We start from the raw sequence: 72,089 nt of genomic DNA, 5'->3' as shown, positions 1-72,089 counted from the left end.
GTTTTGATACCGAGTGACCATCCTAATGTTTCTGATCCAATCTATAAAGTTGGACCCATCAAAGATGACTCTCCTACAAAGATTCATGAGAGAGAAGGAGCTAGTAGGGTTTGAGCCAGAAGCATTGTTATTGGAAGACATCTGAAAAGATGAAGGAATAGATTAGATTAGATATAGATATAGTCCTTAATAAAACACCCAAATGTAATATTAAGGCTAGGACCCAACACAATATTTTATAACTTAGAAGAGGGATTCCATAATCTAAGCTATAAGATATTTGAAGGTAGGTGAATGACAATTTATCAATTTCCACCATGAAAAACGAATATTTAATTAGGTTTTAATTGGTTTAGAAACTCCTAGATTCTTTGAGATTCATTGAACTTTCTTCAATGGCATGTTTCAATCTCGAGTGTGCCCTTCAAGTTTTGTGACTGGGATGCCGAGGATCACAAAAAATGGTGTGAAATAACAATGCAAATTACTTTGTACCATTAATGTATTACCCCTCAATCAATTTGTCGGTTAACCACACACACTCCATCGATACTATGATAAACATTAAGTCACCCTTTACCTACCTTGTTAAGTTCAAGTTAGTGTGCCAGTTAACCACACACGCTCCACTAACGACTTAAACAAAGTGTAAAGTGTAATTTCATGGATTAGCACCTTATTCACATTTTCCTAAAATAACTAAGATTGGGAATTTAATAAGGTTTAGTTACTTTACTATTACCATTATACTTTTAATGAGAATTTATAAGTCCTTGTCCTACCCGTTTGGCTAACGACCCTCCACCGATCAAGAAAGTGGTGGGTGAGAGTGGGCACCCATTAAGTTGCCATTTTATAGGCAACAACCATATACCCCCTTATAGACAGGCTTCGTGAATGAGGCGTACTAGCAGTAAGACGACTTGATCTTATACATACATATATATATATATATATATATATATATATATATATATATATATATATATATATATATATATATTATTAACTTATAATATTATAAAGTATAAGGGTTGAGATTTAACTTTTAAAATTTTAAGGGTTGGAACTAAAGTTTTAATCATGACTTTACTTGTTCCAAAACTTGAGGGCAAGTTTTGTAAACTTTCAAAATTTTCATTTCTTATAACTTATGAATTTAATTGAGTATTAAAAATGAAGACTCTTCATTTTTGTAACTCTTGTGTTCTTTTAATGGTTTTTATTAAAGTGTGACTTTTGGATTTCCATAACTTGAGGACAAGTTATGGACTCCATTAAAACACATAATGAACAAGAATTAAACTACCAAGTAGGTTACAAACAATTCCTATGATCATCTAATCTTCATAAGTTCAAGAACATGAATATGAATATTCCAAGAATCATAAATTACTCATAAAACTTGTAATTTTGATAATAGCCATTGTAAATGGATTAACATAAACATTACACCATCTAAAACAAGTTTTATAACACCAAAACAGTTTAGGGTAATGTTTCTAGTCCATTTCCAGCAGCAAAACTTGAAAAATTGGACACTGCAGCCTCTACTCGTCGAGTGCATGAACAGACTCGACGAGTAGCATGCATTTCTTCATGGACTCGTCGAGTCCCCCCATGGACTCGGCTAGTTCATACGGCAGTGAACAAAAAAATTCGATTTTAAGCTATTTGCATCAAGTATCAAGAAAACAAGCCTAGGCTCTGATACCATTGATGGGTTTTGAGCATTCTGACACTCCTATGGTGTACATGCAACCCTAGAAACCTTGGATCTATGTTTTGTTGGGTTTTGGCCATAAGAACATCCTATGTGCTCATACAAACCCTAATGATTGGATCTAGCTTTCTCTATTGTACATGCAATTCCACCAAGACTTTAAACCCTAGATCTAGCATACCATCAATCAAATTAACTTATGAATGGGGTTTAGATCTTACCTTGATTGTTATGTAGCAATAACAATCTTAAATCCTCCTTGTAATGACTTTAGAAAGCTTTGAGTCACAAATGTCACTCCTCTAATGGTTCACAAACACCAAGAGCAAGAGGATAAAGAATAAGGAGAGAGGAGGCTGCCCAAAACGTGTGGAAACCCTAAGGAACAAGTTCACCACGTTTTCTAGTCTCAAGGGTCCTTTAAATAGTGAGGCTATTAGGGTTATCTAACAAGGACTCCCTCCTTAGAGGCCTAGGACGATTTCTAATGGGTTTCCCCATAGAATTTGTCCATCCCTCTAATATGGAGTCCATTAGCTCAATATTCAACTATCACACAATTGACAGTTCTAGTCCCTTAAGTTTAATTAATGTCTTTTAGCCACAAACTTAATTCTTATTAATTCTTGACTAATATTAATTAAACAATATGATTTCTCCTTTAATATATTATTCTCATAATATATTAATAAATTATAATTAATCCTCTCTCTCCATAATTCATCCTATCAAGTTGCTTTGGTGAAGGTAACCCAAAAGGACCATACACCATCAGGTCAAGTACATACCAAAATAGTTATGGACTTAGACACTAATCCAACAGTCTCCCACTTGGATAAGTCTAATAACTATTTTGCGTATGACTTCAGATCCTGATCTGCAATCGTAGCTTTCAAAAGCCGTTGTCAACTCTGATCTTATCAGATACGCGTGTCCTTTAGATAAGGGATCATATATTCCTCTATTCTAGATATCGTATAGATATAAGACATGAATTCTAATCATTCTCTCTATACTATTTCCCAACTTCTGATTTATGACGACTGACAACCAACTACAATTGATCACATCAAATTAGTCCCGGCTTGGCCAAGCGCTTAGGTTCCATCACTAAATCATCGAGGGGCCCAAAGATATCGCTTTTATCCTACTTTGGATAAAAGGAACGGATAAACTTTGACTCAATGCTCGCTTGTACTCACTTACCGAATCACACATAACAATATGTTTTATAACACCAAGTTACTGGTGCGTTTACATATTATCAATGTGCAACCGACTCGCAAGATACAACTCACATATCTCGATTTCAAGAATATAAGATATTATCGTCTCACCAATCACTCGTGATATAATTCATGAAGTGATCCAAGTGAGCGTGGGTTTAATCCAATGATCAAATCATATTCATAAGCACTCATGAACGTTGCAGCAAACATTTGCTTATGTCTAATACTCTTTAGACAATCCACACACCAATTCATGACAGTCTTCATTCATATCTACTTCCAACATATGAACGACTGTGGCCCGTTCGAATAATTTGACTGTTCTGAACCAATTAAATTATTCAAGAAGTCAAAACATGCAAAGTGAAACACAAAAATAATACTAATCCCATGTGGCCTCAAACCTTTGAGTATAAATAAAACACCTTTTATTTATCACCATATCAATTACTCATTATTTGTTGTTTCGGGTAATCAACTTCTTACTTGAATTATTACTACACTTGTCCCATGCTCTTAGCATGCACACAATGTTTACCTACAGTTCTTACTTTGTGAAATAGATCAAATGAACACATTTCCAATCTTACTCATTTCACAACTCCTAATCCTTTTCACAAGTGAAAGAATATCAAATTCTTGCCACTTATAGAATATGCTAGATTCTAACATTTTATGCAATGTTCCTTTTGTAATGTCATAGCACAAAAGTCACAATGACTATTGCCAATGGAATTACAAAGTCCTCTATTTGAGATTGTTACAATACAATTTCATACACGTGATGTCTCTCACTCAAAGTACATTCCTTTGAACATCCTTTTGCATAAAATTTCTAATCTAGACATAGACTCTCAATACCCAACTCCCAGTATGGAAACATTTCCATATTTTCCATATGACAAGTCATTCTTAATAGAATCTTTTCTATTCATAATAATGTCGATATGGTCCATGCAATACTATACTTCCAACTACTCACAAGCGACCAATCCTCAGCGAGCTTTGGATCGTCCTTTGATAGTTGTTTAATTATCTTAGTCAAAACCGATTCTTGTCCTTTTTCCCTCTTAATGTGCTAGACATTTGAAAAATTTTAGAATGGTCAAATATTATAGCACTTGCAATCGATCCTTTACCCGAAGCGTATGGGACACGATGCATAATGTCTTACATAAAGATATGATACTTTACCAATCTTCTGCCATAATATTTAATTTGTCACGTTCTCACAATTCGAACTATGAAGAGGGATGCCATAATCATAATCGAAATTTGAGAACGCACTATGTATCCTTGACTAAATTTACTAACATTCCACAACCTAAGCCTTTAGATTTGAAATGAAGCATAATATTCTCCCCCTTAATTATAGCAAAACAACTTTTCAACCCTTACGACTTTGCAAGGTATAACTCTTGTTTTCTATAATTAATATTGCTAACTTGCAATACTTACCTTAATAATCATACAAGCACAACATTTATGCTCCCACTATCATGATGATTATTATCATATAAGCATAACACTTATGCTCCCACTAGCTTTGACATGTATTCAGAAACCAGCTTAACTTCCAGAAAAACAATACCTATTGAATTTCTTAAGTTCATGTTTCTAATACCTAATGCTTTGATAATCCTTTATCTAAGCTTATACACCTTCTCCTTAGATAGCTCATATGTGTGTCTAAACAATTTAGACTAATTGCCAAATATCTCTTAGTGAAAGCATTTCCTCACAGTCATTTTCATGAAGGATGGAATCTTATGACACTTAGATTTTAATGGTGTATGTGTTCCTATCCATGTGAATTTGTCAAAACCAAAGTTTGCGACAAATCCAAACTCATATGGACCGAGCTTTCTCAATCTTGATTTCTTGCCTTATGGTAACACCAGTGCCCACAATGTCTTTCGGGTAGTTAAGCAGCTCACCCTTTCCTATCAATGTACTTTCCATTGATCAAAGTGTTTGCCTTTTATGCGTTCAAATGAGAACTCATAGACCTCACATGCATAATTAACTCGATTGGAACGGCACAGAAACAAGATAGTGTCAACACGATAGGTTGTAAACCTCAAGTCGTGTGCTAGTGATGTTCAATAAGGTTTATTTTGATTTGTTCTTGAAAACTTTCAAGACCATTAAGACTCCCACTGACTCCTTGACATATAAGATTCTCTTGTCAATAAACATTTCTTGACAAACAAATATTCAAGAGTTAGTGCAGCTTTTATCCAGACAAAACACTTCACAAATTGGTCCTTGTTGGTCTTTGTCTAATCCAAGAAATCACAACTTACCAATTTCAAATGTGCAAGAATAAGAAAACCTTTTTTTTAAATCCACATTTGATGAATGTTATAAACCTTCTTAAGAGTTGTCACTCAATGTCACAATCTTAACTCTAAGACTTGTTTTGGAATGAAGTATGATTGACTTCTTGATTTAACCATTTCTTCAATTCTTGATTCCTCTTCTCAGACATACAATTGTACTAAGACTCTCTTAGAGGATCAATTGAGATATGGTTCTTAATCATTACCTATCATAAAACATAATAAAAGGTACTCTCCCTTCTTCTTAGAATAGAGAAACTTTTATCTTTCTGCCTACTTGATTCTTCTTATCCGTTCTGCTATTGATTTAAAATCTTTCAATCAATTCAGAATTACACTTAATCTTTTAAGTATAATCATATTTACTAAAACTTTTAGCAAATCATGACGAATATCTTTGTTACTCTTGTGGTGGAATTGATCAACACACAACTTTGTGTACTAGATCTCTTAGTCCTTCACTTGACACTTTATCAATGAATTAGTCTAATTTTCAAATATGAAATTTCACATTCATCGTGCAACCAAGTTGCATGATTCCAAGAAACTCTCCCTATTTTGGTAAACTCTCGACATTTCCACAAATAACATAATTAAGAATCAAATCCATTATTGCTAATAATAGAAACCTTCAAACATCAATTTTTCATGCATGCCATTGTAAGGATAAATAAATAATATAAAATCAAAATTTATTTTATTGCGGAAAAATTTGTCCTTACAATGCAACTCATCAAAAAACTATGTTAATACATATTTCTTAGCAAACTTTTTCTAACTCTAAGTAGCAGCTCAAGAATCTAATCTTCAAGTAATGCGATTGAGATCCATTTCTTCATGGTTAAATTCTGCTCACTTATTCCCTTAAGCTTCCTCTCTTTTCTTCGATTCTACAAAACATCAAATGTAATCTCATCACATCATATATTAAGAATCTAGAATAGGAAATTAAAAGAGTTAGTTAATGGATTTTACCTAAAGTAGAGCCATACGTTTTGACTCTCCCATCTCTTAGATCTCTTAGGTAAATAGGGCAGCTTCGTCTCTAATGCCCCTTCTCTTGGCAATAAAAGCAAATTGACTCTTTTGGAATAGCACATGGAACTACTTCAGACTTTGTCTTTCTCTTATGATCAAATTTTTCGATCATGACATGTCTTTTGTTTCCATTGCCTATATCCATAGAAGTTTGGAAGACAGATTCACCAATCAACTTTGCTTTTTCAATGCGCCAAATCATTGTTGATTCAGCAGCAATAAGCATGTAGGTGAGATTTATAAGGGTCACGTCGCGGTTCATCATATAGTACTCTCTTACGAACTCACTATACAAGTTAGGAAGTGACTGAAGAACCCAGTTAACAGCCATCTCCTCATAGACAACGGATCCCAACATTCTTAACCTATCAATGTGTGACTTCATCTCTAGGACGTGTGCACACACCGACTTTCCTTCTTTATGTTTATTTTCCAAAAGGGCTTGAGGGAGCTTGAACTTTTCAAGCCTTCAAACTTGTGGGTTAGGGAGAATAATTGAAGGAGATGGAGGAAGTGAAGCACGATCTCTTGTTCCTTGATCGAATCATGGAATATCATCTTCATGTAGAAAACTTGTTACACGGGATTTGGGAATACCATAGTTGTCATACTTTGACATCTACAAAACGGGAGAAAACAAATTCAAGTTAGTTGATTGATTGAGTCCTTAATAAATCACCTAAATGAGATATTAAGGCTAGGACCCAACACAATATGCTACAACCTAGAAAAGGGATGTCGTAATCTAGTTGTAGAATATTTGAAGGTAAGTGAATGACGATTCACTAATTTTCCGCCATGAAAAATGAAAACTGATTATGTTTTAAATGCTTTGAAAACTCCTAGATCCTTTGAGATTCATTGAAATTTTCAATGGCATGTTTAAATCTCGATATGCCCCTTGATTTGTGAATGGGATGCCGAGGATCACAAAACAGGGTGTGAATCACCATGCAAACTTACATGGTGCCCCCACATGTTACAATCACCTATTAGATGTGCCGGTTAACCACACACGCTCCACCGAACTATGACAAACTTTGAGTCACCCTTTGCTACCTTTTCTTAGAACCATTTAGTGTGCCGGTTAACCACACACGCTCCACTAACGTCTTCGCAAGGGTACAAAGTGTAATTTCATGGAATTGCATCAATTCACTTTTGCCTAAAGTAACTAAGATTGTGAATTTGTAAAACATTTAGTTACTTTTATACTTCATTATACTTATAATGGAAGGTTTCTATCCTATCCTACCCGTTCGGCTAACGACCCTCCACTAGTCAAGAGTGCGGTGGGTAAGAGTGGATACCCATTCAATCGTCATTTTATAAGCAATTTCCTTAAACACCATTTATAGACCAACTTCGTGAATGAGGCCTACTAACGGTAAGACTGACTTTTACTCATACATATATATATATATATATATATATATATATATATATATATATATATATATATATATATATATATATAATGTTAGACTTTTAATGTTATATATAGTATAGGGTGTATTTTACACTTTTAAAATACTAGGTGGTCAAATTTAACAATTATACTTTTAATTCAATTAAATTGTGAACCAAAACTTTATGGATTTATTAAACCTATTTTAATTATACACTTTAATTAATTAATAAAACCATAAGGGTGTGATTTGAACTTTTCAAAACAATATTAGGGTTTTAGAATTTAACATTTCTAAATTAAACTTTTAATCAACTTTTAAATTCCAAAAACTTGAGGGCAAGTTTTGAAACATTTCAAAACATTAGGGTTTCTGTAACATCCCGGAATATCAAGAGTAGAGTCGAAGGGTTAAAAGTGTATTTGGGAAAGGGCTACTCGGCGAGTCCACGAATGGACTCAGCGAGTAGGGTCGCGACTCTAGTCGCGTGTCAAGTGGCCAACTCGGCGAGTCGGCGGCTGGAATCGGCGAGTTGGTGCTGAGTGGAGAAAACCCTAATTTCAGAGGATGATCCCTATATAAAGGACATTATACCCTCTCCCCAGCCTCCTTACCCTCCCTTGAAGTCCAAAAAACCCTAGAAACGCGATTGTGAAGGATTTGAGTGCATTTGAGCCTTGGAGAAGAGATTTTGGAGGAGACCTTGGAGAGTTAGGAGGCTTGGGGCAAGGGGCTTTGCTAAGATTCGGATTTCTTTGCTGTTGGGGCTTCCTTTTGAGGTATTATCTCGTTTCTTGGGCTGCTATTCATCTAGATTCATCATTTTTGGTATGTGTGGGAAGTTTAGCTTGTGGTATCTTGAGTTTGAAGGATAGATCTGAGGTTGCTACCTCAGATCTGGAATGGAGAAGGTCGGGAGTGCATTAAAGTCACTGTTCTTGTTTGGTGAAGTCATCTTGTCCCAAACCCTAGCCCTAGAGTGTAAATGCCTAGATCTCTTTGGATTCACGTAAAGTTTGCCACTTTACGTGATGGATGGGTTGTAGGAGGGTAGATCTACGTTTTGAATTGCATGGCTTGGAAGGTTTCTGTATGGGATGAGATCTAGAGGCACTCGTCGAGTCACAAAGGTGTACTCGGCGAGTTGCTTGAAGATGGGTTGGAACTTGGTGAGTTGGAAGAACAACTCGGCGAGTAGGTTGAAGATAGCCTTGGACTCGGCGACTCTATTCTTGGACTCGGCGAGTCTGGTCATGAGGTCCAAGCTTCTTTTGGTTGAGCTGTGACTCGGTGAGTCAAGGGATGACTCGGTGAGTCGAGTGAGAAAGGACTCAGAGTTGCTGGACTCGGCGAGTCTCGGTGTGACTCAGCGAGTTGAGTCGCGGATGGGGGAAGTTCTGTGTATGTGGACTCGGCGAGTAGATTCAGTTAGGGGTTGACTTTGACTTTGACTTTGACCAAGGGTTGACCAGTTATTTTCCAGGGGCATTTTGGTAATTGTTGGATATTGTTTTTAGTTCAGTGTTTTGGTGGTTGGCCAGTGGTGGAGATCTTATCAGTGGTCAGAGCAGCTCGGGTTTATCTGTTCAGTTGGCAGTTGCGAGGTGAGTTATCCTCACTATATAAACAAGGTCTAAGGCACCAAGGCCGGCCCTTTATCGGATTGAGATCTGAGTATTTGTTGTTATGTTATTGCTCTGATATGTTTGCATCTTGGTAGCTAGGATGGTATATGTTAGAGACTTGATTAAAGTCGGTATCTTGGTATGTAGGATGATGCTATGCTAGTGACCGGTTAGGTCGGTATCCTGGTTAGGATAATGATATGTTATGTGATCTGCTAGATCGGTTTGATTGACTGTGAATTGTTATATGATTGTATGTTTATGTGCACTTGGTTGTTGGACTAGGGTTGGGTTGAGGCGGGTCCTGCTTTGTGTTGTAGGCCAAGATACCCAGGGCGGACTGGTTGTCCCGAAGGCCCAGCGAGCGGTCCGGATAGGCTGTAGGCCCCAAGAGGGCGGACCAGACGTGCTGAGGTTCGGAGAGTGGACCAGGCCGACTGAAGGCCCAGTGCGGGCGGACCGGTCATACTGTAGACTCAGAGAGTGGACCAGGTGGATTGAAGGCCCGGTGCGGGCGGACCAATCACACTGCAGACTCGATGTATATGGCTAGACTCGGAGGGTGGACCAGGTGGACTGTTGGCCGGTGCGGCGGACCAGTCACACAGTAGACCCGAAGTGCATGGCTGTTCTGTGTTCTGTTATGATATGGCATGTTATGCGTGTATGGTATATGTGGTTGGTATTTTGGGGATATCTCACTAAGCTTTCGGGCTTACAGTTGTGGTTCAATGTTTTTCAGGTTCTTCAGGAGACCATGGCAAGGCAAAGGCGTGATCGTACCGCTCCTCATGATTATGTTTTGTGATATGATTCTGGGAATACTCTAAAGTAATTGTATTGAAAACCTTTTTGTAATAATTTTATGAAATCGGGATGTTTTTGAAAAGTTTAAATTGGTTGGAATTTTATGGTCGTTACAGTTTCAACTATTTAAATTTCAAAACCAAAACTTTTAAGTTCAAATTTAAACTATAAAACCTAAAGGGGAAAATTGAAACTTTTTCACAAGATAATTCAAATCTAAATTACAAATAATCAAACTTTATCTAATAAAACATGTGATTGTCTAAATTTTGACAATTATCTTCTATTTTGGTAAAGATAATCACCAAATATTGACAAAATTCGGATTTTATAACAAAAACATGTTTATGGTAATTATCCAAAGCCAAAACAGGAAGAAAATCGTGAATATGAGCTGTCAGATGCTTTGACTCGTCGAGTCTGGACCTGGACTCGTCGAGTACAGCTAACTCGGCGAGTCAAACACTCAGAAGCAAAAAATTTCGATTTTCAGTGTTGATTTCTATCAAATATGCATCAATATAATAGAAACCAATCAAGGCTCTGATACCACTGTTGGGTTTTGGCCATAAGAACATCCTATGTGCTCATACAAACCCTAATGCTTGGATCTAGGTTTCTCTATTGTACATGTAATTCATCCAAGACTTTAAACCCTAGATCTAGCATACAATCAATCAAATTAACTTATGAATGGGGTTTAGATCTTACCTTGATTGTTATGTAGCAATAACAATCTCAAATCCTCCTTGTAATGACTTTAGAAAGCTTAGAGTCACAAATGTCACTCCTCTAATGGTTCACAAACACCAAGAGCAAGAGGATGAAGAATAATGAGAGAGGAGGCTGCCCAAAACGTGTGGAAACCCTAAGGAACAAGTTCACCACGTTTTTGAGTCTCAAGGGTCCTTTAAATAGTGAGGCTATTAGGGTTATCTAACAAGGAAACCCTAATTTGGATGCTTAAGCCCTAAGCAACCCATGGACTCCCTCCTTAGAGGCCTAGGACGATTTCTAATGGATTTCCCCATAAAATTCGTCCACCCCTCTAATATGGAGTCCATTAGCTCAATATTCAACTATCACACAATTGACAGTTCTAGTCCCTTAAGTTTAATTAATATCTTTTAGCCACAAACTTAATTCTTATTAATTCTTGACTAATATTAATTAAACAATATGATTTCTCCTTTAATATATTATTCTCATAATATATTAATAAATCATAATTAATCCTCTCTCTCCATAATTCATCCTATCAAGTTGCTTTGGTGAAGGCAACCCAAAAGGACCATACACCATCGGGTCAAGTACATACCAAAATAGTTATGGACTTAGACACTAATCCAACTTGTTTGACTATGATACATGCAACTAATTATTTTTCCAAGGTTCTTATCCTATCTAGCATGGCATGGGGAACTTGAATCAAATAAAGCTAGTAGAATTACTTACCTTATAGTTGCAGTTGATTGCTTGGAGTTTTAGAGCCTAACACCAATAGTGTGGATGCCTCAAATGGGAATCACAAATCACCACAAACTTTGGAACTTTGAGAGAATAGTAATCACCTTCTTGAAATCGGCCCTCTTACTTTACTCACCACAACTTGTGTGATTTCAAGAACCAAAGCCTCCTTTATATAGTGTGGTGGATTAGGGTTACATCTATGTAAACCCTAATACCCATGTCTTTTCATTTCCATGAGATCCATGGGTTAAAGCTCCATGGTGTACCCATGGACTTTCCATGCAAGCCTAGCCCATTCCAAATAAGCATTAGCCCACACTATATAAATACAAGAGCCCATATTTAATTAGTAATACTTTTGATCTCTAAATTAATTCTAGATTAATTATAGATCAACACAAATTAAATAATATGATTTTATATTAATTTATTAGAGCTTATAATATATTAATAAATCATAACTTATACTATTCTCAAAAGATTATCCATAAATTGTCCGGGTGAAGTGCAAACCAAATGGACCATGCCGGGTCGGGTCAAGTACATACCAAATATAGTTGTGGACTTAGACACTATATCCAATAGTAAGACCATGTGGGGTAGCCCATGGTAGTCCTAGGTTAAAGACCATGTGGGGTAGTCTATGACATTCTTACGGATTTTATGTATTCATGGATTATGTGATATATGTAGCTTATGGCTAATTTGATATGTGTATGTGGTTTGTGTGTGGGATATGCTCTGGGGGACTCACTAAGCATTTCGCTTACAGGTTGTTGATTTGTTTCAGGTACATCTAAGCCCAAGGGCAAAGGCAAGGCGTGATGGCGCGACATGCACTTTATCTCTCTTTGACTGATATGGTCTGGGAACACTCTGATGTTTTAAAAATAAGATTTTATGTATGTGGATTTGAAAACAATTGTGTTGGGATTTTGTGTTTTATGCAAATGAGTTTGATTAATAAAAATGAAAATTTTCTTTGTAAAATTTGGGTCGTTATAAGACATGAGCATTGATTCTCACGACGTGAGAGATCCAAAATCAACCTATAAATAGCGATCCGGGCTCATTCATTCCTTACACCTTCTACTTTCATTCTCTCTCGTTTTCCGAGGGTCGTTTCCCTTCCCGAGCTAGACGATCACGGACCGCTGACCATTTCTAGTTAGATTCTATCCAATCACGCTACTAATGTGAGTGCGTAGTAACTTTCATCTTACACATAGATATAAAATAGTTAATATAAATTACGTGCTATGTGCGCATATTATGTGTGTTCTTGATATCTATGCTAGATGAATGATTAATACATGTTTTAAATGATTTAAAATATATATGTATTTTATTTCTACGGATATTTTGAGTAGAACATGGGTAGATAAATAATGAGGGATAAAGGATGACATAGATGAATATTGGTAGTTGTGCCATAACCCGTAGGTGTTTTTGATTTACGTGCTCACCAAATGTACTCTAAATATCCTGGCAACTGCGCCTAAAGGATAATATCTGCAGTTGAGCCTAATAGAGAACATCATAATCCTGGAAACTACTCCTAAAGGATAAGATTGGCAGATGTGTCGATACGAAGCTATATTACACTGAGAGATTAAAAGATAGGTAGATCACTAGTGTAAATGAAAGTAAGGTCTGTTTATGCTTCTATTTCTGTATTGACGATGGCACCCCAAATTCTTAATATGAACAAAATACATTTCTTAGGAAATGCTTTGATAATATATTTATCATGTTTTTCTGGGAACAAATTCCGCAACACTTTTCTTTAAAAGGATACTCTGATTTTTAAAATAAAGCAGAAACAAATCAGTATTTTTTGAACATGAAAATGGGGATGTCACATTTCAACTACTATGTACAGATAGGGGCCAGACATGAAACACCAGAGGGCAGCACCATTTTGGCATTAAAGCTGTTTTTAAATCCAACAACCCTATGCGACCCTTCAAACCAGATTCTCCGTACAGCGAACAGTTAAAAGGTATTATAATAAAACTTTGAATATATAATACTTAGCTCATATATTATTTATTGGTTCATAATAACGATAATGAACTTAAATATAAGTTATACTTAAAGTAGGGGTAGACATAACTCGCTTACAAGGGTTTTAGCGAAGAACCGGGCTTTGCGCGGGCAGAACTTCTGAGCCAAAAGCTCTTCTTCTCGGAGCCTTATGACGCTCTGGGACTCGCCAATAACTCCTAGGAAGGCTAAAGAAAATCCATGAGGCTTTGGGTGTGTTTGGGAAAGAGTTGGTTGAAGATATGTGAGAAAAGGAGTGAAAAACGCCTTTTATTTATAGGATGTCAGCACCGACTACGCTGAGTGTACTCAAGAGTTACGCTGAGCTTAATGGTTTTTTAAGGGTTATGCTAAGCATAATCAAAATTACGCTAGGCATAATGTGCCATGTGTTGCGATCTCGTGCAAAACCGTGGGGAAGATGGTGCGGCTCAGATTGCGCCACGTGTCACTAGCTGGTTACTCCAAAAACTAATTATCTTTTAAAATCTGTAAATTTTGCATACGAGCTCCGTTTTTAACGTTCTTTATATCCATGTGTAGGTATCGATGGGATCTATAACTTTTGGTTAGACTCCGTCGGTAAATTTTGACTTTATTTTTATAGTTATATTTTAACAGGCTTAGACAGATAAAGTATGTTAAAATTCATAACTTTGCCATCTGAATCCCGTTTTCGTCTGTCTTTATATCGTTGAGCTCCTATTAACGAGATATTCGATTCTCGTTTATATTGAATGCTAAAAATCGGTCGTAAACTTAGTTTTTACGTCACACAACGTCGTGTCGATTTAGCCATAAACCTTCGATAGGTCATAACTTCTTCTTTATAACTAGGATTTAAATGTTCTTTATATGTATGGAACCCTTGTGACATATACTATAACTTAGTTAATATTATTTATTCTAAATAATCTTCTATTAAAAATTTTGATGCTTATTGTCTCTAAATTGACTAGTCCGAATCTACGGGCATTACATAAGTTTTCCACGAAAGATTTGGGAGAGGGTGATGTAATTCTTGGAATAAGAATTAAAAGGATGAAAAAAAGGTTTGTTTATGATTCAAATTCATTATATTGAGAAAATTCTCAAACATTTTAATTTTACCGAATTTCTCTTGTGAATACTCCTATGGATCCAAGTGTGAAATTAATGCCAAAATAATTAGGTTCCCATTTCACAATTGGATCACTCTAAGGCTATTGGTAGCTTGATGTATGCCATGACAAGTACCACACCTGATATTGCTTTTGCTATGGGCAAGTTGAGCAGGTACACTAGTAATCCTAGTGCTCAACATTGGCAAGCAGTAAATAGAGTGTTTAAGTATCTAAAAGGAACCATGGATTATGGTTTGAGTTACTTGGGGAGTCCTTCAGTTTTAGATGGTCATTCGGATGCAAGTTGGATAACCAACATGGAAGACCATTCCTCAACTTTTGGTTGTGTATTCTTGCTTGGGGTGGTGCCATTTCTTGGGCTTCCAAGAAGCAATCTTGCATTACAAACTCAGCAATTGAATATATGTTTATTGCGTTAGCAGTTGCTGGTAAAGAAGCAGAGTGGCTAAGGAATTTAGTCTATGAGATTCCTTGGTAGTTTAAACTGACAACACCTATTTCTATCTTTTGTGATAGTGCATCCGCTTTGGCTAAGGTATACAACCAGGTTTTGTTAGAAATTTAGGTATAGAAAGGCTTGGAAATTCAGAGAATTGTGATTATCACTTTCAAATCAAAGTATTTGGGTGGTACTCCCAAATCCTCAATTGGATAAGACTCAGAGAGACCAGAACAGAGAATGTTTGTTGATACTTTCATATGTACTAGAAATGAGACCAAAACCAACTTTAAGATCTTTGTATGAAAACTATCATATGACAATTTTAAACTGTCATAAAATCATAAAAAACTATCATAAAAACGGATATATGGATAAGGGTCAAACCAATGGTCAATTATCTGAAAAACCAATTTTCTGATCCATTTTTAATATAGCTAGACCCCAGCTAGGGGCTCTATCCCTTGGACCCCGCCAGGGGCTGCCGCCCCTTGGACCCCGCTCCCAGGGGCGCTGCCCCCGGACCCCCGTTCGTTCAGGGGCCTCGCCCATAAATGACAATATACTTTGAAACTTGATCAAACTTAAATAAGTATGTACTCCACACCCTCCTTACTTGTTTTATATTTATCAAGATCACTTTTTGTCAACAAAGTAATCACATTACACTTAAATAACATTTATGATAACAAATCACCAACATGTTTATAATGGCAAGTATAGACACCTAGGTGCTAGATATAGTATGATTAGAGAACTAATCATGAACAATGTGATTTTGATTGAATTTGTGAAATCGCAACAAAATTTGGTAGATCATTTTACTAGAGGTCTGACAAGAGGCTTAGTGCACAAGTCTGTAATCGGGATGTGATTAAAGTCCATTTAGTTTTGTAATGGTGAGACACCCAATTCCTTCCTAATATAATGTTAGGAGTTGATTTCAATGTGGAAAGCTCACAATTATAGATCGGAAAAATGAAGTATTTATCCCAGGCATGTGTTCGGTTCTGCAAGTTAGTCAGGTTGAAGTTTAACTTCTTAATAAATTTTTTGATAAACGTATGTGCAGATACATTGAAAGGAGTTACCTACATGATTGTGAAGTGTAGTTGTACTTCAAGAAATTGTTGACTTGACCTTGATATGATCATGAGAGGATTGGGACACATGGCTTATATAACAGTGTCAAGTTGTATTTTGCTAGAAATTCAATAAACTAGTATGTATTTTACTTTCTGGTATTCAGATGGGTTGATGGTTCAATTCTTAGAACACCCTGATTCTCGAGTGTTTGCAAGTGTATGATACTAAGTGTAAATGCAATCATTTCGATATTTTCATTATGCACTAGTTTGGTTTGTTTGATAAGGTAATATTTGTTCAAGGGTTACACTAAAATAGGGGAGGATTATTGGTGATTTTAGTGTGACTATGTCATTTTATGTAATAGAAACTAACATGTGAGCTAAGGGATTTCATAATTTGTACTATAATATATGTACAAGTTTGTGTGGAGTGCACATATGTATAAGATCGAATTAGAATTCGGTTCGACGACAAGTCGGGGATCCGGGGGCAGCGCACTTGGGTCCGAGGTTTCCAAAGGGGCAGCATCCCTTTGGTGGGGTCTAGGAGCAGCGCCCCCAACGAGGTCCACGGGGCAGATCCCCTGGCTGGGGTCCCACTAAGAGGCAAAACCTAATCTCTTTTATTATAAATAAACAATTCTTATCTTTGAGAAAAGACACATGGAAAACCATTAGCTATCTTTTCTTCAAACAAACATAGAATCCTTCTAGTAATTTGGCTTACGATTTCTGTGCATAGATTTTTAAATGTCCTCTTGGATTATCCTAGGCTGAATTTCTTACAACCCATGCATAATGTAAAATAGCAGTTCAGAAAGTGTTCACACGATTCAATGAGTATCGAGATCTCCAACATAAAACCTAATTCATCCAATAGTGGGTTCTCTTTTAGATGTGGTACAAACATGTAGGGACCAAATGGTCGTCATATTCACTATCTTAGAAAAGAGAATAAATCCATATTAACATAAATATGCTAACTAAATGGTCGAAATGCATTGAAATATTTCTTGGTAGGCGTTCTAACTTCTAATCTAAATCACTCATATCGAACAACAATATAACATATATAACATGAGAAGGTATTCACTTAAATTCTTAAAAACGACCGGTCAAAGATAGATGTATCATGCTTTGTCATAATATATTTTCTATAAAAGAGAAGAATAAATTCTTATGGTTTAAAAATTATGACAAGTAATAATACCACACTCATCCTTTATGGAATAAAATTTCAAATCACATAAACCAGATTTTTTTTTCCGTGTATCATAATATGAATCACATATAACGTATCTTAAAAAGGAAAAATATTCCTATCATAATATGAATCACATATAACGTATCTTAAACAGGAAAACTATTCTCACACAAATTTATCGTTATACATATCCATGCTTGTGGATGAAGGATCATTTCTAGCCCTATGACATTCGTTAACAAAACGAGTTAGCGATTTAAACGTCACCTAATTATTTTAGCGTATTTGGAATGCATACTAGTTCCAAAGGAGTTCATACCTTGATAATACAAATATTATGGTGGAGAGTGTACACTTGCATAAGACATGTATAATACCAACCCGAACCTAACTGAAAATTCAGATTAGAATTACAACGGATTTTCTAGAAGCTGGTTGATTTTGGTCGGTTCAAAGAGTAAACTATCTCAAGCTGATGTATGGATAAATAACTAAACTTTTTTGGTTTACCAAAATGACCATTCATAATTTATACGATATATGAAACTAATAACAACTTTTTCCAGTGACGCCATGCAAAATATTTAGTTTTTTGGACTATTTCAAACTAAGTACAGTCACATTAAAATTATTTTTTTTTGAAGAAAAAATATCATATTTTAGATTTAAATTCCAAACTTTTGAGAGAAAGAAAACAAACTATATCCTAAAATTTCAAAACTACGTCTGATATTCCATGAATAAATCCATAATTTTTAAAAAATGTTTTTTTATTTATTGAAAATTTTCAAAATAATTAAAGAAACATAACCTAGATAAAGTATATGATACAAAATGATACAGTGGCAAGTCTAAAAGATAAAGTCAAATGTTTCACTATTTAAGTTAAACATATGGAATTGAAAATGTCAAAAAAATACTAGTAGTGGCCGGTTCATATAACAAAAAAAAAAAGATTTAAAGTTCTTATATAAGTAGAATACATACTATATTCAATATTTATTTTCAATAAACCCAGATTGATTAAATATTTGATGTTTATCTCCGAAAACACGTTATAGAAACTTATGGTTTTGTGGTTGGAAATGTCATTTTTTGCAACTATGCTCTTCTAATTTCATCTTTTTAATTAATATGACACATGGTCGTTCAGTCGTATCAATAAGTGCACAGAGTGAATCCAATGCTTGAAATTTGAAAGTGATCAAATGATTGTAATTAAAATATTAAAGAACGACCAAAAAGATGAAAAATCAATTGTAAATTGTCAAATATATTAACAAAATCACCTCTGTGAATAAATAATAAAGGTCTTGGAATTTGATCATTTAGAGCTTGGAAAACAATAAAAAAAAATTGTCATTTGTAAAATACAGTAACAAATAAACAAAATTGCCGCTCCTAGTGAATCGAGGATTGGAAAACAATTAATAATGAACATTGGAAGTGATTAAGTGAGCTACTTAGCATAATTAAATAAAATTATGAAGACCTTAAACCAAAGACCATTATACCAAAGTCGAACAAGTGTGAATTCATAATTGCACAAACCTGTTAGAGTGTGAGTCTGGGCAACGGTGGGCGATTGGGCAATGACCAACGGGTGGTGGTGTCATCAGGGGAGGCAAACGGAAATCGTTTGGTTAAGGTCGTCCATCACTGATTCATTGTCGTTTTGAATTTCCATACAAATTAATGTATTTTTTTTAATTATTAATGGGCCATTGTTTATTGGGTTATATTAAAGGAATTGAGTATATCATCCGATGTCGAGATATAAATTGTCAGGTAATTCACCAAAAATTCATAATGTAGGTCATTATTTTTTTTGTCATATAAATCTCTATAAAATTAGAAAAATTAGGTGGGTCAAAGAACCCACCTTCACAAACAATAACCTCGCAAATAAAATGATATAATATAATATTTTGTTTAAAAATATATAATATTAAACATTTCGACCTGATCATTTTGGTAATTGGTAGAGCGATTGTTGAAAAGTGTTTTATGCAATGAGAAACAAATACACACTATTTATTAATTTATGTGTCAAAATGGACATTTCGGAAATGGTGATTATTTTGATAAATGTCCAAGAATCTTGTCATTTCTCAATGTACAACCGTTAAAATAATATATATATATATATATATATATATATATATATATATATATATATATATATATATATATATATATATATATATATATATATATATATATATATATATATATACATACAAGTAAAGTCAACAAGTCATTTAGAAACACAAAAACCAGTCACCCCTGATTATAATGGGGAAATGAAAAGGGATGCAAAATCAAAGTCACGTTATTAAGTTGTTACAAAGCATTTGTTATTAAGCGAATCAATTCATAGCTTATTGACTTCTTAAAAAAACTAATAAATCAATAAATCATTTTAAAACACAAAACCAAAACCCCGTTAATCATAATAGGAAATGAACAACGATGCAAAATTGAAATCATGTTATTAACTTGATTGCAACAATCCATAGCTACAACAAAGAAAAATAAGAATCACTGAAAATAAACTAATTTGAAGTAGTTTCCTAATTTAATTCCTCGCGAAAGAGAAAATTGAGATTAAAAACAATGGAGGTAAGTAATGGTAATAGAGAAAATGGTGGAAAGATAGCGGTCTAGCGGAGGTATATGCGCTGTAGGGAGTGACACTATTTTCGCCACACTTTTTTTTTCCTATCACATAAACGTGACATCAATGCCACCTCACTTTTACCACAAATTCATGGTTTCTTGCCACATAAGGCCATCCAGTATACTCTCCACGACAACGGTCGTGGAGAGCTTCCAAGTCAGCCACCTTAGGCCACCATGAACCACCGGTATACTCACCACTACAGAAAAGAAGAGAGAGAAGAGAAAGACAGAAGAGAGAGAAGAGAAAGTTGGGAGAGAAGAAGACGACAATTGATCGTTTACACTCGTGATGCCCACCACGAAACACCACGAAAAACCTCAACCACGAACGGCCGGGCTGGTGTGCACGGCCGTTGTTCATTGTCACCTCAACCACGGATCCGTTCGTGGAGAGTATACCGGTAGGTCTAAGGAGTGTTCACTATGACATTATTATTATTATTATTATTATTATTATTATTATTATTATTATTATTATTTAAGACAATTCAATTAAAAAAAAAAAAAAAACCCTTAAATTTCATTAATCTAAATTAAAATACATAACATGAAATTAAAAAAACTTAAAAACATAACATTGAAATTAAAAAAACTTAAAAACATCACATTGAAATTAAAAAAAAAAAAAAAAAAAAAACTTAAAAAAACATTCAAGTGCTTAAAAACAAAAAGACTAAAGGTTATATCTTTTCCTAATGCCGACTGTGATTGCTAAAGGCAATTCTCACTCCCACCTGGTGTAGTGAGTTGTGTTTTGTAATAAAATTTTCATGTCACCATCGCTTTGTTTCCAATGCTTTCTTTCGGTAACAACATGTAAATATCTGTCCATTATTGAACAAGAAAAGGACCAGCCATCTAATGTGAAGCTCATCCGAGCTTAGTGTATGATCTGAAGAAGCCTTTCATCCAAGAAGGTTTTCATTTTTTATATATCTATCCGAGCAAGTCTACAATAAGAACAAAGAAGATGGTTTGTCTTATGCATGTTAGTAATTAGAGAACAAAATCTACATGATCTTTTGTCAGTTTATTATTCTGTACTATTCTGGTTAGATAACTTTTTAGTACTCCACTTTTTATTTCCTTGAATATTAGCACATACGAATGTGCCTTTAAATATGATTGTTAAAAAATACAATCAATCATATTTTTCTCAAACATTATTCTTGTTCTTATTTATTACTTTTAGTTATTTATTATTTGAAATTTACTTCTTGCATCTAATATGTCGATATTTAAGTCTTTGATTGGATTATTTCAGACTTAGATTAGAACATTATATCATTAGTTTTATTGTTGTTCGGTTTTATACTCTCATTGTCTATACTTGCATTTAGACCATTCATCTCTGCTCCTATCACTTTCAAGTCACCCAAATCTATATTTTCCTTTTGTCTTTGCAATTTGCTTTGTCCTTTCTCATTGGTTAGGAAGGTGGTGTAAGTTGAATTATATCATCACCGTTGAGGTTGATTCAAATGTGAGCATTGATGTAGTGTACTTAGATGCAAATGTTTTTTTAGCGTTTTGGACCAATAGTGATATGTTTGTTGGATGTTTTGTTCGATGTTCACTTTTGTTATCTTTCACAAAATTTCAAAACTCAACAAATTTGAAAGTCTTTCTTGTTTTCTTTTTGGTACACTTTTAACGCTTTCTATTAAATCACACCACTTGTTCCACTTTTCAATTGATGTTGCATGTTGTTATACAAATCATTAACAGTATGTGTTCCTTGTTTGCCTTCCCTCATTTAGAGTACATTTGGTCGTTTGTATGATATTCTATTTGTTTCATATTTTGTGGCATCGTTTTAGAATGCACCTCAAAAAATGGTCATGTTTTTCATCTTTGCCCACTTTCGGAACCTCGAACACATCGACCCATGCATATACCAGTGTATCCGGTTCCCAAGTATTTGGGGCCTTCCCTTTTTGTTGGGTGCTGATGTGAGTTGAGTTTCCTGAATGAATTCGGGATCAAATTCGGAATCGACTTAAGTTTGACGAAAAAATCTAATGTCGGATTGAAATTGTGGTTGTGGTCGTGGAAGTTGTTGTGGGAATGGTGGTGGATATGTTTGTGGATAATATGGTAGGATGTCATCATAGTGACAAACAATCGACGAATATATTGGCCGATCAAATCAAGGGGTGGCGGTGTTTCTTGTGCGTGTTTTTCTAGTTGTTTGAAGTGTTTGAATAAGACATGATTTGAATTTTAGAAAGATAGAAATAGTATTTTAGAGAGATAAAAGAAATATTTTAGGTGTAGTCAGTGGCGGACCGTAGGGGCTGGGGGAGGCCATGGCCCCCGTGGTTTTGAACTTCCTAATACCCAGATATGTATCATATATTTATAAAGTTATCCAACAGTAAAAAAATTATTAATTTGCCCCCTGTTTTTCATTCAATGAAAAAACTTAATTATTATCAAAAAGTGTAAACAAAATAGTCATGATATACCCAAAAAATCCGAAAATCACTGCTAAAATTAAAAGAGATCTTGTTTCATTAGGAAAAAGAAAATTAGGAAACTAAAACCCTATAAAAACTAATCAAAATTCTAACCATATTTATACAATTCTTGACTTGAACTTTGAGTTTAAGAAAATCCCCGCCGATTACAACTTTTCGCCTGATTTTCATTGATCAGTGCCCTCTGCCGGAGTTTAAAAAAACCTGAGGTTAAGAACATCTGATTTCAATTCTCCTTCTCTACTCTCCATTCGAGACTAAAAAGGGTACTGTCTTTTCGCTTTCTCTTCTCCCACCAAAAGCAATATCTTTGAGTTAATAGATATGAAATATCTTTAGAGCATACCTTGCAGACTCGTGAAGTGTGATGTAGGTAGTAGGCTAGACTTGTAGAAAGAGAACTATTATCTATAATTTAAAATTTTTTATTGTTTACTTTTAAATTATATATTGTATCCATATTGTAAAAGTGAAATAAAAAGTTAGAATCATCATAATATCTATCTATGTATGGGTTATGTGTATCTTATTTAAAATCAGAATAGGTATATGTTATGGTATTTAGTTTTAGTGTGTGTCTTATAATTTCAAAAAGGTTAAAGAATAAAATATAAAAGCTAGTATTCGGATGATTTTTTGGTTTTTGTTACTTTGAAAGACAATTTGTCGAAAAAATTAGTTTAGAAAAATTTTTGTAAGACTTTAAATCGACGTGTTCCACATCTATAAGGAATACTACGCTATAGATATAAGTTTTATTTTTTAGAGTGCATAATTTTAAACAAAATTTTCTTGTCAATATTGTTATACATATTTTAAAATTTTGATTACGGCCCCCTATTTATTGCGTTTGTGTTCCACCCCTGGGTGTAGTAAATATAGATGTTTAAGATTGTATTTATAACTTCTTTTTTGATTTTTCAAAAAAAAAACAATAAAGAAAGAATTGAAAGAGAAGAGAGAAATTATGACATTAAGAAGCCAAGCTTGGTCTAGGCCACACCCGAGACCCGACACAGTGTTCACCATGACTGTGTTGGCATATCACATCCATGTCGTAGCCATTCCCTATGGTCTAAAAGGTATGTAATTATGTATGTATTTAATAAATGATAACATTTCACTATATTTGAACCCATTTATTCTTCTTTTTCATAGTGTATGCTAACTAATAAAAGAAACAAAACCCTCATCGGTTAAGACACAGTTAACTAATTAATTTCAAAAAAATATGGCTATATATATATATATATATATATATATATATATATATATATATATATATATATATATATATATATATATATATATATGTCATTATTAAGGTTGTGTTTGGCGTACTAACTGAAAAGCTAGCTGTTAGCCGAAGCTAGTTGATAGCTGAAAAGCTAGTTGTTAAATAAAAAGTTACTTGATAGCTGAAAAATTAGCTAATAAAAAATGACGATTGGTAAAACTAACTGAAAAGTTAGTGGAAATATATAAAAGGGCATCTAGGAGAATGCGTTTCTAAAATTACATAAATGATATATCTATAAAATTTTAAAAAATTCCTAAAACACTTGCCTTAGTAGCTTTTTAAAAAGCTAGCTTATAAGCTAATTTTTCGCTTGCGAAACATGACAACATTAAAAAAAACTTGAAAAACAAGCTAACTTATCAGCTAGCTGTGGTACACGTAACTCAAGCATCGTATTATAGTTATTAAGTTAGTTAAGTCAATTAAAAAATAAACCCACCTAAATGAGACTTTTTAAATCGGCCAAAATTAATAAACTTCTAAAAAGTTCAAAATTATGGTTCCCAAAATTAGGACTAGGGCTTGCTCAATGCTCATGCTGATGGATAACACCTTGACGTAAAATTTAGGAGAATATGACTCGAGCACAATCATACATGCACACAATCAATCTTGTTCATTTTCTCAGAAATTATGCTTTCTCACAAAAAAAATTTGAGTTTTGAAACAAGTTTTCGTGCTTCAATACTCAAACATTTGTCATGAATCAATTTCTTTACACATAAAAGGACCACTACACTACCTACTTGTCTAAATATCGTTGATTTGAAGTGGAACTAGTCGCTAAAACTAGGTTTGCCCAAAATCAGTTTCAATTTTTTTTAGATCTATAAGTTTTATATTAAAGAAATGATTAGTGTGGTATGTGCTGGAGGAATTAGGGTTTATGTTTGAGATCTGGATATCCCTTGGATCGTGTGAACACTTTCCAAACTTATATTTCTACCCTATGCATCGGTCGTAAGAAATTCAACTTAGGATAATCCAAGAGGACACTTACGAATCCAGGCACAGAAATCGTAAGCCAAATTGCTAGAATGATTCTATGTTCGTTTGACGAAAAGAGAGCTAATGATCGTATGTCCCTTCTCAAAGAGAAGAACCATTTATTTACATAAATGAGATTAGGGTTTGCCTTTTAGGGTTGGTTGTCATGGGTTGCTTTGGAAGCAAGTTAGGGAAATCTGAATTTTAATGATGATTTAGGGTTTCCAATACTAACGTATTTTGTTAGTTTTACACTAATCACCCTCAAGAATTCGATTTTCCCACTATGTTCCCATATCCAAAATTCCTAGACCCCGCTAAAGGGGCGATGTGTGACATCCACATTTTCATGGATAGAAAAGACCGATTTGTTTATGCTTTATTGTCAAATCCGAGTAACCTTTTAAAGAAAAGTGTTGCGGAATTTGTTACTAGAAAAACATGATAAATATGTTATTATAGCATTTCCGAAGAAATGTATTTTATTCATTTTAAAACTTTGGGATGTCATCGTCAATACAAAAACATAAGCATAAACAAAACTTACATTCATTTAAACTAGTGATCTACATCTCTTTAATCTTTTGTGGTAGTGTAGCTTTATATCGACATCTTTGATACAAATAAACTGAGTGCGTCAGATTAGGAAACATGTTGTGTACATAGGGATTTCAATCCCACAATGTTATATATATATATATATATATATATATATATATATATATATATATATATTAATTAGAACTCATAAATTATACAATTTCACCTTATATAAGCAACTCTTACCCCACCCCATCGATCCTCACAATGACGCTATCCATACTCTCGGACATTAAAATTTATCTCTTTACTTAATCCATACTCCCGGATCTAATCCATGCTTTCATATCAATAACTGTGCCCATTCTATACTCTCAGACTAGGGACAATTGTCTATGTCTAAATCCATACTCCCAGATTAATGACAAATAACTATGTCCTATCCATACTCTTGGACTAAGGACAAGTGACTATGTCTTAATCTATGCTCCCGGTTTAATGATAAATGATTGTGCCCAATCCATACTCTTGGACTAAGGACGAATTACTATGTCTAATCCATGCTCCGGGATTAATGACATAATTTAAAGTTCTATTCTCCATGTATATCTCACTCGTACTCATAAGAAGATACTACCCAATATTCCTCATAATTAATTTAGGTTTATTCTTTATCCTAAATCATCATATATTATCAGGTATGCTCTTTAACACATATTTACGGAAAAATCAAATATTTCACACATAAACATACATTTAATACTTCAATCAATACTTGTATTAAAATCATGTTCACGAAAGGGACTATGCACTAACTTGTCAAAGTGATGATTCCAAACTCGGGCAGTGCTTCATTTCTAACGATTCTATCTTCCTTCGCCGAAACCTAGGATTATTATCACTAAATTTTAGTCTAATCTTTATTACGACTAATTATTAGTCTAGATTCATTATTAACTCAAAGTCTGCTTTCATGATCTATCAAGTAAGGAACAACCAGGTAGGATCATATCGGATGTAGGGTCTGTTTGGTATACGAAGTATACTATTTGGAAATCCCACTTTAAACACCTCACTAAATCACAGCCTAGAGATCATCCTCGTAAGTAGATCATTCAGTATAATGACCTGGAATCATTGATAAATATTGTTTATAAGTTCATAATAATGATAATGAACTTAAATATAAGTTATACTTAAAGTAGGGTAAGCATAACTCACTTGCCGGAGGGTTTTGGCTAGGAATCGGACTCTGCGAGGGCAGAATTTCCTAGCTAAAAATATCTTTTTCTCAGAGCCTTCGGGCGCTCCGAAACTTTCTTCTAGCGCTAGGGAAGTTTCCTAGGTCTTTGGGGGGGGGGGGGGGTGGAGTGGGGGGGAGAGGTTTAGAGTGAGAAAGAAAGAGTGAAAGCTGTGAGAAATGAAGGCACCTTCGCATGCTATTTATAGTCTGAAATACTTACCAACTCGTTGGTTTGGGGCCTCCAAGTTGTCGAGTTGGTGCTACATGTCACCCTCTGGTGGCAAGGATTGGGGAGAAAGCAATGGCCTAGATTCAGCCACGTCACCCTCTTCGCAGCAGCACCCTGCCGACTTCTAAACCCTATAACATTCGCATACGAGCTCCGTTTTCAATGTTCGTTATATCCACAAGTAGGTGGAGACATAGTCTACAACTTTCGTTTAGACTCCGTCGGCCAATTCTCGATCGATTTTAAATTTAACAGTATGAGAATATTACACTGTTTACAACCGTGTAAAATTCATAACCTCTACATACGTATTCCATTTCCGACTGTATTTTTATCGTTGAGCTCCTATTAAATTGATATTCAATTCTAATTTAGTTTGTGTCGGCTAAAAATCGCTTGATCTAAAATTCGAATTTCGGGTTGTATAGTGCTAAGCGAAATCTTAGAAAAATCATAACTTCCTCATATGATGTCAAAATTTGACGTTCTTTTTATGCACGCTCTCGGTTTAACATATAATACAACTTTCATTTGGATATCTAAGGCTAAAAAGTAGTTTATCAAAAATTCAGTTTTTAAGATTCCCGATACCGGGCTGGTTTTTGCCGTAAAACTTCGTTAGGTCATAACTGTTGGATTAGTGTCTAAGCCCGTAACTATATTTAGTATGTGCTTGACCGGGTAGTGCATGATCCTTTTGGGTTGCCGCCAAAGCAACTTGACAAGGTTATTTAGAAGAGAGAGAAGATGTTATGATCTATTAATATATTATAAGAATAATATATTAAAGGTGAAATCATATTATTTAATTAATATTGGTCATAAATTAGTTAGAAATTAATTTGGTGACTAAAAGAGATTAATTGAATAAAGGGGCATAAACTGTCAAATGTGTGATAATTGAGTTTTGGGCTGGGAATCCTAATGGACTAAGGGGGAACGAAATTATGATGGGGATCCATCATATTTCGTCCAAAGGCCCTATTCCAAAAGGTTCCATGGGCTGCTTGGTGACTAAGCTGTCCATTAGGGTTTAGACTGAAACCCTAACAGCCTACAGTATAAATAGAGGCCCTTGCTTGCAATTTTCGGCCACCTTGACTCCAAGAGAAACCTTAGGCCGATTTTAGCATCCTCCCTCCTCTCTCATAATAGCCTTCTTGCTTGTGTGGTGTTTGTGAACCATTAGAGGAGTTACAATTGTGATTCTAAGCTCAAGATCAAGAAGAATCAAAGGATTTCAAGCCAATTGAAAGAGGTAATCACTTAGATATGTTCTTATAGTGTTAATTTCGAATTATGCATGCTAGATCTAGGGTTAGAAGTCTTGGATGAATTACATGTACAATAGAGAAGCCTATATCCAAGCTTTAGCGTTTTGCATGAACACATAGGATGTTCTTTTGCTTTAAAACCATCAGTGGTATCATAGTCTTGATTGGTTTCTGTTGTATGTGATGTAATTGTCTAGTTTTTGCTGAAAATCATTTTTCTGGCCTTTGCCCGACTCAACTCGACGAGTCAGTATGTAGACTCGGCGAGTCTGCCAAACTCTGCGAGTCCAGGAACTGACTCGGCAAGTTCGGGAATCAGACAGAGCATATCTCAGGATTTCTTGCTGTTTTGCTATATGATAAATGCCAAAATTGTTTTTTAATGATAAAATCTAAATTTTATTGTATTTAAATGATTATCCTTATCAAAACAATAGATAATTTCAAATATTTTGAATAATAGTTTCTGTATATGATAAATATAGATTATTTAAATTGTTTGGTAATTATCTTGTGACTAAAATTGGATTAGGTCAAATATAGATAATCATAAAATTAATTGTTTAATTTATATTATTTGTTATTTGATCCTTTGTAGTTTGAAAAGTTCAAAACTTGTCCTCAAGTTTTGAATTTAAATTTTATGATTAAAAGTTTAATTTTGAATGATTTAAATTTCAAACCCTCAGAATTTTACAAGTTTAAAATTTAACCCTATACTATTATATTATTACAAGATTAATTAATATATATGTATAACTTAAAGTGCTAGTCTTACCATTAGTAGGCCTCATCCACAAAGTCGATCTATAAGGGGGGGGGGGGGTATAAGGTTATGGCCTATAAAATGGCTGTTTAATGAGTATACACTCTTACCTACTGCTTCCTTGATTGGTGGAGGGTCGTTAGCCGAATGGGTAGGATAAGGCAATCCTCTCCTCATTAAAAGTATAATCAATGATACAAAGTAACTACAATCTTTTTACAATTCCCAATCTTAGTTACTTTAGGGTAAAATGTGAAAATGATGCTACTCCATGGAATTACACTTTGTACCCTTGTCAAACGTTAGTGGAGCGTGTGTGGTTAACCGGCACACTAATTTGGGATTGACATTGGTAGCGAAGGGTGGCTCGGTGTTTGTCATAGATCAATGGAGCATGTGTGGTTTACCGACACATTTATTAGGTGATAGAGACATTGAGTGCACCATGTTGATTTGCATGGTTATTCACACCTTGTTTGTGATCCTCGGTATCCCAGTCACAAACTTGAAGGGCATATCGAGATTTAAACATGTCATTGAAAAGTTCAATGAATCTCAAAAGAATCTAGGAGTTTTCAAATACATTTAAAACTTAATTTCCTTTCGTTTTTCATGGTGGAAATTAGTGAATCGTCATTCAGTTACCTTCAAATTATTTGCATTTAGATTACGGCAAGTTGTGAATAAAGTTGTTGAATCCTAGCCCTAATTTTTCATTTGGGTGTTTAATTGGGGATTCATTTCTAATCAAACTTTGTTCCTTTCTTTTTTTCAGATGTCTGCTAACAACAACAACAACAACAACATTGCTGGGTCATTCTTGCTGATGAACCTATGTCAAAAGGTGACATTTGATGGGTCGAATTTCAACGAATGGATGAGGTACATTCACATGATCACTCGCTACGAGGACCAAGAATATGTCCTCGATGAGAAACTTGAACAGATCATCCAAGATGTTGCTACTCCTGAAGAATTGGCCGCCTTTGAGGCCCACAAGCGTGATGCTATGAAAGTTCATTGCATCATGCTAGCCACCATGAACCTCAAACTCCAAAAGTCCTATAAGGACATGTTTCCATATGAAATGCATCAAGATTTGCTGGACAGGTACCACCAAAGCGCGAGGCAAGAGCGCTATGAGATCGTTACTAACATGATCACCACTAAGATGGGGAGTGGAGAATCCCCAACCTCTCATTTGTAGAAAATGCAGAGGTATGTTGATCGTCTTCTCAAACTTAATGTTAAGTTTGATGAGGATTTGGCTATCGACATCATCCTCCACTCCTTGCCTTCCTGCTATAACCAATTCAGAATGACCTACCACATGAATAAGGAAGAGGTCTCCTTGAGTAAGCTTCAAGGACTGCTGAGGACTGCTGATAGCAACCTCAAGGACAAATCTGTTGCATCATCCCTTGTTGTGGCTGCTCCTGTGTTGGCAATTGGCCAAGGGAAGGGAAAGAAGAGGAAGGCTCCTTCAAAAAGCCACCAAAAGGGAAAGTCCTGTGATGGTTCATCCTCTAGTGGGACCAAAGCAGGTTCTACTAAACCCTCATTTAACCCTAAGGAAGCAAAGTGCTTCTATTTCCACAAGAAGGGCCACTGGAAACGAAGCTTCCCTAAATATCTGCAGGACATTAAGGATGGGAAGATAAAGCCCACCTTCGCAGGTATGTATTCTATTAAATCTAACAACTCATCACTTACTACTTCATTGGTTCTTGATACAGGATGTGATTTCCACATTTGTTCTGATTTGCAGGGACTAAGAAGAAGTAGGGAGGTGGAGCATAGAAAAATAAACTTGATTATGGGAAATAGAAGATCGTCGCCTGTGACCAGAGTTGGAGTTTATTCTTTAGTGTTGAGTAATGGGTTAGGGTTAGATTTAAATAATTGTTGCTATTCGCCAGATATGGAAAAGAACATCATTTCTTTTCATGGATTATATAGACAGGGTTTCAGATATTAATTTGATAATAGTAATGGTTCTATTAATGTTTATTTGAATGGTGTTTTTTATTTCAATGCATTTCCTTGTAATGAAATATATGAATCTGTGCTGGTTGTAGACAATTTAGGAAATAATGTGTTGAATATCGATTCGTCTAATAGTCTAGACAAATCATGCTTGTGGCATTGTCGCCTTGTCCATGTCAACAAGAAACGCATAGCCCAACTCCAAAAGGATGGAGTGTTGGAGTCATTCGACCTTAGGGACGATGACGTGTGTGAATCTTGTTTACTTGGGAAGATGACCAAGTCACCCTTTACCGGCACTTGTGAAAGGGGTGAGGGTCTATTGGATCTCATACACACCGATGTGTGTGGGCCCTTTAGATCCACCACAAGGGATGCTTGCCGCTTCTACGTAACTTTTACTAATGATTATAGCAGATATGGATATATCTACTTAATCAAGCAAAAGTTAGAAACCTTTGAAAAGTTCAAAGAGTTTAAGAATGAAGTGGAGAATCAGCTAGGCAGGAAAATCAAGATGCTTCGGTTAAACCGAGGATGAGAGTACCTAAGTCTTGAGTTTCACGACTATCTAAAGGAATGCAGAATTGTTTCACAATTGATGCCTCCGAGAATGCCACAATTGAATGGTGTGGCTGAGAGACGTAATCAGACCTTGTTAGTCATTGTTCATTCTATGATGAGTCGGGCTTCATTACCAATAGCTTTCTGGGGGTATTCCTTGGAGACTGCCGCCCATATCCTTAACCTAGTTCCCACCAAGAAGGTTGCCAAAACACCTCATGAGATGTGGACAGGGAAAGCTCCCTCATTGGCACATATCAAGGTTTGGGGTTGCGAGGCTTTCGTAAGACAAGAGACTCATGACAAGCTCGAACCTCGTAGTGATCGGCTATCCACAGAAGTCTTTTGGCTATCTCTTCAACAGACCGAGTGACAATGTTGTCTTCGTTGTGAGAAGAGTGGTTTTCCGAGAAAGAGAACTCATAAGCCAAGAGGAAAGTGGGAGGCAAATTGATCTTGAAGAGATTCAAGAGCAAAGTGATGAAGGAACTTCTAACACTGGCACTCAACCTGAGGAGGAAACTCCTGTTGAACCTGTTGACGAGTCCTTACCTCTTAGACGTTCCAGTAGGGCTAGTGTTCCACCCCAGTTGTATGGATTCCATATTACTACCGAAGGGGATACATTTATTAGTGATAGTACATTAGTAAATTTGGACGAACCCTAGCAGCTACAAGGAAGCCATGGCAGGCCCGGAGTCTGCTAAGTGGAAAGAGGCAATGGACAGCGAGATTCAATCCATGTATGACAACCAAGTTTGAAATTTGTTTGAGAATGTGTCAGGTCATAAGACAGTCGGGTGCAAGTGGATCTTCAAGAAGAAGAAGGACATGGATGGGAATAAGCCACTTATAAAGCACGATTGGTTGTGAAGGGCTTTACTCAAACTCTTGGAGTTGACTATGATGAGACCTTCTCGCCAATTGCGAAGATAAAGTCTACTAGGGTGATGCTCGCAATAGCTGCGTTTCATGATTATGAAATATGGAAGATGGACGTGAAAACTGCTTTTCTTAATGGAAAGTTGGCTGAGGTTGTTTACATGAATTAGCCAGAGGGTTTTGTCAATGCAAAGCATCCAAATAGAGTGTGTAAGATTGACAAATCCGTTTATGGATTGAAGCAAGCGTCTCGCAGATGGAATCTTTGTTTTGACGAGAAGGTCAAATAGTTTGGCTTTCTGCTTTGCAAAGATGATTCATGTGTGTATGTCAAGGCCAGTGGGAGTATAGTGAGCTTTCCCGTATTGTATGTTGATGACATACTACTCATAGGAAACGACGTCCCAACCTTGCAGGAGGTCAAGTCCTAGCTTGGGAAGTGTTTTGCTATAAAGGACCTCGGAGAGGCTGCATATATTCTCGGAATAAGGATAGTGAGAAATAGAAGTAAGAGACTGATAAGACTCAGTCAGGATACATACTTGGATAAGGTACTAAAGCATTTTAGTATGGAAAATTCCAAGAAAGGGGAGTTGCCAATCCAAAGCAATACCAAGTTGAGTAAGACTCAAAGCCCGAGTACATAGACAGAGATAGCTGATATGAGTTGAGTACCTTACGCTTCCGTAGTTGGCTCGATCATGTACGCTATGACCTATACTCGCCCTGATGTGGCCTTCGCTTTGAGCATGGTCAACAGATATCAGGGAAACCCTGGTAGAGCACATTGGACTGCAGTTAAGAATATTCTTAAGTACCTTCATAGGACCAAGGAATGGTTTCTAGTCCTCGGTGAGAGTGATGATTTAAGGGTACGAGGGTACAGTGATGCTAGTTTTCAAACGGATTGGGATAATTACCGTTCACAGTCAGGCTGGGTCTTTACCTTTATCGGAGGAGCAGTGACTTGGAAAAGTTCCAAGCAGAAGACTGTGGCTGATTCAACATATGAATCAGAGTACATTGCAGCAAGTGAAGCGTCAAAAGAGGCAATATGGTTGAAGAACTTCATTGGAGACCTTGGAGTTGTGCCATCCATAAAGGATCCCATGGATATTTCCCGTGATAATGAAGGAGCGGTTGCCTTAACCAAGGAACCAAGGGATCATGGTAGATACATGCATATCGACATAAAATGCCATTTTATCAGACATCGGGTAGAAAAGGGACTCCTTGTAGTGAAGAGAGTATCATCAAAAGATAACCCAGCAGATCCCCTTATAAAGGGACTGAGCACGCTAGGAGCATTGGGCTAAAGGACGATATGAGTTTGGATTAGATAAGATAGGAAACGTGTAATAGATAATTTGTACTTGAAATTTGATATAAATAAAGGTGCTTTATTTGAGAGTAAATTTACTATCTTGTGTTGGTTATTTATCTATTGTTACAGTTTTGCATGTTTTGACTTCCTGAATAATAAGATTATTCAAACAATCCATAGTCATTCATATGTTGGAAGTAAATATGAAAGAAGACTGTCATGAATCTGTTTGTAGATTGTCTAAAAGGATTTAGACATAGCAATAGTTTGTTATAAAGTTCATGAGTGCTTATTAATTGTGATATGAGCATTGGAATAAACCCGCATTTGCTGGTATCACTTCATGGTATTTTACCTCGGGTGATCGCAAAGCGATAATATCTTATAGTCTTACAACTTAGAGATATGGTTAATGTTTGCTGGTTGGTTGTGCATTGATGATGTGTAAACGCATTAGTAACTTGATGTTATAAAAATATTGTTGTACATGATTCAATTAGTAAATGTTAAAAGCATATGAGTCGAAGTTAATCTGTTCCTTTTATTCTAAGAGAATAAAGGTGATATCTTGGCCACTCGATGATTTGGTTTGACTTATGTGCCGGGCCCAGTCAGAACAATGTTGATGTGTTCAACTAAGTTCTATGTCGAACAAACCAGAGATCGAGAAACAAAGTGTTGGACAATAAGTATTGTAAGCATGATATCTAGAACAAAGGACTATACGATCCCTTATCTAAAGGACAAGTTACTTATCAAAGTTGACAGCGGCGTATAAGAGCTACGATTGCTAATCGGATCCTGAAGTCATATGTGAGATATAGTTATTAAAATTATCCAAGTGGGAGACTGTTGGATTAGATTCTAAGCCCGTAACTATATTTGGTATGTACTTGACCCAGTTGTGCATGGTCCTTTTGGGTTGCCTTCACCAAAGCAACTTGACAAGGTTATTTAGGAGAGAGAGAAGATATTATGATTTATTAATATATTATAAGAATAATATATTAAAGGAGAAATCATATTATATAATTAATATTGGTCATAAATTAATTAGGAATTAATTTGGTGACTAAAAGAGATTAATTGAATAAAGGGGCATTAACTGTCAAATGTGTGATAGTTGAGTTTTGAGTTGGGAATCCTAATGGACTAAGGGGGACGAAATTATGATGGGGATCCATCATATTTTCGTCCAAAGGCCCTATTCCAGAAGGTTCCATGGGCTGCTTGGTGACTAAGCTGTCCATTAGAGTTTAGATTGAAACCCTAGCAGCCTACAGTATAAATAAAGGCCCTTGCTTGCAATTTTCGGCCACCTTGACTCCAAGAGAAACCATAGGCCAATTTTAGCATCCTCCCTCCTCTCTCATAATAGCCTTCTTTCTTGTGTGGTGTTTGTGAACCATTAAGGGAGCTATAATTGTGACTCTAAGCTCAAGATCAAGAAGAATCAAAGGATTTCAAGCCAATTGAAAGAGGTAATCACTTAGATCTGTTCTTATAGTGTTAATTTCGAATTATGCATGCTAGATCTAGGGTTAGAAGTCTTGGATGAATTACATGTACAATAGAGAAGCCTAGATCCAAGCTTTAGCATTTTGCATGAGCACATAGGATGTTCTTTTGCTTTAAAACCATCAATAACTTCTTCGTTATAACTCGGATTTCGGCATTTTTTATATGTACGGAACCTTTGTGAAATATACCAAAACTTGGTTAAGATTATTAATTCTAAATAATATTCTATCAAAAAGTCATTTTTGACGCTCACTGTCTCTAAATTGACTAGCTCGAATCTGCGGGCTTCACATTTATCTCCCCCTTGGGATGATTACGTCCTGGAATCATCAATAAAATAGGGCTTGTAAAATGACTCCATGTGTTATATCTTCATCCTAGGTAATAATTGTAACTTCTATGTTCCTTCGAATGAATATCTATCGCTTGGACTTCTTATTATATACGGTGCTTCGTCTTGCACCCACTCTCTATCTCATGTTGGACTTTCAATCGTGACCTTTAATACACAATCTCGATCGTTATTGGAGACTCGTTCTTCTTCTTCACAAACTTAAGATAAGTTATTTCCTTCGGTTACCATAATAGATCGATGGGTCATGTTCTAATGACCTCTCATCATATGATGCAACACTTAGATTCAGGTCTTTTCGAGTCAAATTCCAGACTTGAAGACAACTTCCTTCATGCTCTAATGTGATAAAATCACATTCTAACATGTAGCACTTCTAGCTACAAGCTCTTAAAATGATTGTGGTACTTCTATTTATCATTTTGATTATCTTTCACTTCAACTGTCTGGCTTAAGTCAGATGCTACATCGAACTTGGTTCTCTGAACTAGGTAACATACTTATCTCAATCGGAATCAATTTCACAAGACCACTAGGTTTGGAATAACAATCATCTTCTTAGTCATTACCAAAACAATGGTAATGACATACACGAATAAAACATAATCAATTACTAGCTTCTTGGTAACCTTGTGACTTTCCCTGATCCAAGTGTGAGTCCTGTGCTTCCGGTAGTATAGGCCTCTACTACTATTCACACGTACGCATACTAGTCCCAAGTATTTCCCTACAGTTTTCCAAGTCACCATTCAAGAATTTCACATAATCATTTAACACATCAGATTACATAATGAAGCTTTATACTATTTCTTGTAACGATTACATAAATGTTCAAGTTCAACCTATAATAGGCCTCTAATAGGCTACACCACATGATAATATCCACATGGTTACTTCATAGATCCTTATTCCCGATCCCTTGCATTACCGCCTGCTTCGTCAAGGATCATTTGGAATGCTCTCGCCTTTGGCTTTAGCATATTTACTGATTCGTTTTTCTTCGGGCAATCTCTTGACATATGCCCCTTGTCCCTACATCCGTAACATAACTTCTTGTTAGATGTACAGTCATTGGCGTAATTCTTAGTCTTCCCACACTTGAAAAAAGTCACTCCTTCGTAGCATCTCCCATAGTGCTCCAGCAGTACATTTGGCTTTGTAGCTCCTTTCCTATTTGGGCAGTCTTGCTTGAAGTTGTTTGATTAGTATCTAAGTTGATAACTATATTTGGTATGTACTTGACCTGAGAGTAGCATGATCCATTTGGGTTACATGGTACTGGAACAATCTGGAGGATGGATAATTGAGAAGAGGTTATTTATGGTTTATTAATATATTATAAGTTCTAATATATTAATATGAAATCATATTATTTAATTAGTACTGATCAAGAATTAATTTGGAATTAATTTTGTGATCAAAAGAGACTAATTAAATATATGGGGGTTGATTATGTAAATCATTCATTCTTATAATGTGGGATTATGATTCATAGTTCTTTATGTTGGGCTAAACACATGTGATGACCCATGGAAGTTTAAACCCATGGAGCATGAAGAATATGGAAGGCCATGCACATTATGGTTTGCATGGTGTAACCCTAATTAAGCCACACTATATAAGAAACCCTCTAGCTCATGAAATCGGACCTAAGTAAGCATAGAAGAGTGTTAGCCGATTTAGTGAAGCAAAGACAACCTCCTCTCAAGTTCCTCCATTGTTAGTGGTGTTGTGTGATTCCATTTGAGGCATTCATACTATTGGTGCTAAGTTCTTAAAGTCCAAACACAACAAGGTTTCCAACTACAACAAAAAGGTATGTCACATAGCTAGTCTTTTGTAGTGAAGATACTCCATTGTATGCTAGTTACGATGATGCTTTGGCAAAACAAATTTTGCATGTATATTAGAGAAAACATATATCCAAAGCGTGTAGGGTTTTATGTACACCATAGGAGTGTTAGAATGCTCAAAACCCTTCAGTGGTATCTGAGCCTAGGGTTGTTTTCCTATATACTTGATGGTACTTGCTTTCAAAATCTAAAAAATCGATTTTCTGCTTTTCTGGACAGTGGACTCACCGAGTCCACTGGGGAACTCGCCGAGTCCCCTCACAAAACTAACCAACTAGCCAAGTCAGTTCATGCACTCGACGAGTTGGTGCTCCAGAATGCAGATTTTCGAATTCTAAGGCTGGAATTGGACTAGGATCATTACCCTAAACTGTTTTTGAACTTATAAACATGTTTTTGATGTGGTAATGATCATGCTTACCCAATTTAAAAGATAATTGTCAAAATTTCATGTTTTGTATTAGTTTATATGGTTAGGCTAATTACATGAAATTTGTTTGATATGAATTGTCTTGTTCTTATAAGTTTAATTTAGATCATGGAAAAATTGTTTGATTTTGTAAGTTACAATAGTTGATATAAATCTTTTATGATGAATTCCATAACTTGTCCTCAAGTCATGGAAAGTGAAGAGATTCATTTTTAAATGTCATCTTAAATGTTTTTATGTCATCCATAACTTGTCCTCAAGTTATGGGACATGAAGAGTCCTTTTCATAAATGTTTTATGAACTCCATAACATGTCCTCAAGTTATGGATTTACAAGAGTCTTTTCATTAAAACCTATATTAAACTCATAAGTTATGGATACCAAAAGTTTTGAATAGTTGAAAACTTTCCCTCAAGTTTTGGAATTTGTAAATGTAAAAGTCTAACTTTTGAAACATTTAATTCCAAACCCTAGTATTTTAAAACTTTAAAATTCAACCCTTATACTATTATGATATTATAGGTTTAATATATATATATATATATATATATATATATATATATATATATATATATATATATATAAGAGTAAAGTCGGTCTTACCGTTAGTAGGCCTCATTCACAAAGCCGGTCTATAAGGTTACTGCCTATAAAATGGCAGTTTAATGGTTGTCCACTCTCACCCACCGCTTCCTTGACTAGTGAAGGGTTGTTAGCCGAACGGGTTTGACAGGACATTTAAATTCTCATTAAAAGTATAATGAAATACTAAGCAACTAAACACTTATAAATTCCAATCTTAGTTACTTAGGAAAATGTGAATTTGGTGCTAACCCATGAAATTGCACTTTGCACCTTGTTAAGTCGTTAGTGGAGTGTGTGTCGTTAACCAGCATATTAATCTGGGACTGACAGTGCGTGGCAAAGGGTAGCTTGATGTTAATCATAGATCAATGGAGCGTGTGTGGTTAACCGACACATTGATTAGGTGGTTGTAACATTGGGTGTACCAAGCTAATTTGCATGGTTATTCACACCTTATTTGTGATCCTCAGCATCCCAGTCACAAACTTGAAGGGCACAATCAAGATTTAAACATGCCATTGAAAATTTCAATGAATCTCAAAAGATCTAGGAATTTCAATTCATTTAAAACCTAATGTCTAATTTTTTTTTTCATGGTGGAAATTGGTAAATTGTCATTTACCTACCTTAAAATATTTTACAATAGGATTACGGCATACCTCTTCCGAATTGTAAAATATTGTGTTGGGTCCTAGGCTTAATATTTCATTTGGGTGTTATATTAAGAACTTAAAGCAACTAACTTAAATTTCTCACTTGTAGATGTCTACTTCATACAACGATAGTCTACCCAAATCTTTTGGAATAAGCTTTCCTCTTGAAGATGTGTTCCACGGTTGAATCGTGGAAGTCATACTTCACTTCCTCCACCTCCTCCGGTTACTCTCCCTGACCCACAAGTTCGAAGACTTGAAAAGTTCAAGGTCACTCAAGCCCGACTTGCAATGAAACATCAAGATAGAAGGTCTGTATGTACTCACGTCTTAGAGATGAAGTCACACATTGACAGACTAAGAATGTTGGGTGTCGTGTTCCCAAGGAAGTTGGCTATTGTCTGGGTTCTTAAGTCACTTCCCGAGTCATATAGTGAGTTCATTAAGGACTGCTATGTGATAGACCACGACATGACCCTTATTGATCTTACCTATTTGCTTGTTGCTGCTGAATCAGCAATGATTTGGTGCACTGGAAAAGCAAATTTGATTGGAATATCTACTTCTCAAACTTCCATGGGCATTGACAACGGAAACATTGGATGTCCAGAAAAGATTTCTTTTCTTAATGGAAAGGGATCGGCCATAGTCAACCTGGTTGACCAAATAGTAAAGAGAAAGGCTAAGTCTGAGATAGTCATGTATACTATTCCCAAAGAGCCCATATGTTTCTATTGTCAAGAGAAGGGACATTGGTTGCGAAGCTGCCCTGACTACCTGAATGATCTGAGAGAAGGTAGAATCAAAACGTTTGACTTTGCTTCAGGTAAGTCCACTATCTAACTCTATTAAGTTCTTAATTGTTGATTCTTAATACATGATGTGACAAGGTTGCATTTTGATGTTTTGTAGGATCATGCAAAAAGGAAGAAAGCTTAAAGGAAGAGTATGCTGAATCTGGTCGCATAGATGGATTTCAGTCACATGGTTCAATGATAGGATTTTTTGAGCTGCTGCTTAAGAGTTATGATAGATTGCTTAGAAATGTGTAATAACATAGTTTTCATTTGTAATTACATTGTAAGGAAAAGTTTTCCGCACTTTATAATAAATAAAACTTTCTTTATTTTATTTATATTATTTCTCCTTGCAATGACATTTGTGAAAATTGATGTTTGTATATTTCTATTTTAGCAATATGAATTTGATTCTTTCTTTTGTGGTAGTGTCGAGAATTTGCCAAATAAGGAAAGATTCTCTTCACCCAAGTTTCAATTGGATAGAAACTTGGTATCATGCAACTTGTAGTGTTTGATGAATGAGAACATTTGTCTTTGGGAAATTAAGAGTAATTCCTTTTTCACATGAATATGTGAGATCAAGTGAAGGACTAGGGGATCGAGTACACCTGGTTGTGCGTAGGTCAGGTCCACCACAAAGATCGATGAGACTATTCTTCATGATTTACTGGAAGTAAGTAAATATGGTTATTCTTACAAGTTTAAGTATAATTCTGAAACATTGGAAAAGGTTCAATGTATGGCAGAACGAATGAGAAGAATCAAATTAGGCCAAAAGATAAAAGTTTCTCCAATCTAAAAAGATGGGAGAGTACTTTAGTATCATGTTTTATGATCATCTTAATGATTATGGAAAACCATATCACAATTGATCCTCTAAGGACATATTAGTGCATTCGTATGGCTAAGAAGAGGAATCAAGAATTGTTGAAATGGTCAAATCAAGAAGATGAGTCATACTTCGTTCCAAAAACAAGTCTTAGAGTCATACTTCAAGATTATAACTTGAGTGACATAATCTTAAGAAAGGTTTATAACACTTGTCAAATGTAGAGTAAAATTTTTCTTACTCTTGTGCATTCGAAATTGGCAAGTTGTGATGTTTTAGATAAAACAAATACCAACTAAGCCCAATTGTGTGAAGTATTTGTCTTGATAAGAAACCTAACTAACTCTTGAATATTTATCTGTCAAGAATATTTATTGACAAAGAGAAGTATTATATGTCAAGAGGTTAGTGGTAGTCTTAAAAGATCTTGACAAGTTTGAAGAACTAATCAAGAATAAACCTATTGTTTATTACTAGCACACAACTTGAGGTATGTAACCTATCGTGTTGACATATTCTTGTTTCTGTGCTCATTCCAGTTAAAGTTGACTATGAATGTGAGTTCTATGAGTTCTCAATTATTTTCATAAGGCAACAACTTGGAAGCAATGGTAGGCCCTTGTGCTGCTAGGTGGCAAGAAGTTGAGATTGAACAAGTTCAGTCCATATGGGTTTGGATTTGTCACTAACTGTGTCTTATGATTATGGTTTTGAAAAATTCATATGGATAGGGACACATACACCATAAAATCTAAGTTTCATAAGGTTTATCTCCGATTCATGAAAATGATTGTGAGGAAACGCTTTCACTAAGTAGATTTTAATAGTTCTCAATTATGTTATTTGCATTCTCCAATTCAATTATGATTATGACATCACTCTTCATAATTTGAATTATGAGGAATGGAAAAGGGTCTAAACATTTGAGACTTATTGTTGTAAGTTCTAAAATTGTTTAGACATACAGGTGAGCTATCTAAGGAAATTTGTATGAGTTTGAGAAGACTAGATAAAGTCTTATCGAAGCATATCGTATCAGAAATTTGAAATTTGGTAAGGAAGTCAATAAGTATTGATTTCTAGAAGTCCAAATGATTTCTGGGTACATGTCAAAGCTAGTGAGAGCACAAGTGTTATGCTAGTAATATAAAAAATATTATTCTAGTGGGAGCATAATTATTATGGAAAGTGTTGCAAGTTAGCAATGTTAATTATAGAAAAACAAAAGGTTTCAAATCCCAAAATTGTAGGGTTTGAAAAGTTGTTTTGCTATAATTAAGGGAGGGGAAATTATACTTCATTTCAATTCTAAAAGCTTAGATTGAGATTTTTTTAATCAAATTTAGTCATGGAAATTTATGAATGTTATGTTGAAAAAATTCGACATAAGGAAATCTATATGGAAATGTTGATTGCGTCCTCAAAATTAGATTATGATTACGACATCGCTCTTCATAATTCGAATTGTGAGAACATGGAAACTAGAAATATTATAGCAAAAGGCTGATCAAGTATCATGTCTTTATGTTAGACATTATGAATCGCATCCTATATGCTTCTGGTATAGGATCTATTACATGTCTATAATATTCATTCATTCTAAATTTTCCAAATGCCTAGGGCATTAAGAGAGAAAAAGGACTAGAACCGGATATGACTAAAGTGGTTAACAACTGTTAAGGACAATCTAAGGTTTGCCCAGGATTGGTCGCTTAAGGACAGTTGGAAGTATAGTAATGGATGGACCATATTGACATTATTATGAACAGACAGGATTTTATGAGTTGTCATATGACAAGATATGGAAGATTCCATATTTGGAGTTGGAGATTAAGAATACATGGTAAAGTTAGAAACTTTTATGCAAGAAAGATGTTCAAAGGAATGTACTTTGAATTTGAGACTTTGCTTCCTTGGAATTTTTTTGTTGTCAATATCCATTGGAATACTTTGTAATGTCTGTTGCCAAGTGTCTATGACTTTTGTGCATAGTCATTACAAGAGGATCATTGCATATAAGACTGTCATGAATGGGTCTGTAGAGGTGTTCTAGTCATAGCACAAGGTTGATACAGTGTTCATGAGTACTCCTAGAATAAGATTCTTGTATTGGATTCAACCCACGCTCATCTGAATCACTTCATGGATTTTATCACGAGTGATTGTGAGACGATAATATCTTATATTCTTGAAACGGAGACATGTGAGTTGTAGTTACAAGTCGGTTGCACATTGACATATGTAAACACACCAGTGACTTGGTGTTATAAAACATATTGATGTGTATAATTTGATGAGTAAGTACAAGCAAGCATTTGAGTCGAGGTTTAACCATTCCTTTTACCCCAGAGTGATTTGGTTTGTTCAATTAGTCGGTCGTTATAAATTGGAAATCGGGAAACAACAGATGGACAGAGAGAATGATTATAATCCATGTCTCAGTCCATATGATATCTAGAATGGAGGAATATATGATCCCTTATCTAATGGATGCGTCATTGACTAGGTTAGAGTTTGACATCGAATTTTAAGAGCTACGATTGCTAGTCGGGTTGTAGAGTCGTACTTGCAATAATAGTTATTAGACTTATCCAAGTGGGAGATTGTTGGATCAGTGTGTAAGTCCATAACTATAATTGGTATGTACTTGACCCGAGAATAGCATGGTCCATTTGGGTTGCATGGCACTGGAACAATCTGGAGGATAGATAATTGAGAAGAGGTTATTTTTGGTTTATTAATATATTATAAGTTCTAATATATTAATACGAAATCATATTATTTAATTAGTATTGATCAACAATTAATTTGGAATTAATTTTGTGATCAAAAGAGACTAATTAAATATATGGGGTTGATTATGTAAATCTTTCATCCTTATAATGTGGGCTTAGGATCCATAGTTCTTTATGTTGGGCTAAACCCATGTGGTGACCTATGGATGATCAATGGAAGTTTAAACCCATGAAACATGAGGAATATGGAAGGTCATGCACATTAGGGTTAGCATGGTGTAACCCTAATTAAGCCACACTATATAAGAACCCCTCTAGCTCATGAAATCGGACCTAAGTAAGCTTAGAAGAGTGCTAGCCGATTTAGTGAAGCAAAGACAACCTCCTCTAAAGTTCTTGTATTGTTGGTGGTGTTGTGTGATTCCATTTGAGGCATTCATACTATTGGTGCTAAGTTCTTAAAGTCTAAACACTACAAGTTTTCCAACTACAAAAAAAGGTATGTCATCTAACTAGTCTTTTGTAGTAAAGATACTCCATTATATGCTAGTTAGGATGATGCTTTGGCTAAAAAAAGTTTGCATGTATATTAGAGAAAACATAAATCCAAAGAATCTAGGGTTGCATGTACACCATAGGAGTGTTAGAATGCTAAAAAATCTTCAGAAGTTCCCTTCCTCATTACATTCGTAACACACCCTTTTTTCGAATGTACACTCATTGTCGTAATGCCAAGACTTTCCACACTTGAAACAAGTCACCTCCTTACCGCATTTTCCAGAGTGTTTCTTTTTGTATTTCCTGCACCATCTTGCTTCACTTCCTTTTCCTCCTCCAGACCTTGAGAAAATGTTTCTCTTGTTGGACCTCGAAGGTCCCTTAAATTTCCTCTTCTTTCCAACCTCAACCTTGGTGGTCCTATCATTGATTATTTCTTCGATAGACATAGCAATCCAGATGATTGACTCGTTAGTAAGTGTCTGGCGTACTGGCACAGTAAGTTCGTCCTTACTTTGTTGAAGTAATCGCCTTGTCTCTTCCATTTGTTGATCCAACATCATTCTCACCATTTCCTGTGCTCTTGCCATCGTGATTGGCTCAGGTGCAGTTGCTACCTCTGGCGCAAGCTCAAGCACTTGTGGCTCAGGCTGTGAGTTACCATTTCCGAATCCGCTTCGAGGTCTCACCATGTCGATCTATACGCCAAATTAGACGTTTGGTGAGTAATGACGAGAATTAAGATAGGAAAGAATTTATTTACGATTGACGTGTAAATTTACTTATTACTCCGAAAAGTTACATGTCAGTTCTAATACCATAATTAAACGTTTAGAAATCTGAACACATAAAGTTTTAGATCCGTTCGGCAATAGACCATGGATCCAATCATATAATGCATATCATAAATCATTTAGCACATAAAAGCATTTCAGGCATCTTCCTTAAATAAGCTAGTCCCTGTGTCTATTCAGGTGTACTATCTAAAATATATTAGACACACTCCTCACGATCATAGCTTAACATTCTAAGTTTAAGTCTAGAAATAAATCGTTATTCCTAGCTCGCTTAAACTAATGCTCTAATACCAACCGTGACATCCCCATTTTCACGGCCAAAAAAGACCGATTTGTTCATGCTTTATTTTACAATCGGAGTAACCTTTTAAAGAAAAGTGTTGAAGAATTTGTTCCCATAAAAACATATTAAATATGTTATCAAAGCATTTCCGAAGAAATGTATTTTATTCATTTTAAAACTTTGGGATGTCATCGTCAATACAGAAACATAAGCATAAACATAACTTACATTCATTTAAACTAGTGATCTACATCTCTTTAATCTCTTATTGTAGTGTAGCTTTATATCGACACCTGTGATACAAATAAACTGAGTGTGTCAGGTTGGGAAACCTGTTGAGTACATAGGGATTTCAATCCCACAATGTTATATATATATATATATATATATATATATATATATATATATATATATATATATTAGAACTTACAAAGTAAACAATTTCACCATATATAAGCAACTCTTACCGCACCCCGTCAATCCTCACAATGACACAATCCATACTCTCGAACACTAAAATTTATCTCTTTACTCAATCCATACTCCCGGATCTAATCCATGCTTTTGGATCAATAACTGTGCCCATTCCATACTCTCATACTAGGGACAATTTTCTATGTCTAAATCCATACTCCCGGATTAATGACGAATAACTATGTCCTATCCATACTCTCGGACTAAGGACAACTGGCTATGTCTTAATCCTTGCTCCCGGTTTAATGATAAATGACTGTGCACAATCCATACTCTTGGACTAGGGACGAATGACTATGTCTAATCCATGGTCCGAGATCAATGACATAATTTAAAGTTCTATTCTCCATGTATATCTCACTCGTACTCATAAGAAGATACTATCCAATATTCATCATAATTAATTTAGGTTTATTCTTTATCCTAAATCATCATATATTATCAGGTATGCTCTTTAACATGTATTTCAGGAAAAATCAAATATTTCACACATAAACATACATTTAATACTTCAATCAATACTTGTATTAAAATCATGTTCACGAAATGGACTATGCACTAACTTGTCAAAGTGATGATTCTAAACTCGGGCAACGCTTCGCTTCTAACGATTCTATTTTCCTTCGACGAAACCTAGCATTATTATCACTACGTTTTAGTCTAATTTTTTGCGACTAATTATTAGTCTAGATTCATCATTAACTCAAAGTCTACTTTCATGATCTATCAAGTAAAGAAGAGTCAAGTTGGATCATATCGGAGGTAGGGCCCGTTTTGTATACGAAGTATACTGTTTGAAAATCTCACTTTAAACACCTCACTAAATCACAACCTAGACATCATCCTCGTAAGTAGATCAATCAGTATAACGACTTGGAATCATTGATAAATCTTATTTATAAGTTCATAATAACGATAATGAACTTAAACATAAGTTACACTTAAAGTAGGGTAAGCATAACTCACTTACCGGGGGTTTGGCTAAGAACCGTGCTTTGTGGGGGTAGAACTTCCGAGTTGAAGTGCTCTTTTTCTCGGAGCCTTCGGGTGCTCTGGAACTTTCTTCTAGCGCTAGGCGAGTTTCCTAGGGCTTTAGCGCGGGGGGGGGGGGGGGGGGGGGTTGGGAGGTTTAGAGAGAGTTTATAGTGAGGAAGAAAGAGTGGAAGGTGTGAGAAATGAAGGCACCTTCTCATGCTATTTATAGGATGAAATACTTATCAACTCTTTGAGTTAGGGCCTCCAACTCGTCGAGTTGGTGCCACATGTCACCCTCTTGTGGTAAGGCTTGAGGAGAAAGCAATGGCCCAAATTTAGCCACGTCACCCTCTTGACAGCAGCACCCTACCGACTTCTAAACCCTGTGCCTTTCGCATACGAGCTCCGTTTTCAATGATCTTTATATCCACGCATAGGTGGAGACATAATCTACAACTTTCGTTTAGACTCCGTCGGCAAATTTTCGACCGATTTTAAATTTAACAGTATGAGCATAGTACACTGTTTACGACTGTCTAAAATTCATAACTTCTACATACGCACTACGTTTTCGTCTGTCTTTTTATTGTTAAGGTCTTATTAATGAGATATTGAATTCTAATTTAGGTTGTATCGGATAAAAATCGTTCGATCTAAAATTCGAATTTCGGGCTATATACTGCTAAACGAAATCTTAGAAAAATCATAACTTCCTCATACGATGTTAGATTTTGATGTTCTTTTTATGCACGCTCTCGGTTTAACATATAGTACAAATTTCATTTAGATATCTAAGGCTAAAAAGTATTTTATCAAATATTCACTTTTTACGATTCCCGGTCCCGTGCCGGTTTATGCCGTAAAACTTCGACATGTCATAACTTCTTCGTTATAACTCAGATTTCGGCGTTCTTTATATGTACGAAACCTTTGTGACATATACTTAACCTGGTTAAATTATTTATTCTAAATAATCTTCTATCAAAAAGTCATTTTTGACGCTCATTGTCTTTAAATTGACTAGCCTGAATTTGCGGGCGTTACACGCTGCCCCCGGACCCCCGACTTGTCGTCGAACCGACTTCTAATTCGATCTTATACATGCGTGCACTCCGCACAATCTCGTACGTATATTAGAGTACAAACTATGAAGCACATTAACTCACATGTTAATTCCAATTACATAAAATAACATGGTGACATTAATATCACCAACAATATGTGAGGTTACTCGTCCACTAATGGCAGACCTATTAACTTTTCTGTAAAGCTTATTTGGAAATAGGGAACTTTATGAATCGTTTGAATACCTCAAATTTAATGTCAGATTCAATACATTATTATGTGATAAACATACATCATAGATGTTGGGTTTTAGAAATTTAGATTTAAATCCACAAGTGGAGTTGAAAATGTTTTGCCACTAATGTTTCATATCTTTCATTTATACTCGTTTTATAGTTTTAATGGCGGAATAGGAAAGCAGTCGCCATAACTATTCCACCCCAAGTGAAATAGCCTTGCAAGCCATTAACACCATAATCCAGCTCCATTTTGAGAAGACCCTAGAGAAGAAACGTGCAATTGACCAACAAAAAAGGTTTATATTTTGGGTTCTTGATTTTGATCTATTATTTATGTGTTTATGGTATCTTCATCTGTTGTAATTCCTGTTTTTAGAGGTTTGTATTTTGGATCTTGTAAGAGTGTATAGTTTGGGCCTAAGTATTTTAGTTGTGAGGAATCATCTCAAGACTTTTGTGGACAACCGATGCCTGAGATTTTATTTAACTTTTTGGATCCATATTCATGTGATACCTTAGGGTCGTGACTTTAAATTCTTTTCAATAAATGAAGGTTTTTTTTGTAACATGTCATTTTCTTCATTTTGACGCTTGTCATTTTGTAAGAATTTTAGAAATTTTATTTTCCACTTGTCATTTTGTAGGGATTTCTATTTTTTTAAAATAAAATCCCATAAAATTGTAATGAGTTTTATACGGAAATAAAATCATCCTATTAATTTGATAATAAATTCTCATAAATACTTCAAATGATTTAATTTTTTTGCAAATTTTCAAAAGATTACATTTTGTTATATATTGATATTTCATATTTATATATTGATATTTATATATTGATATTAAATTTTTATTTTTAATAAACCCGTGTAATATACGGGTCTCACACCTAGTATTTAAATAAAAGGTAATTCAAATTCGTAATTTTTAATAACATAATCAATGGTTAATTTATACTATAACTTCAAATATATGGCACATCACAATTCCTTTAATATTGACCACAAATTAAATAGCAACTTCAATGGTTAATTTTCAACGGTCTTTTTTTTTTTTTTTTTTTTTTAAATTTCATAAATTTAACTAATTTATCCCAACAATTAAAATGTTTTATAAAACTCCATATATTAAAATTTATTATAAATATTAGTGTATTTGTACTAAGAATTTATTGTGATTTGTAATATACATGTATATTATACTCGTCATGTATGATATTTAATAGAATAAATTGGTATTAGAAAAATAAAATATATTCAAAACTTTAATATAATTAAAGAAGTAATATGACATATTATTAAAAACAAACGGGTTATATGTTTGAACTAACATAGTATATTGATCAAGGTTCTAAAAAGCTCGTCACGGCTCTGTCATGGCTTGCCATGGCTCCAAGGCTTCTACATGCCGCCAAACTTTACCAAAATGCCGCTTTAACTCATATATGTGTATAAAAATGAATAATAATTGAAAATACATATAAAATATTAACTATATACAAAATTGCCGCTTTATGCTATGTCTTACAAACGACGTGACTCGCCAATGCTCAAAAAAAGTTTGAGGCTTGACATTGCCGCCAAATCACGACTTAGGTTATTTAGACCTTAATATCGACCACTCAATATATACTCGCTATATATTACTGGTCAATAATAAAAACCAAATAAACTATATACTCAAATGAATTGAACGCTTATTAAAAATAAATGAATAGGAATATGTAAAATTTTGTTTTCTTGTCAAATGGCACACCAAGAATATTTTTAATTTTTGGTTTAGCTGAGCTTCTATCCATGGGCTTTTCTTTTAAGAATTTTGCTGGTCAACGTTTGTGCTCATATCGCGTGGCTATTATAAATCTTACTATTGTTTTGCATAGTAACTAGCTATAGACAAGACTAGCGAATTAATATGAGTATGAAAATGGAGAGATGATAAAAGTTTCACTTAGAGTATATTACTTGATTAGTCATGTCGTAATAGTTCTCCTATGATTCAAACTATTCCATGTCAACTTGAACTATAATAAGTATTAAGGAATTTTGGTCATCAAGTCCCTGTCAGATGATAAAGACAACATTGGGGTGAGATAAAGCAAATTTTTACAAATACTATATATGTGTTGCTTGAAATAGTAGGGTTTGTGTCCACTTTGAATCCTGAAATAAAGTTCGTTTCTAGGTCTAATTTGTAAATAGTTTATGTACCTCATATATGATAACTTTGTTTAGATGTTTCATATGTACCAAATAAAAGTAAAGTTTTATGAGTGAGATATTGATTCTTAAAATGTAATGTTTAAAATAGATGCTAGAAAAGTTGAATTTGTATAAACACATAAATAGAGTATGAAACTTAAACCATTTTATGTGTGTTGACACTTGAGCAACGATGAAACGAAATAAAAATATTGTTTGAAAGGTGAAAATTGATGACAGGGCAAAAGACATAAATACATTGTACGAAACAAAACTGAGACGAAACTGAAATTCAAATTCGTATTCGTGTCGTGTTTGTGTTAAGTGTAAAAAACACAACGTCGTGTTGTGACGTATTCGTGTTCAAGATTCGACACGAAATTGACACGATTTGACATTTTTTTGTCGTGTTTTTCGTGTTTGTTGAGTTTGTCGTGTTATGTGAGATTAAGTATTAATTAGTTAAATTAATTGTTATTTTATGTCATCTTTGTTGCGTCGTGTTGTGTTTGTCGTTTTTTAATCGGTTCGTTTTCGTGTTAGTTCAAAAAAACACAACATTTTATTGTGTCATGTTTGTGTTATATAAAACTTTGTCGTGTCGTATCGTGTAAAACAAAAACACGGCATGATTGTCTAATTGGCCACCATAATTGGCTCTCTCTAGTTGTGCAAACAAATGTCAAGCTAAATTGAAGGAAATAAAATTTATAGGCTGTGTTTTGCTCGATCTTTTATCCGACGACTCTTGGCTTTTTTACTTCCATAACATTTAAAGGTTTTATTATTATTATTATTACTAGATTATGACTCGCGTTAAACGCGGGGAACACATAAATAAAATGCAAATTTATATAGATATTACAAAATAATTATAAAAAAAAGTAGGGTTATTGGTATTATTGAAATGTGTAGAAGTTACACTAAATAGGTAAATATATAGCGTTAAAAGACCTCTTTATAGACAACATTTTTTGTTTTATTATGTCAATGACCTTGTTTGTCACATATAAGTACCTTCAAACATTTTTTACTTGTGACACGGAAACCAACTATATATAGCCAACCATGCGTGAAAATGGGTCTACACAAGTATAATCCAACATTTAACAATGTACTTTTAAAATACATTGTTATTTTATGGCTATATTGCGAAATATAATTGTTTATTTCAAAAAATAGCAACTTATTTATGTTCCTTCAAAATGAACCACATAAAACCCCCTACAATATTAAATATAAAAAAATTATAACCAATAAATCTGCAACGAAGCTAATCATCTCCCTCCACTTCATTTCTAATATCAGATCTTTTTTTCCTTAATCTAAGTTATTGTCACTATCATCGACAATGTTAAGATTCATTGATGACTTCTTTTTTATTTTAGGGATAATATGGCAGAAATAATTTATCAGATCAATCATTTATGTTTATATCTTTGTTTTTTTGTTGATTTTGATATGTCTTCTTCGGTTTACCACCATCTTTTTTTTTCAGGCTCCTTTTTTATGAAATAATATTTTTTTTGTGAAATTCTTTCTACGGTTTTAAGTATGTGCAGGTATGTTGATTTTTTTTGAAGCAAAGAAAGTAGGGTTTTTGTTCGATGTTGGTTCCTAGGTTTGGTTCTTATTTTTTGTGATTTCTCATAATCCATTGCGTTTTATTTTCCATCTTTATCTACAATCTTTATGTATAGAACACTTTATCCATATAGTCATTCACTATAGAGTTTGATGAAGGAAAAAGGAAACACCCCTTTAGTTTTATTTACTTTGCAAATTATCGAGCCTCCATGCAAAGCTTACAACATAATGAAAAAAACAAAAAACCATTATGAGGTAAATGCCAATTACGATTCTACCCCTTTTCCTCTTGTAACAATTATCTCGCTTCAAAACATCTACTTTTGTGTTTCAGCATATTATTGATAACATGAAAGATCCAAACATTGTTGCATTTTGGTTAATCACAATGCCTCAAATTATGGGAGGATTTAAATATGGTGATGAGGTCAAACATAAAATATGGTGGTAATACAAGGTTCTTCTATTTCTTATTTATTTATTTACTTATTTTTTAATTCAACTTTATTACGAAATTAAATAGCTTCTTTTGTTGATATTAGTGTTTCTTATTTAGAAAAATATGCGATATGATCAACTTCGTGATGCTATACCAATAAGAAAACTTGGATGAGCAGGAAGTGAGATAAATTTATAATTTATTAACTTCAATGAAAAATTAATTAATTACAATTTTGTTATAGAATTTGAAATACAACAGAGATTATATCAATGGATCCTGAACGTGCAAGAAATGATCCAGTGGTAGCAAAGAACATTCCTTACTATAAAGCAAAGAGCAAATTAGGGGCAGAAGTGATGAAGCTCAATCTACCACCATGACCTCAAAACCGGGGGGGATCAGTATAAACAAAAGTTTTTTCATTTATTTTTAATGATTTACATATTTGGTCCCTGTGTTTAGTTGATTTTTTTGGTTTTGGTCCCTAAAAGAATCAGGTTGTAGTTTTTGGATCTTGTTTCACTGTTTCATAAAACTTTTATGATTGTCTAAGTTAACAGCCTAGTTATTAGTTTTTTTTAATCACTATTTTTCCTTTGAACCAAAACTAAAAAAACATATAGCATAAGAACAAAATATATATATATATATATATATATATATATATATATATATATATATATATATATATATATATTACTTAAGTTTAGAGTAGATTACATTTTTGGTCCTTGAGTATACCTGATTTTTTTCAGAAGGTTCTGAGGGGCATTTTTGGTATTTCAGGGTCAAATACTGACTCTAGTTGAGTGCACACTTCTATTATACCGTGCATTCTTACTTGCCTATGTATGGTACCGATTCTTTTTGAAAAAAGAATACGGGAGCCTATTTTCATCTTTCACAACATGTTTATATTGAACTTTAAAGCTCACATCAATTGTTGAGAAGGTATATTTTTAATTCTTATTTTGTTACTACCGGAGACATAAAAAAACTTTCTAATGAGGGCGTTCATGTCTTTTATACAACCCGTCTGTTATATTGTGTCATGTCATCTCTTGTCTTGTCTATTGATTTTTTACAAAGGTATACACACACATGTAACATCATAATTTCATTATATATAACATCCAATTTTAACATTGAGTTTACTGTTTTCGAAAACAGGATCATAGTTACTGATTAAAAAGATGGAACCAAGAACCGAACACAACATCAAAAAAAAAAAATTCAAAAACAACATTATACATCCAAATTATAAGTATTCAACAAAGAACCATACGAATGAGTAAAAAGTAGAAACATATAATTTCGAAAACAATATCAAACTTACAGATTAAAATGATTTAAGAAAGAAATACATACATTTATTCGACTAATCAGACTGATGGGAAGGTTGAAGTTTTTTTGCATTTGTTTTCTACGTGGGAATTATGACATAATGTTTGTGTAAATCGATTATTAAAAAGGTTTGAAATATATACACAAGTCAATATGATGAAAATTAGCAGGTAATCAATTGAAATCTCATTTAAACTTAAAATAAAAGATATCATGCTTGAAAGTGTATTGGTTCATAAAAATATCCGAAACTTTTGAAATTTGAAATTAATATATTCCGAGATTTCAACATATAATGTATTTGGAAAGCAATTTTGAATGGAAATAGAGCCTAAATTTAAAGTTTGTGTTGGGTTAAAGATTCGTTTGAAGATTGCGTCATTGGGCTCGACTGTTAGTCCATTTATTTTGTACTCCGGTTTGGGCATGTCCAACCGAGAGCCTGTTAGGTTTATTATATAAATATATGCTTGCATGCATAATTAGGTTAACGATCTAGATTACAAGATAGAGAATTACGATAGCTTTGATTTTCTTTATCGTTCTTGTAAACCTACTAATCCTCTACAGTTGATGTTCTTAATCGAGCTCTTCTGAGGGTTTAATTTTAATCATTCGACTCGTTTGATTCATTCTTGACTTGTTCTTTATTTTCGTGTTCTTGCTGTTTAATATTTATTTACCTGTTTAAGATCTAATCTATCTTCAAGATTAAGTTTTAATCTCATCAACTGGTATCAGAGCAGGAGGCTGTGTAATCGATACACATCTTTTCTGTGAAAAGGTTTCAATTAGGGTTTTTCCGCAATCACTGATATTTATTGAGCCGTCATCTCATTATTGACGTATCTTGATATTTATTGTTTTTCCCTAATCTGATTTATTACAAGTCTGATCTTTGAACAGGTTTTTCGATCATAATGGACGAGTCGCAATCAAATCCCATCAATATTTCCAACAGCATCGGTTCAACCACGAAGATTCCAATCCTATATACCCATGATTATGAAGTCTGGGCGCATCACTTCGAAGACTACGTTATAGGATCTGAGGATAATGGATACCTCATATGGGAAGCAATCATTAATGGACCTTTTTCTCATTCTGTGACGTCAAGGATTATTAAAACTCAAAAGGAGTATAATGATCTGCTGAAGGATGTCAAAGATATTGCGCAAGATGAAAAGGATAAATTCCAGTGTAATATCAAGGCGTTAAGATTGATAAGATTCGCCCTTCAGTCCGACACCTTCAGGTTGGTCAGCTCATGCACGACGGCAAAGGAAGTTTGGGATAGACTTCGCGAACTGTACTCTACAGACGAGGATCTTGAACATTCTATCCAAACCTTGCTCTTATCTGAGTTTGGAGAATTCAGGCAAGGAGCCGAAGAAACTGTGACCCAGACGTTCGATCGCTTCAATCATCTTCTCAGCAGGATGATCAAGCATGACATCGAAAGGAAGCTTATCGAGCAGAAGGTTACGTTCTTAAATGGTCTAAGGTCAGAATGGAGAGCAGTGGTGTCAACAGTTAAAGCCCATGAGCAGTTTAAATCATACTCTTTGGCGAAACTGGTGGGTATTCTCAAGTCCTAGGAGAAGATTGTGCTGCAGGAAAAGAACGTTGTTTCAAGCCTAGGTTCACTGGCCCTCCTGTCAAAAAGTAAAGCTGTGATGGAGGATGAAGACCTCAACTTGGAGGAGTATGACCTCACGTCTGAGGATTATGCTATGATGGTGTCTAACCCCAAGAGGTTCATTAAGAAGAGATTCCCCAGCAACAAAAACCGAAACTGGCAGGGGAGTTATAGTTCAGAAAAGGTTAACAATGAACCGAAGGTTGAAGAGCCCAAGAAGGAACCGAAGGCAGATGGTGATTCTGGAGTAAGCTGTTACTACTATGGTGGGAAAAACCACTATGCTAAGGATTGTGTCCTCAAAAAGATGGCTGAAAAGGATGAGGAAAAGGATGAGGAAGCCTTGTTGCAGAAAAGGCTTGATGAGATGAGAAAGAAGAAATCTACCGCTAACCCTTCCATGAATGCTCTAATTGTGCAGGGTTCGGTTGCTGATGACGAGTTCGGTAGCGTGGAAGTTTGGTCAACCGACTCAGAAGACGATGAAGTGAGGAAGCCTTCTCATGGAAAGGCTTGTGTGGCAAAGGAGGAGAGCAATGGAGGAAGGTGCTTCATGGTGTCCGATGTATCTCAGATGAGGGGATACAACACTGATGGTGGAAGCAATGAACCGAAGGAGCAGCAGGATATGTGCTTTACGGCCAAACCGCTCAGCGTGCAGTTCAACGAGCTCGATGAACTGATCAAGAAGGTACAATCGGTTTTCGTTTCATTTAAAGTACCACAATCCTCATATGAGAAAGAACTAAAAAATGTTAATATAAGAATTTCTCATCTAGATAGTATTTTAACTCAAACTCGAGTCACCAATTCTAACCTAACTGATCAATTAAGCAGGGTGTCTTCGAAGAGTGAGGAGCGGCGCATGTGGATCGAGTTGAAGGAGTCTGAATTAGTTAAAATAAAAGACGAAAACATTTATTTACAAAGAGACAATTTAAAGTTGGTAAAACAGCGGAATGTTTTTTGTTTAATTGCAAAACGTCTTTATTCTAATATTACTCAGCTTCACTTGGACTGTGAAATAGGCCAAAAGATCCATCGCATGATTTTGCCCTTCCTTGAGTTTAAGGAGGATGAAATCGATGCTGAAGCTTATAATTGTGAGAGTGTGATATCATCTGATGACATTAATCCGAACTACATGTATGGACTGGACAAAATAGAATCTTTCATTAAATCCAAGGACCACAAGGACATGCTTAAAAACCTTTTGGATGAAAATGATAGACTTAAACTGAGAACCGAAACCATACAAAAATTTGACTCTTTAAACGCCAACTTGAGCTCAGAAAACAAAATTGATGTTGAAAATGCATCTGAGCTTAATGAGGACGACAACATGAGTGAAATTTCTGTAGAGGACACGGTTGACTGCTCAGAATTTGTAAAAAGCGAACCTGAAAACCACAAGAATCTAATTTCTGAAAATTCAGTGGAGTTTGCTCGATTGTCCCAACAAAAGTCCCCGATCTTAGCAGAGAAAGCGGTTGTATATCAAAAGGTCAGGACCACTCCAAATCAAGTGTACAAGGTCACTGGAGTAACCGAACATCAGACCGCTGAACTCACAGCTATTGTAAACGAAGACAATGTTGATGGCTGCGATGAGTACTTCTGGTCAGCTCCAATAGATAATGCAAACGAAACGGTAGGCTTATCAGAAAGAACCTCATGGATGAGTAAAGGTAGATACATACCAGAACCCTTGAATAAGCCAGATAATTTCGATGAGACAAGTACTAGTGGTACGAAAGACATTCCTCAAGAGAATGGAAGTTCGGCAAAAGAAGACATTCCCTCTAGTTCCTCAGTTCAAAGTGAAACTCCTACAGTTCAAAGTGAACCAGCCAAGGAGAAACCGAAAATGAAAGCCAATATTCGTCATCAACCGAAGCAGATGAGGAATAAGAAACGTGAAAGGAACCAGAGATACAGGAAGAATCTCTCTGAGAGGAAACAATTCTGGCAATCCCAAAATGCATATTTCTCACATCAAGACAAGAATCTGAAGTTTGAGAACAATCCTGTCAAAAAGCATGAGAGCCACAACAACCGAAAGCCAAGGTTCGGTTCAAAAGAGAATACCAACCGAAAGCAAAGGCTCGGTTCTGAGAATGACTCCAACCGAAAGCATAGGTTCGGTTCAGAGAACTGCTCCAACCGAAAGCAAAGGTTCGTTTCTGAAGTCAAAAGAGATCAAAACTCTAAGGTCAGTCCCACCAATGATCAAAAGCAAAAGGGTCACCTAGAGTCTCCAGCTAAGAAGTCATCTCAATCTAAGCCCACTCCTTCTCATTCCTATAATTCTTCTAATTCTTCCAATTCATCTCCATCTTGCTCTAAAGCTCATTCTGTTCGTTCTCAAAAATCTCATTCGTCAGCTGAACAAAAAGGCAAACAGAAGGTTAATGCATCCAAACCAGAGTCTAAACCGAACACACCTAATCCTAATAAAATAAAAGTCTTTACCATCAAAAAGAAAGATGAAACAACACTTATAAAACGAACATATCTTGTTGACATCTCTCTTACTATTCCTGTTCCTATGAAAAGCTCACGTGGACCCAAGAAACTTTGGGTTCCTAAATCTGCTTAATTTTTGCAGGTTATAAGTGACGAGCAGTTCGACGAAGAATGGTACATCGATAGTGGCTGCTCGCATCACATGACAGGAAGGAAAGAAGAGCTTAGGGAATACAGGTCTCTTTCAAACGGTGGCAACGTCAAGTTTGGAAACAATTCTTTCGGCACCATAAAAGGGATACAGAATGATAACTAATGGTGATTTTACTATAAGGAAGGTGGCTTATGTGGAAGGACTACAACACAACCTCATCAGTGTATCTCAGCTTGTTGGAGGTACAGGTCTCAAAGTATCATTCGACGATGAAGGTTCTGAAATTATTGAGAAGAAGACGAAGAAAGTAATTCTCAAATCGGAACGTAAGGGTGAAATGTTTCCTCTAAACCTTAAACCTATCAAAGGAAACCCCGCTATATGCTTGTTATCAAAAGCTCAATCTGACGAAAGCTGGTTGTGGCACCGAAGACTCTCTCATCTCAACTTTAAAGATATCAACAAACTTGTCACTGGAGGTCATGTTCGAGGCCTTCCATTGCTCAAGTTCGACAGAGATCATTTGTGTGTTGCATGCGAAATGGGGAAACAGAGTCGTCAAAGTCATCCATCTGTAATTAACACAAAAGTTGTTGAACCACTCGAATTACTTCATATTGATTTGTGTGGTCCATCATCTATCGAAAGCATCGGTGGTAGCAAGTATATTCTTGTTATTGTTGATGACTTTTCACGATTTACATGGGTGTTCTTTCTAAAGCTCAAATCTGAAGCGACTCATAAGCTGAAAGTGTTCATCAAGCAGATTGAAGTACAACTCAAGAAGGTCGTTCGCAACATCAGAAGCGACAATGGTCTGGAATTCAAGAACAGGGAATTTGAAGAATTTCTAGCAGAAAAGGGAATAAGTCACAACTTCTCAGCTCCCTACACACCTCAACAAAACGGAATTGTCGAAAGACGAAACCGATCTTTGTGTGAAGCTGCCCGAACTATGCTAAGTTTCGCTTCCTTACCTCTTTATTTTTGGGCTGATGCAATTTCTGCTGCTTGTTTTACACAGAACAGGTCTTATCTCAACAAACGATTCACGCTCACACCATACGAGATTCTCAACAACAGAAAGCCCAATGTGAAATTTTTCCATGTGTTCGGCTCACGGTGTTTCATCTTTAACTCTAAAGAACACCGCAACAAGTTCGATGTCAAAGCCGACGAGGGAATCTTTCTGGGTTACTCTCTCACTTCCAAAGCATACAGAGTCCTAAACAAGCGTTCGAGAAAAATCGAAGAGACCTATTACGTGACTTTTGACGATAGCTATGTCAAAAAGCTACAGGCCAAAGAAGACACAGCTGGGGAAATCTTTCCTCAAACTGGCCAAGTCACAGTCTCGATCGCTAATCTAGACGAGAAGGTTCTGGAGCTATTTAACGAACCAGAGAAAGCTACTCTCTCAGAAGCAGGCGCAGCAGACAACAAGGTAGACCACATGAAGCAAATTGTCGAAGAAGCTGCCGGGAGAATGAATGAAGGAGGATCGAATTCTGATGAACCTCCATCCAACGATGCTTCAGTCGAGGGGGAGCCAAACTCACATGTTGAGGGGGAGCCAAGCTCTACAACTGCTACCGAAAGTCCAACTGCAACCGAAAGTGCTTCTCCGACCGAAGGTGCATCAACGCCTGAAAGTCCAGCACCACAAGAAACTTTTGAACCTCAAGTTTCTCATAGCTCATCAATCGAGGGGGAGCATGGTGATATGTCACTTGACTACGAAAGCCAATCCGAGCTAGAAGAAATGATCAATGCTGAACTAGACCCAACCTTTGATCCAAACTATCCTCCTCTTACCAAATGGACCAGAGATCATCCTATCTCTCAAGTGGTTGGTGATGTCTCCGAAAAGGTTCTGACCCGATCACAACTGAAGGCAAAACAGACATCCTTATTTTCAAAGGTTGAGTTTTGTATGTTTAACTCATTCGTATCAAAAGTTGAACCGAAGACAGTTAACACTGCTCTCGATCACTCCAATTGGGTTCAAGCAATGCAAGACGAACTGAACGAATTTGAAAGGAACGAAGTCTGGCGCCTCATTCCAACTCCTCCAGATGCCTCGGTTGTTGGTCTCAAATGGGTCTTTAGGAATAAAATGGACAAGGAAGGGAATGTTATAAGGAACAAAGCTCGTCTGGTAGTAAAGGGATATTGTCAGGAGGAAGGGATTGATTATGAAGAGACTTTCGCTCCCGTAGCTAGGCTGGAATCTGTCAAAATATTTCTTGCTTACGCTGCCCACAAAAACTTTGAAGTTTTCCAAATGGACGTCAGGTGTGCATTTCTTAATGGAGAACTCGAAGAAACCGTGTATGTGGAGCAACCTCCTGGGTTCGTGAACGAAAAATATCCAAATCATTGCTACATTCTGGATAAAGCTATGTATGGCCTCAAACAAGCTCCGAGAGCCTAGTATGAAACGCTAACTAAATTCTTAAAGATGTCTAAATTCAAACAAGGTTCGGTTGACCCAACCTTCTTTCGCAAAAAGGAAGGTAACCACCTTATGATAGTTCAAATTTATGTCGATGACATCATCTTTGGCTCTACGAATCCCAGCCTAACAGCTGAATTCAGAAAGCTGATGGAGACTAAATTTGAAATGAGCTCAATGGGTCCTATTAACTTTTTCCTTGGTTTAAATATTAGACAGGGACCCGAAGGCATCTTTATCAATCAGGAAGCTTACACGAAGACTCTCCTAGCAAAGTTTGGTATGATGGGAGACTCCAAAGTCAAAGTCCCAATGGCATTCGGCACCAAGCTAACTCCATCTCTAGACAAACCGGCTGTTGATATCACGCTCTATCGTCAAATGATAGGCTCACTAATGTATCTTACTGCTAGCAGGCCTGACATCATGTTTTCTGTGTGTTATTGTGCTCGATTTCAGGCAAACCCACGCGAACCTCACATGCTTGCAGTGAAGAACATTTTACGCTATCTCAAGCGAACCACCTCCTTAGGTCTATGGTATCCTTCCAACTCAGGCTTCTTCGTTCAAGCCTATTCTGATGCTGACCTTGGAGGATGTGGACTCGACAGAAAAAGCACCACTGGTGGCTGTCAATTCCTTGACGGGAATTTGGTTAGCTGGAAATCCAAGAAACAAACGTGCGTGTCGTTATCTACTGCCGAAGCAGAATACATAGCCGCTGCATCCTGCACCTCCCAAGTGATTTGGATCCAGAGTCAACTTCGAGACTATGGACTCAATATGAAGAAGATCCCATTATATTGTGACTCTGAAAGTGCAATTAGGATCTGTCATAATTCAGTGCAACATTCTAAAACCAAACACATAGCACTGAGGTATCACTTCATCAAAGATCACGTGGAAGATGGAAACGTCGAAGTTCACTTCGTAAGAACCACTGATCAACTGGCTGACGTCTTTACCAAAGCTCTTCCTGAAGCATCGTTCAACAGAATACTGCAAGGGCTAGGTATGATGGAATCAGAGTCAGTACCTCACACTACCTCTCAACCTCAAACGTAAGAAGCGAAATTGACCGAACGTTCAGGTTCGGTTAAATCATCTGACTCGCTCATCACCACAAAGGTAGTTTTCTTGGTTGTATATTTCTTGTACACAATTGTTTATCTTATTGTTAATAGTATTTTCTGCTTCCATGTCTAAATTCCTTGGTTTTCTAAAAATTTTCCAAAACCAAAACCTACCGAAGGTTCGGGTTCGGTTTTTCAAAATTTTCCAAAACCGAAACCTACCGAAGGTTCGGGTTCGGTTTTTCAAAATTTTCCAAAACCGAAACCTACCGAACGCTCAGGTTCGGTTTTTCAAAATTTTCTTCAACCGAAACCAACCGAACGCTCGGGTTCGGTTTTTCAAAATTTTCTTGAACCGAAACCAACCGAACGCTCGGGTTCGGGTTTTCAAATTTTTCCCAACCGAAACCAACCGAACGTTCAGGTTCGGTTTTTCAAAGTTTTCCAAAGTTTTTTTTTTTACTCTTTCCAAGTCTTATTTTCTTTGCTTATTTTTTTAACTTTTAATTTTTTTTTCTTTTTATTTTTTTTATTATCTATTTCAAAAACTCCAAAAATATTTTTCTCTTTTAATTTTGTTTATGCTCGTTCGTTTATGGGGATATAATTGTTGGATTACTTAAGTGTCCCTAGAAGCATGCTGCTGTATGTGTCCCAAGCCTCATAAGATTCTGAATAATCGCCTTAATGACTTGGTATAAACAAACCTTGTCTTCCCAATTAGGCTACCACATTTATTCTAATCGTGAGCTACCTCACTCTCTTCTCACATGAGATAAGAGTTTTCTGCTTGGTCCTTCTTTTTGCAGCTGAGGTACTTTATTTTCTTACACCATCTCCATTACATTTCTCCATTACATTCGTTTCATCAACGTAACCCTTGAGACTCTCAGAAATTACCACTGAGGTTTATGGTTACACAACAGCTGTGTTTATGATCTTAGTTTCGTGCCACTACGAGCTGAGTGAAACCCAAAATTCAACATCAAATCTGAATTGACGGTGAACAATTAATTTGCTCAAGTTTTCACCAAAGAATTGACGGATGTACCTTCATGAAATCTCAAATTTTATTTTGTGTGATTCCTATGAAATTGTTAAACACCATAACATTTCTTCCCTTGGGATCCAGTTTTTAATTTTTTTTTTGAGATTTTATATTTTCTAAGCCAAATTAAACTTAATTCCTACCTACTTGTTCAACAGACTACACCGGTCTCACAAGTACTTTGATCACTTTCTTTCTTATTTCAAGATTAGAATTGTTGCATCAAAGCGAAAGCCACCCTGAACTAGCCTAATTAAAAGAAGCCTTTCAACATTTATTAATAAGTGTTTGATCGTAATTCAACGGGAATCCACATTAACACTTTAAGGTCTCTCTTGATCTTGAAGGAAGAGATTCGTGCCCGGGATCATTTGTTTCGTGTCATTATTGACATCACATTTATTCCTACAAAGAGTTGCTTTATTTCTTTTCTTTTTACACTCTTAGCACGAAAATCCTTGATTTTCCAAAAATCTGGTTCTAATAATTTCAGGCTGATTTATTGCATTGGTGGTTAATTATTAAGACATGATCAAAAATCATCCACGTGGGCAATTTATTCAAAAGATGCGATTCAAAAGATAAGACGAAGGGTTGCTGACTCAGGCGGGAAATTAAAGGATTGAATTTCAACTGGTGGTAAAAAGGGGCGCGTGTGAATTTGAAACGCCCACTCTTTTAATGACATAATGGACGCGTGTGCGAATTTCAAGCGATTCCTCTCTGGCACTTAAAGGCGCGTGAGGATTTGAAACGGTTTGGTGATCGATCTAAACCCTCTGGCGTACGACTCTTATATGTCGCCGATCATCGAGTGTCTGAAGTACTCCCAAATCGCTCCTGCTCTCTCCAGGATTGAGTCTGTGCCCATGGAGATTCTCTCGCAGGTGTATGCGACTGCCTATTACGACAAAGCAGTTGAGCGGGTCTTCTTCGAGGTTGCTGATCACAAGACCTCCATTTCTCGACAACGATTTGGTACTTTGCTAGGTTTGGCTACTGACCCATCGAGAATTAATCCGGAGACGATTCCGGTTGGGTATCTTTACAACATGTTCTACAACATGGGGTACACGGAGGTGCTCACCTCCGTTGCGAAGTTCAAGAAATCCTGCTTGCCGCCACAGTGGAACGGCATGTTTACAGTCCTCTTCAAGGGCTTATCTGAAAGGAGCTCAGGATTCGACGGTTCAAGTCGACTGTTCCTGTCGATTATGTATGCAATTTACAACGGAGTCAACCTAGACTTTGGGTTGGTCCTCTGGCAACAGCTCATCCAGAGCCTTTCTTCTTCATCACGATATTCTGAGGTGTCGTTTGCCCGGTTCTGGATTCTTATCACCAAATGGGCGATGGATAAGTTGGATATTCCCACTGCTGCTGGTGCATCGATGTCTTCGGTTGGTACTTTTCATACCACGAAGATCATCGTCTCTGATGCATCTAAGTTTTCGTTCATTGGCTCTATTCCGGAGACAATGTATGGCAATGTTCCCTCTGACAGCAGGCTCATCCGGACGATTAAGGAGTTCAAAGCGACTGGACCTAGGCAACTTACACCGAAAATGCTAAAGTCCATCCATGATGCTGACAAACCGGTTAACAGGGGCAAAAAGGCGGAAAAAGGGAAGCAAGTGACCAAAGCTCCTAAAGGTCCTTCTCCTAGGAAGAGGAAACAAACAAAACCTACCCAGTCACCGCAACCGAAGAGAAGGAAGACTCAACCGAAGCGAAAGCTTGTCATCCCTTCCTCTTCGAGTGACTCAGAAAACGAGAGTTCGGATTCGGACGACTCTCAACGAGGCGAAACCCCTCCAAGAGGCAACACCCCACCCCGATCTCCTACCCCAGACATGGAAATCCATAATTCACCCATTCCTTCACCCACTCAAACAATCCCTACTTCCATTCCCACCATAACCCCCACTACCACTATTCCTCCAACCTCTTTCCCTATACCACCACCCATTTTCACTGATACAGCTACAATAACAACCGCAAAGGTTCCAACCAACGTATCTGATACGGGGGTTCATACCGATGCAACCGAAACACCACCTGTAACCGAAACCCCACCCGTAACCGAACCACCTCAAACCGAAACCAAGCATACAACCGAACCTACCCACACTCAACCACCACCCGAAACTACCCCAACCAACACTCAACCTGAACCTACAAAAACCACCACACCCCCAGCTTCACCACCCCCACCATCTCCAGATCATGCCTCTGATGGAGATAACCCGTTCCTTGGCGGTGAAAACATGACCTTCGATTCGGTCTACTTTAGTCCGTTTCAGGTTCAAAGCGATGAAGAGGACGATGCTCCAGTGACAAAGAAGCATTTTAAGGAGCTAAACGAGAAGGTTGACTTACTTCTTGCGTCATCCACCAATTCTCAGTCCTCTCTATCTGAAGCCGCACTTCAGAAAATTGTTGATGCCTTCTCCAGGGCTCAGCATGATTCGGTAGCTTCAGCCACAGCCGCCATAGACGCTTCTACAAAAGCCTATGAGGCTGCGACCGCAAAAGTCGATAAACTATTCTCAGACGCCTCTTCCCTGTTGAAGTCCTTACAGGAGAGCGCTGATGCCACCAAGACAACTTTGGAGCCAATCGTTCAGCAACTGGCAAAGTTCGTCTCAACGGAGTTACAGTCATTCGCTAACCTTCGCCAATCCATTAGGGATGACAACTCGGCCCTTCGTGCCTCCATTGATGAGCGCCTCGCTAAGCTTCAAGAGGATCTCGCAGCTGAAAACTCATTAATGGACGTTCTGGCAAGCAAAACCACCGCCCTTAAGGTCAAGAGCACTCAGCTTTCAAACTCTCAACAACAGCTTGAAGCTCTTCGATCCGAACGGGAGGTCATAAAAACATGTGTTTCGGATGTACACGCTGCCTTATCTAGCATCCTAGAAGCACACGATCCGATTCTCAAGCATTTGGTGAGGCGAACCCTTGCTGAAAAACTTTCTCCTGCCATGGACCTTCTCAGCAAAATCGAAGGCTTACCTAGTTTCGTGTCCAATCCGAAACAAGGGGGAGAAGGGAAGAACTCCGGATCGAAACCACCTCCTTCCTCCAAAGCTACTCACACAACCGAACCACCTCCTACTGGTCAAACTTCGGGTTCGGGTGTGAAGGATAAAGGGAAGAACATAGCTGAGGAAGAAGATGAAGATGAAGATAAAGAAACCATTGCGGACATGTTGAAACGTAAAAACAATCGCAATGTTGATGATGATATCAATCGTGTGGCGCGAGAGGCTGAAGAAGTCGAACGCAAGAAGAAAAAAGCCCACGATCTCCTTGAGAGCAGGAAGACTCTCTTCCCTGCCTGGACTCGGGAGCGAATGATTAAGGAGGCCATAGATACTCCTAGCATCCTATGGCTCGAGCCGGTGATCTCCTTCGACTGCTATAATTCTGTCGATTCGCAGTTCGATATGTCGTTGACTTGAAAGGCATTTATCTTCCACGCCTTCTCCAATATTTTTGAAGTCCCTCATCCGAATCCTGAGGTTGATAGGGAGCTGATCGAATTCTATCTGAAGGCTGCTCGTCCTCAGTATCAAACATGGAGCGCCCAGAAGATAGTGAATGTTCGGGTATTGAAGCCTTATACCGAAGGAAGATTCATCAATGTTCGGTTCAAGGTGATTCGAGGGTCTGCAAGAACTGAACATCTTATATCCCTGGCAGATCTACCGAACCTAAATCCTCATGATTGGATCGTTTTGCATAACATCCTCTTAACGAATGAAGCTGAATATAGTCCGATTATAGACCATCTCAAAAGGATGTTAGTCTGTTACATCATGGAGGTAGCCCTAATGGATCAGGAGGTAGCCACTGTCTTCAAGAAGAAACCGAAGATAGCTCCTGTGGGATCGGCCAGTGATCTCAATCAAATGAAAATGGGCAAGATCGACCCGAGACGCAATTCGGTCATGTTCACTAGAGCAGAAGGACAGAAATGTCTCTTTGCTTTAGCTGACAAACATCTTTACACCACTACTTGTCTCAAGCACGTGTTGTCGATCATCCGAAGGTGTAAAGAGAATGCAACAGAGGATGTTAAATACTTCAACGACATGATCCAATGGTACATCAGATTCAGGCAAACGATACTTGCTCTGATCTCTCGTCTGTTTCAGACTGTGAAGAAGAAGGTACCTGCTGTTGCTGCTGGCCCAAGTAACAAGTGAAGATCTCGCTCCAATTGATGCAAAGGGGGAGATTGTTGGGTTAAAGATTCGTTTGAAGATTGCGTCATTGGGCTCGACTGTTAGTCCATTTATTTTGTACTCCGGTTTGGGCCTGTCCAACCGAGAGCCTGTTAGGTTTATTATATAAATATATGCTTGCATGCATAATTAGGTTAACGATCTAGATTACAAGATAGAGAATTACGATAGCTTTGATTTTCTTTATCGTTCTTGTAAACCTACTAATCCTCTACAGTTGATGTTCTTAATCGAGCTCTTCTGAGGGTTTAATTTTAATCATTCGACTCGTTTGATTCATTCTTGACTTGTTCTTTATTTTCGTGTTCTTGCTGTTTAATATTTATTTACCTGTTTAAGATCTAATCGATCTTCAAGATTAAGTTTTAATCTCATCAACAGTTTGCATTAATAAGGAACCAATTTTGTAGTTGTAAGTTTGGAAAGAATTCAAGTATCATTTCATTCAATTCCTACATTTAATTTCCTAATATAACGGATTGACTTCTTGTTTGATCAAGGTGACGTAAGCAAATTGATCTAAGGGTGTAAAACCTATAAAGAAAACACAATCAACGATCCAGATTGTTTTAGATGATGTCATAAGGTTTCTCTTTTAATAATATTTAGAGATTTGTTTTCTACGTGGGAATTATGACATAATGTTTGTGTCAATCGATTATTAAAAAGGTTTGAAATATATATACAAGTCAATATGATGAAAATTAGCAGGTAATCAATTGAAATCTCATTTAAACTTAAAATAGAAGATATCATGCTTGAAAGTATATTGGTTCATAAAAATATCTAAAACTTTTGAAATTTGAAATTAATAGTTTCCGAGATTTCAACATATAATATAATTTGGAAAGCAATTTTGAATGAAAATAGAACATAAATTTATGGTTTACATTAATAAGGAACCAATTTTATAGTTGTAAGTTTGGAAAGAATTCATGTATCATTTTCATTCAATTCCTACATTTAATTTCCTAATATAACGGGTTGACTTCTTGTTTGATCAAGGTGACGTAAGCAAATTGATCTAAGGGTGTAAAACATATAAAGAAAACACAATTAACGGTCCAGATTGTTTTAGATGATATCATAAGGTTTCTCTTTTAATAATATTTAGAGATTATTATTATTATTGTTATTACATGACTTTTTAGTCAAGTATAATGGTTTTATTATATGGATTTATGTCCAACGTGATATTCTAACATATACAGTAAATAATATGATCTATGTGGAAAAGGAGAAAAAGTGAATATACAACACACATCGCGGATGAAACAAATAATAACACTAAGACCGTGTTTGGCGTGCCACAAGTAGCTGATAAGCTAGCTTATTTTTCGAGTGTTTTTATGTTGTCGTGTTTGGTAAGCCAAAAAGTAGCTTATAAGCTAGCTTTTTGAAAAGCTACTCATACTAGTTTTTAGGAGCTTTTTTAAAATTTTCCAAATACACCCCTTAATTAATTATAGAAACACATATTCTTACATGTCCTTTTATGTAATTTTATATATTTCAGCTAGCTTTTCAACTAATTTTACCAAACGTTATTTTTTATCAGCTAGCTTTTTAGCTATTAGCTAGCTATTTATTTAACAGCTAGTTTTTCAGCTATCAGCTAGCTTTTCAGCTAACAGCCAGTTTTTCAGCTAGTACGCCAAACATAGCCTAAAGATCACAAATTGTAAGTTGCTCAACACAATGAAGTAAGAAACGAAACAAATGTGCAAAATTTACTTATGTAACTTTCACACATTTTTGCTATTGTATAATGGGAGACATACATGAGATAATGTGTTGGAAACTTGGAATATACCTTAAAGAAAGCATGTGTTACACATGCCTCTAGGATGTTGGATACAAGATGAAATTGACACTTGATTATTGTTTAGGTATTATAAGGAGTCAAATTACATATTGTAACTTGTGTTCTTGAGGTACAAGATAATGTCTCTCCAATTGACTTTTTATTAAGTTTTATCGAACATGGATGTTGGAAGATAGGTATATAAATATGAGGTTCAAAGTACTAATCAATCATGATTTCTTAGTTGTATGAAAAATATTTCGTTAAAACCGGTAAAATAAAATTAAGGTGTTGAATGAACATGTAAAATTATAGAAATTTAATATGAACATTTACCTTAATCTGAAGATGAGTTCCAAATGTTGCTTATAATATGTGGAAAACCTATAATTGTTATTTATATGCATGTGGTTAAAATGAACAAGGTTATGTACTTTATGAAATTATGGAATTTAAAGTACGTTTTTAAAGCGGTTGATAGTACCAACAAAATGGGTTAAAATAGGTTTGAAAGTGGTCTAAGATGTGTTTGAAAGGTGTTAGAGGTATGTAATAAGTAACCATATATGAATTCCAAATGCTAACTAGGGAAAAGTAGTCAACAAAGGGTAAAATGATAGTGTTGACAACTTCTGGTGAAATATGAAAGTAAATTGCGCCAAGCGGGTAAAAGTGCTAATAAGATGAACAAAAAAGGAAGTTTAAAGTTGACATGATATGTCTATGAAGATTGTAAAAAATAAAATAGAAAGAGAATTTAGTATGTGAACTTTTAAATGAATGAGAAAAATGTACTTATTGTTATGTGTTAAAGTCTTATATAGATGTAACTAAAGTTTTGCTGATAGAACTCTAAATAAAGATTAAAGCGTTGGGGGTACTACAGTACCCCAAAAAATTATTTTATATATATATATATATATATATATATATATATATATATATATTATTTATAAATATTTTTCATGTTATTATACCCAAACTAAAGAGATTATAACATTTTTTTAATGTCTGATATTGGATAACTACATATAATATATATTAACAATGTTTATACCCCATATCAAAATTTCTAATTCCGCCACAGTTTTAAAACACTTTGAGATATATCTTATTTATGCATGAAAACAGGTTTCTAATGTATGATGCCTGAATAGTGAAATTTGCTAATAAAGTGTATTTTGGGTTTATCTATGAGATGCTTTTAAAAAATGCGACGAGTGAGATATCTAATCAAATACATATAATATATATTTGATGATATGCATAGTGTTGTTTGCTTAGATACGGAGAAATAAGCAAAGGATACTATCAATATTTTAAACATTAATTTTGCAGTTGAACGAGTTAATGACTAATTCTTTGTTCAATGGGTTCGATTGGTTATACCGCCAATTTACATCCGGCAACGGGTGTGTCGGCCTTCGATTCTTATACACTAAGGCTATGTTTGGCGGACTAGCTGAAAAGCAAGCTGTTAGCTGAAAAGCTAACTTATAAAAAATAATGAATGGTAAAAATTAGCTGAAATATATAAAATTACATAAAAGGACATGTAAGAATATGTGTTTCTATAATTAATTAAGGAGTGTATTTGAAAATTTTAAAAAATACTCCTAAAAAACTAGTCTAAGTAGCTTTTCAAAAAGTTAATTACCTTAATAAGTCATATAACCAAAAATAATTGTATTATTTTGACACTGTGACAAAATAGTATCATGCCATTTGTTAAAATAGTATTACATGTGAGGAATGTTACAAGTTGGGGTATTATTATTAGGATGATATACATTGTTAAATTGTCGGATACGTCTTATATGCCCAAGTCAGAACTATTGTAGGATGTGACGCAGTGGTGGACGCAGACTGTTTTAGTAGGGGTGTCCCTCGTACTTCAAACGGGTGCACCTAATAGAAAAAAAAAAATTACACTGCGTGCCGGAAATTGAGTAGTGGCCCGGGACCCCAAATGCCCTACATAGGTCCGCCACTGATGTGACGAATGTTCTAATAGGTAAAATCACATACATGATTTATGCTCTAGTACGTAAGAGAGACTAGAGGGAACAAGATATATTCATATTGGTTTATTGGATATTTTGTGAAGAATATATTAATGCTATTTTCATTTGTACACTTATTTCTAACATATGATGTCAATTATTTGTAGCTTAAAAATTGAAATGTTTGAAGAAGAAGGCAATTACTAGATGACACCGAGAAACAAAATTTTATTGTATTTGGTATTTCAAGTTATAGAAATATAACGATATGATAAGTTGGTATTATTTTAGAACAATGTATAAACTACGTTTACTCTTTTGTTTATTTTTATCTTGTTAAAAAACATTCAATTTATGTGTTGTTAATGTAATACTATGAATTACCGAGTTGTATGACAAATAATTTTAATCAAAATAAGTTCAGTAAGTTATTTCGTGAAACATGTTGTGTGCACTATTCACAATTTAAATCTCTTACCTATTCACAACTTAAACCGTGCAATGTTCACATTTTAAAAATCTCACCTATTTCATGAAGAATTTTTATAAAGCACCTTGTAACATATTGTTTAATTCTTTCTTTAAACTCTACAATGAGAGATATAATCAAAGACCGAAGATCAAAAAAAAAAAAGGGGAAGGAGGAGGCGTTAGTGGAACAAATATGATGTGGCAGTGGAACCATTGCTCGCGATCAATGCCGACACTACTACTATGACTCTAGATCTATACGTGAAATGCACCCCACATATTAACACTGACCAGAGTGTCATCTTCGCTAGCTCTAGATTCAAGAGCATTGGTGGTTTCTTTTCTAGTGAGCATCGAAGTGGGTGGTGTGATGTCAATGTTGGCGGCAGTACTGTATGTCAACGATGGGGGCAACAAAAGGCTTTGTGAAATCACAACATAATCTCAAATCTAGAAACACCATAAGGATATAGGAGGCTATGGTTTCATAGTTAGTAAGAGCGACGATGGTAACGGTGATGGTAGGTGGTGGCTATGGTGTTAAGGTCATTTGATTTATTGGAGCTAGGTGAGAAGGTTTTAGTGTAAAGAAGCAACATATATGATTTATAGATACGATGTTATGTTTATGATGTTAGGTTTATCAAAATGACATGTGATGGTAGGTGGTGGCTATGGTGTTAATGTCATCGGTTTTTTTTAGGCCATTAATAAAAATCAGACGTATCTTAGTTCCAATTCTCTCTCTTTCTCTCTCTCTTTCTCTCTCTCTCTCTCTCTATATATATATATATATATATATATATATATATATATATATAGAGAGAGAGAGAGAGAGAGAGAGAGAGAGATGAATGATCAATTTGAGAGCCTACAGTTTCCCGATAACCGAAAAACTAAAAGTGAAACACTAGATAAAAAATTTAATTGTAACACTTAGTTTCGGATTTGCTTTGTTGCTTGAGGCTACATCCCAGTCATCAGTTGTCACAAGGCTTAGGGCTTCGGGTAAGGAAGTATTTGGCCCATTTCGGCTATGGGTGTCATGGTATAGGTGATCCAAGTATTCGATTTTGCTTCGAAAGCCAATGGTATAATCGCAATTTGATATCTCAGTCTTTTATGAATTTAGGGTTTTGTTTGGGAGGTTTTAAGGTTTGGGTGTGTTGTTAGAAGCGTAGGGTTTCTCGCCACATTTTTGATGATATAAGGTTCGTTGGAAACGGACCTAGGAAGAGGGAGTTATGGTATTTTGAAGTTA

Source organism: Lactuca serriola, chromosome 6 (assembly GCF_051521515.1).
Source record: "Lactuca serriola cultivar US96UC23 chromosome 6, Lser_US96UC23_V15, whole genome shotgun sequence".
Classification (NCBI taxonomy): domain Eukaryota; kingdom Viridiplantae; phylum Streptophyta; class Magnoliopsida; order Asterales; family Asteraceae; genus Lactuca; species Lactuca serriola.
Note: the sequence above shows the minus strand (reverse complement) of the source record.